At 43.0% G+C, this 61,494-nt stretch overlaps 1 protein-coding gene across 1 annotated transcript; it reads left to right on the top strand.

The window, feature by feature from the left end:
* The first annotated feature begins 22,951 nt into the window (after positions 1-22,951).
* Positions 22,952-59,658, top strand: TOP1 (topoisomerase (DNA) I). The gene is made up of 19 exons (XM_009883462.1): positions 22,952-23,054; positions 32,724-32,850; positions 33,450-33,505; positions 36,274-36,369; positions 37,625-37,700; positions 38,717-38,814; positions 43,269-43,384; positions 46,711-46,832; positions 47,528-47,650; positions 48,913-49,100; positions 49,744-49,888; positions 50,900-51,043; positions 52,220-52,405; positions 53,997-54,065; positions 54,710-54,824; positions 55,570-55,697; positions 56,818-56,912; positions 57,695-57,844; positions 58,244-59,658. The coding sequence occupies exons 3-19, from the start codon at positions 33,450-33,452 to the stop codon at positions 58,344-58,346; spliced, it is 2,010 nt and encodes a 669-aa protein (XP_009881764.1). The 5' UTR covers positions 22,952-23,054; positions 32,724-32,850; the 3' UTR covers positions 58,347-59,658.
* The last annotated feature ends 1,836 nt before the right edge of the window (positions 59,659-61,494 follow it).

Consider the following 61,494-nt stretch of genomic DNA (forward strand, 5'->3'; position numbering starts at 1 on the left):
TATGCTAGCTAAGTGGCTGTTAACGTTGCATCAGCTGCAGTGTACAGCTGACAGTCTCTTACAGACACACAGTATTTAGCAGATAGTACAACTTTGTTTGGGGGAGAGTTAACTCTTCCAGTTGTCAGTGAAGGCATAGTTCTGATTCTTCAAAATGTCCCTTTTTCTCCCATAATTCTATTTTTTAACGATTTTCTAAAAATAAGACCCTGGTGACTTTTACTACTTTATTGCTCATTTTGAAATCCTAATCATTGATTTGCACAGTCTTGCTAATTTTTGCAGCAAGCATCTAAGACCTCAGTAGCAGAACATTTTGTTGTGTTAGGGAGTAAATGATAGGAACAAATGAAATATGAGGTCTCATGTTCAACATGGGTAAGGCTGCATACAGTTTGTCCTGTCTGAAACCCAGCAGGCTGATGCATGAGCACTGTTTGGCTGCTCTGGAGTGAGTTTTACCAAATGCTTTGTAATTTCTGAAGTGGTTGGCTCACTCCATTACTCAGTGTATACTGCGCAGAATTGGAAGTTGTCTTGTTTCCATCCAAATGTCTGTCAGTTTGGCGCAGCTGGAAGATGTGTGGCAGTGTCTAAATGGAATAATTTTAAGAATTTTTAAAAAGAATTTTTTTAGACATGGAGCAGAGATGTGGCTTCATGTTAAAAGTCAAGAAGATAATTAATAGGAATGGAGCAATACCCAAGTATAGATAGCTTTTTAGTTTTTCCTGGAATTTGTCACTTACTCTGATCTATTGCCTAACACTGCTGCTGACACATGAGAATATGAACTTGTAGACTGTTATCCAGGACCTTTTTTCTTCATTTATTTGCCACTTCTGCGCATCTTTTCAATTTGAACGACAACGTGGTAGCTTTTCCTTTGTGTGTAACATGGAATAGATGACCTGTGTTTTAGGGCCAGGGCAATGTACTTTAGTTGAACTTTTTATTGATGGCAATGTATTACTGCTCGAGGCTTATATTCCAGTATTTGAACAAGAGCCAGACTCGTCAAAACAGCTGCTGATCTTCCTCTGAGGTTGCACTTTTGTGTTTTGGAAGGGTGGCCTAAAAAGACCTTTTAGGGAAGAGGGTGAGGGAAAAGTGAGCTCTCACCTTCTGTGTTTTTTTTCCCTTTGAAATACGGTGTCTGTTGCAGATTTTTAAGTATCTGAAGATAGAGTTGAGAAACTTGTAGTGGTCTTCTAACTGAAAGGCAGAGATTAACACAGCTAAGAGGCTTCTATTTTTGTGGTCTGTAAACGTAAGGTCTGTGATAGTTTTAGGAGGAGAAAAGTAGAGGTGGTGGTAGGGGACAGACACCCTGTTACATAGCTTGTGACATGAGATGGTTTGGAGACCTGATAAGCAGGTAGGAGGGCTGTCTTCCTTCATCTGCTCTGCAGTGGGTACAAGTGGATGGAGTTCTTTCTGTCCTTAGGGAGATTAGTAGCTAAGTAAGCTGGCAGTTCTTATTCCAGCTTCTGGTTTTGTGCGATGCTGTCTTGCCAGCTATCAGCATAGTCTGTATTGCTTGGTGCTCTGGTCAGGCATGTGAAGATGAAGGGTTGAATATGAAGAGAGACTCTTCTGAAGCTGAAGGCAGGAAGCACTGGGGAGGGACGTTCTGTGACACCGTTCTGTGACACCTGCGTACTATGCCTGGGATTAAGGTCCTTTGTGCTATACATTGTTATGCTGTCCTAAGGCCATACTGTTTAAATAGGCAACACAGTGGGAGAAGAGGGAGTACTATGCTCTTCTCAGAGGTGGAGAAACAAGAACAGAGTGGGACTGATTTCTTCCAGCGCAGAAATAGATATAAAGTTGTCTGGTTTGGAGTGAGGTTCAATTCCAACTTGGACTTTTGTTTTTGATTTTTAGCTTGCTCTCCAGCTGAAGACTGAGGTGGCTAGCAAAGGGCCAGTACAAAAAAAAAACCCAAACAAACAGAACAACCAAAAGTAGCTTCTGCAGTTTTAGCATATGCTGTATTTTTTTCTTAAATGCAGAACTCATCTCTGGAGCTAAAGCATGCATTTTTTTTCTGTGGTACTAAATTATTTCACAAATACTAAAATGTTGTGTGCTGGGTTTTGCAATTAACGAAATGACTGGATTTACAGTAGGGAGATCAGGGTTTCCTGGTCTGTGTGCAGGGTTCCGGTGTCAAGTACTTTACAGGTTAGTCTTTTGCACCATACGCTCCACCTTGGGGTGAGTGTCTCCTAACTGTGCCTTGAGCAGTAGGAAGAGCATATTATGTCTTCTGCCCGTTTGCGAAGGCTAGCAAGTGTGTGAGTAAGATCAATTATTGGAGAGATAAAACAGCTGGGATGGGCAGGTAGCAGTTTTAACTTGCCTAAGAAGGTACACTTACAAGTTAGACGAGCCCTCTCCATTTTAATCCAGCCTTTTGGGAAACGGGAAGCAGGAGCTCTTTGGAGATCCATGTGAGGGTATGATTCATTGCAACACAAGCAGCATGTACAAAATGGAGGGATGGAGTAGTACTAGTGACGTACTCTGAGGTTTGTACTCTAGAGTTAACGACCACCAGATGGGGAATAAAAGGCTGCCTGCTCTTCTTTTGAGGACCGAGAATGTCATTGAGACAGTTAAAATGCGCTGTATCTGTTGTAATGCTTCTTGTGCACAGGAAACCCCTTTATGTGTGGATCAGAGTAAGCTTTCCTTACCAGTGATTCCTCTCGTAGCTTAGTTTTTAGCATTGTTTTTCACTGAAGATCAGGTTCCTTTAGTTTGGTAACAGTGCACCTCGGAGATAAAGAGCAAAAAGTCTTGAGTGCTTTCTGGCAGTAGAAAAAGTAAGGTGCAAATTGGGTTCCAGTACGTTAGTGTAAATTGCGGGATCCAGAGGCAGTAGGTTCACGTGAACATAAATACAATAGAAGAGATGAACTCTTAACGACAGTGACCTTGATTCACTTCTGCAGTGTTGCCCAATCCTGTTATAGGTGTCATCTTGATCCATCTTTTAAATAAACAAACACTGGCACAAATCAGAGTGCTGTTAACTCTGATATTTGCAAGTTGTTGTACTGGAGCTGTGGAGGTGTTTGGGTTACTTTGTCTTGCTCCAGGAGTTTGGAACATCTCTGCAGCTGTCCAGGGTACCTTTGGACATGAATGTGGATAACATACTTTTTTTTTTTTTTCCAAGAGCCTTTTTTACTTTTGCTTTCTTATATCTTCCTGTGTTCTTCCTATTCCAAACCCAGGAAGCCTCTCAGAGGAGCTAGCATCTTGTCTGAGTCATAATATCATAGCTGTGTATGTCACCTGCACTTCATTAGGGAAGCATAAGCAAGCTGTCCTTGAAATACCTGATTTTATGAGTAAGTGCAGCCTTCTAATTTAAAATATGCTGCTCTCTGGAGTTTGGCGGCTGTCATAAACAATGTTTTTCTTTTATCATCAAGTAGGCTTATTCAGCATCACTTGTATCTAAAGGAAGCTTCTTTCTAGGTTTTAGACTGCTGTAATCGTCTAGATATAAAGAGGAAAGTACAGCTTGGCACTTGATGTTCTATGCTTGGCTTCTTTTGTTGTCAGCATGTGGTCTTGGGAGAGCCTAGCTCAGTGTAGTTTTGTTTGCTGAGGTCCATAGCTTGTCTTGCAGTGGATGGAAACTGCAGCTAGCAATAAGCTGACTATCCCAATAATTTAATTCTTAAATTGGATCTTAGGCAAAAGGCAGAAGCACTTGATGAGTCCATCAGTTTCTTGTTTCATAAATGAAGCTGTAAAACTGTCATTCTTCAGCTTTTTCAAGCATTGCCTTCTGTGTCTGACATGTTTGCCCCTTTCCTTCTGCCCAGCCCTGTTGAGACTCTTGTCCAGTGCTGCATAATCTTCAGTTTACAGTTTCACTATCCATCACTGTCAAAGTGTCAACTCATCTGTGTAGAGGAAAAAGTGAATTTATTGTTGAACTGTAGCCTGAGTTAAAATACTCTTGTCTTTCTCTGTGTTCATGAGTAGGCCTCTCTTACGGCACTCATTTGGTACAATATTTGCCTCTTTCAGGAATCTGATAGATTTTTTTTTTTATTATTATTATTTTTTCCTCCCCAAAGCTCTTGGTGTTGTCTTTGCAAACCAAGTGAATCTGGTCTGTGTGCAGTTTAGTGAACAGGTTACGTTTAGTGTTGACAGCAGGGATGGCTAGTTCAGAAGGTAGGTTGGAACTCCTAGGAACCAATGTGTGCTTGGGCTTTGACCATAGCTCATCAGTGTATTGGGTTAGAATGCGAAACAATACTAATGCCCTGGCCACAGTAGAATCATAGAACCATTTTGGTTGGAAGAGACCTTTAAGATGAATTCCAGCCGTTAACCTAGCACAAGTTACCACTAACCATGTCCCTAAACACCACACCTACATGTCTTTTAAAAACCTCCAGGGATGGCCACTCAATCACTTCCCTGTTCCAATGTCTGATAACCCTTTCAGTGAAGAAATTTTTCTTAATATCCAATCTGAACCTCCCCTGGCGCAGATTGAGGCTGTTTCCTTTTATCCTATCGCCTGTTACCTGGGAGAAGAGATGGACCCCCACCTGGCTACCACCTCCTTTCAGACAGTTGTGGAGAGCGATAAGGTCTCCCCTCAGCCTCCTTTCCTCCAGACTAAACAGCCCAGTCCCGTCAGCCACTCCTCGTAAGACTTGTGCTCCAGACCTCTCACCAGCTCCATTGCCCTCTGGACATGCTCCAGCACCTCAATGACTTTCTTGTAGTGAGGGGCCCAAAACTGAACACAGTACTCAAGGTGGGGCCTCACCAGTGCCGAGTACAGGGGGACAATCACTTCCCTAGCCCTGCTGGCCACACCATTCCTGTCACAGGCCAGGATTCTGTTGGCCTTCTTGGCCACCTGGGTACACTGCTGGCTCATGTTCAGCGGGCTGTCCACCAACACCCCCAGGTCCTTTTCTGCCGTGCAGCTTCCCAGCCACTCCTCCTTAAGCCTGTAGCGCTGCATGGGGTTGGTGTGACCCAAGTGCAGGACCCGGCACTTGGCCTTGTTGAACCTCATACCATTGGCCTCAGCCCACGGATCCAGCCTGTCCACATCCTTCTGTAGAGCCTTCCTACCCTCAAGCAGATCAACAACCACCTAGCTTAATGTCATCTGCAGACTTACTGAGGGTGTGCTCAATCCCCTTGTCCAGGTTGTTGATGAGGATATTAAAGACAACCGGCCCCAGTACTGAGCTCTGGGGAGCACCACTTGTGACAGACCACCAATTGGATTTAACTCCATTCACCACCACTCTTTGGGCCTGGCCATCCAACCAGTGTTTTACCCAGCGAAGAGTACACCCATCCAAGCCATGAGCAGCCAGTTTCTGCAGGAGAATGCTGTCAGAAATGGTATCAAAAGCTTTACTAAAGTCCAGGTAGACAACATCCACAGCCTTTCCTTCATGCACTAAGCAGGTCACCTTGTCTAGAAGTCAAGCAGGACCTGCCTTTCATAAACCCACACTGACTGTGCCTGGTCACTTGGTTGTGCTCTGTGTGCTGTGTGATGGTGCTCAAGATCATCTGCTCCGTAACCTTCCCTGTCACTGAGGTCAGACTGACAGGCCTGTAGCTCCCCAGATCCTCCATGCAGCCCTTCTTGTAGATGGGTGTCACATTTGCTAACCTCCATTCAGCTGAGACCTCCCCGGTTAGCCAGGACTGCTGATAAATTATGGAAGGTGGCTTGGTGAGCACCTCTTGTCAGCTCCCTCAGTACCCTTGGGTGGATCCCATCCGGCCACATAGATTATGGGCGTCCAAGTGGTGTAGCAGCTCGCTAACCATTTCCTCTTGGATGACGGATGGTTCATTCTGCTTGCCATCCCGGTTGTCCGGGTCGGGGGGCTGGGTGCCCAAAGAACAACTGGTCTTACTGTTAAAGACTGAGGCAAAGGCGGCATTAAGTACCTCAGCCATTTCCAAAGCATCAGAAGGTTTACTAAGTCTTTGCATACTGAAGTTAAAAGTGTGTCTTTTTAAATGTATTCCTTTACAGAGAATGAAGCTGTAGAGCATTGTTTTGTGAAGTAAATCCCCTGTAGCTGTATTTCACAAGAACATGAAACAGTGCTCAAAACAGATGTGAGCCTCACTTATTAAAGGCAGAATTAGTTTGTTTTTAATTTACGTTCTTGTGCCTTTTTTCCCTTTTGTAAATACCCCACCCATCCACCCAGGCACAGGAGCCTCATGCTCAGGCTTCCAGAGGAAGAAACCTTGAATCCCAAAGGGAACTCGTTAGAGTGTAGTTTGGGGAGTCCTCTTTGCATAACATCAGTGTGTTTGTGTTTTGGGAGGGCCATTGAGCTGGGGAGAGGAACACAGTTTAGTTTTTATAGAGAAGTCCTAGGGAAGAAGTCTACTGACTTGCACATGGCAAATATTTACTTTTTGAATGGAGCTGAAATAAATACGCTATTTGATTTTATTTTTTTATTATTTTTTTCCTAAGCTGACTTTTTATAGTGTCTTTTTGTGTGTATTAACAGTTTAATCTCAGCAGAGCTCTGGAATTAGTCTTTGGCAATTAGCTCTATAGGAGAAGAGAGTCAAGGAAGTCCTCAATTAAGTTGTTTTCCCCCAGTACTGAAAAAAGTGTACTACAATGTACTACATTGACTACAAACAAGTGTAATGATGACTTTTATCATAGTTTCTTCAGAGACTGGAAAGGTAAGTTTTCCACTAGTTTTCAGTTCAGACAAGATCTGGTATTCGGAAGGGCTTTCCTTAGAAGTGTTTGAAGGTTTAAAAATGAATGCAAGTTCGTGTAGTTTCTAGATTTCTCCCAAGTCTCTTATTTCCATGTTGTGAAGTCAGTGTTGTTTTGCCAGCAAGCATTAGTGATGCTTGCTCAGTGCTTCGTCCTGTAAGCTGTTTTTTAAATCTTAACTGTCTGCTCCCCATCACTGCCAGGTATCCATATAGTATATTACTAGGCAGCGTGGTTAGCACGTTGCTAACTACAAGTATGCGATTTCCCAAATCCTGTGATCCAAACAGGTTTATTTACATACAGCATTAAATTCAGATCACATTACTTGAGGAGATTGTTACTCCAAAAAGGTATCAGTACAGAAATAGGTTGTCAAGCATCTCTTTTACATCGAGTCAAATGATGTTTCTTCCCTGTAGGTCACTACAATTTCCCTTGCGCTTAATCAAACCAGAATTACTCTTGCGTGTCAGATGTGCATGTAGTTCGTAAAGCAACTTCTAATGCACTCCTTGATGGAGTGCACACTTTACACTGTAGCAAAGTTAGATTTTTCTGACCCTGTGATGCTTGGAATTAGCAAATTGTCTCCTTGTTTTGCTTGTCTGTGGTTATTTGCTTTCATTAAAAAAAAAAAAAAAATGCAGTTTCTGTATCAGGGTAGCTTTCTTACTGTACAGGACTGCAGTAGTGGCAGAAAGTGTCTTGGTTTATATTTTAATCTCATGGTAACTGGTACTTTAATGTATCTTGTTGTGAAAACCGATGTTGAACTGTTTTTCTGGTTGTAGATTCTTTCTTGAGCAGAGACTACTGAGCTGTTTCACCTCTTAGAGATGCAAACAAATGTCCTTAGGAAACTGGGTTGAACTTAACATTGTCTCCAACAAATTTGAGGTGTTTTAGTACACCATCCCTAGAAGAGAAACATTACTGTTACAAACTGTTACTTAACTTTCAATTTTATTATACCTCTTTCTCCAGGAGTACCTTGATCTGTCCATGCGACTTCTTAGTTTTGGAGGTGGCATGTGGAGTTAAGTATCTCATGTCATTTGCTGATTTTCACGTTAATTCTTACGGTATTAGGGCTATTCATCACGTAGTTTTCCCACTTACAGGATTTACTTAGTACTACCATAATCATTACTGGAAGCTTAAGGATCCAGTGTTTCAGTATTGGTGCCTTTTTACATCTGAGTATCAAGTAAAAAGTGATGACTGCTCGCAGTTGTGATCACAGGGAAAAGGGAGTTTTTTCTGGTCTGCTGGGGACTGGAATACAGGAAGTAAGATAATTGCTAGTTGTAAAACAGATCCAAGTTCAAAAATAAACTGGTGCACTTTAAAACTTGCAAAATAGCGTCGCTGAAATGCATGCAAACTCAGACAGGTTAAATGCATTCAGGTATTGCGGTTTCAGAAACCGCCGGGGCTGCTGTGCTCTTTTGCGGAATTTACTTTGAGTGTGAACTGTGAACGTTGCTTTCTGCTGCTGGGTACCTTGACGGTGCTTTCACTCCCAAATGTGGTTTAATCTAGCACAGGCTTGAAATGCTTGGAAGAGGAGGATAGAAGGGAACAGTGCAGCTGCTGCTCTGGGTTCTTTGCATAGGAGCAAACTACTAAATCAGCTGGAGTGGCTACAGCTTTCAAGGTGGTATTAGTCTTTCATGTAAAATTCATAATAAATTTTAACAGTTGTATTGATTTAATTTGGACTATAGTAAGAATCAGAATGACCTTTTAAAAATTTGTCTCAACATATATAAAGCTGGCAGCCAAAAAGCTTTTAAAAATAGTGTGGTTTTTTTTCCTAGCTTTACATTTGAATCATTCAGGTATAAATTATCAGATTGTAAATAGTCTTAGATGTTCCTCTTGTTTCCTTTGCCTATTTCTGCTGTCAAATAATCAACTGGAAAGAAATATTTCTTAATTTTTCCTTTGGAATACTCCTGAATTAAGCTATATATCTTGTGGTCTTTTTCTCATTTTGGGTTATATTAAAGAGGAAGAACAGTCTTGAATCCCTATGGTTGCTTCTGCAGTGCTCATAGTTTTTTCAAGCATGTTTCTAACCCTCTCACCAACTAAGCTCTTAAAATATTTAAATAATGTTAGGTTTCACGTTCAGAAAACTCGAAAAGTAGAGAGTGTGATCATGTTGCAGTAGTTGTAAAGCAGAACCTCTGATATGATGAAAGTAATTTGTTAAGCACTTGGAGTTTGAAGTGCAGTGATAAACAAACTTTTGATGACTCTGCACCTGCAGCATATTTCCTTCAGTTTAAACAGCTCATTTAGTGACTATGACAGTGAAAGCCGTTTGAAAGCTGCAAAAAAAGAAAGCTAACTTTTCACACCTAGTTATTTCTGCCTAGGGACTACTATGGACTACTCTTAAAATTGAGGAAAGAGGTAACCAGAAGCAATTGGTTCAGTTCCATTTCCAAGGATTATGCTTGCTTTCCTTCCTTAGACTTTACATGTGAAACAAATTAAATAAATGTTGTTTTCCCCTTCGTAAGTCTCATTCAATGCAGTTGTGAGTTTTGCATAAGGTGGAATCTGAAAATGTTGGCTGCGCATTTAATAAAATTCTGATTTCCATCCACAGATGCAAGCCATTAGTGTAAAAAAAAAAAAAACAAAAAAAAAAAACAAAAAAAACCCCCAATCAAATAAAACCAACAAAAAGCCTCAACAAACTGATAATATACTGTGTGGAGCGTTTTTAATTGAAAAAGTTAGGAGTTTATTATGCTTAATAAAGTAACCACAGCATGTTATCCGGTATTAACAGGTTACGTTTCACATTCAGGTATCTGTATCAGCGTGATTTAACAGTTGTCAGCTAGTGAGACCTGACCTGGATTTAACAAAATAAACAGATTACAGGTGCATAATGAGATTAAAATCAATGATTTAAAGTAACATTTTGTGTCTACCGATGTAAATTGAAGACTTCCAGTGGAATTTGGTGCACCATATCTATATCTAGGAGCTGTACTTAGCAGTCATTCGAGTATTGCAATCATAGCCTTATTTTAAAATTCACTTTTAAAGCTACTGTGACCTGTACTGCTGTGGTGGTGCTTCTTTCTACATCCTCTATCCCTTCCTTTCAGAAGATGCAGGCGTACAGTTGGAAGTGCAGAAATCTCAACTGTCATTAAACATTTACCCTTTGTTTACTTTCTTGTATATTTTAGCAGGAATCAGGTTTCTTGTTGTATGCTAATTGTGGTACTGCCCCTTAAGGCAGGGCCATGGCATTCCCTCCCTTGTCTTGAGAGTGGGACTTGTGGCAAAGCTGACTCTGGTGATAAGATGCTTGCAGACAACCGTTGAAATTAGCTTGGCATGGGTGAGTGATCATTTAACTCGCCCACAATGGGAACAGAGGTGAAATCGGGCTGTGTCCATCCAGTGCAGCCCTATACTTGAAAAAAATTATTCTAGACAGGAAAAAAACCCACACACCAGCTGGCGTCAGTGTGGGAGTTTCTCCTACAGTAAGGAACCAGCTAGAGTGTGATAAAAGTGATATAAGTGCCTGGTCTTCCGAAACAAACTTTTTATAAGACTTTGGCCATGCTCCCCCCATCAGTTCAGCTTATTAGGCATAATACTAAAGAAGTAGTAGGAGAAACGTCTGACTCCAGCGTGTCAAACAGTGGTACTGCCTGGGCGAGGTGATGTAAAGATTGTACCAACCACGTTTCTGTCTTGCAGACTCCGTTTATACTCTAATACTGAGGATTGCGGAGGCCTTACGTTGTTCCCCAGGGTGCTGCCTCTTCGAGTCTTTCCTCCCTACAGCAAGCAGGAGACCAGCACTGGCCAAAGCCACATCATGTTGTCAAGGGATGGTTAATAAAAGGCTTTGAACAAATGCCATTAGAGCCTCCTCTGAGGACAATGAGCACAGCTTGTACTGCTCCCATGTGTATGAACTGTGTGTGATCCTGACTGCTGACGGGAGGCGAGTCATTGAGTGCTGCGAGAGAAGCATTTCTGTGCAACTGCTTTTCTTTTTTTTTTTTTTGATCTTCTGTAAAATTTTTGCTTGGGGGGAGCCCTTGTTCTGGGTCAAACCCAGGATAGTCAAACATGCCAGCCCTGTCCTCGTGTGGTGTTGGTGCGAATACAGGCTCTGTGTGAGCTGCTGTTGAGATGTTGCTCTTGCACGGAGGAAGTGTTAGGATTTCAGGGAGTCTTTACTAACTTCTTTTTAGAGAATCCAAAAATGCTAGTGATTTACACGGCCAGCAAGTGAAAATATTGTTCTAGCTGACATCATTGCAGTGTAATTATTCCTGACAACACAGCAGTTTTCCTGTTGGCTAGTGAAGTTTTTAGAACTGAAACCTTTCTTCTTATGCCCCTAAATAATATCAATCTCTTTATTTTTTAATATAGCTATAGTTTCTCTTATCCTCTCTAAGGACTCGGAATTATAGTTGTTTCCCCCTATTTTTTCCTGATTCACCTGTCTTGAAAGTTTGCATGCAGTAAGCAGCTGTTGACTTTGCATCACAAATTGTGTTGTTTGCACCTTTCTAATGATGGTATAAAGAGCAGTTGGAGGCGGAAAAACCTTCTGCTAGGGGCACTGACTCAGTCTACGGATGGAGTACAGTACATGAAGTTCTCTGCCTGCAGTGTGAATTTGTCACAGATTGCACCGAAAGATTTTCTTTGCTCTTGACCCAGTCTACTGAAGTAACTCTCAAAGCTGTTCCCCGGGCAGTTCTTCATCAAAAGTCTCCAGAAGATGATTCAGCCCAGCTACCTGCGACAGCGATGCAGGCAGGAGCACAGTCACTGCACTCCTCGCTTAAGGTCTAGGCTTGGTTCTCATTCTACAGTTGAGCATAAGCTGGGGCTCTCTGAGCTGTGGAGCAACCAAAGAGGAAAAATGTCTCTGGTGTAACTGCGCTCGCTGGCTGTGCAGCCGTGAGCGTTTCAGTCCACCCTGACTTCCACAGCCTTCGTGAGAGGGGATTGCTGAAGAGCAAGAATTCTGCAGCGCAAATTGCTAGCCAAGAGCTCCTTAAGGAAAAGGATTCCTGCAAACCAGGAAAATGAGGGTTAAGTGAACCGTTGTGCTTTAGACAGTGTTGAAGTAAGGGATAGGTTATCTTCAGCAGTCCCCGATAGCTCAGAAGTCTAAACATGACTGGAGATGTTGCAATTGCCCTGCTGTAGCAAACTCTTGGGAGAACCGGGGCAGAAGGCGAGCAGAGGTGGGAGTGCCTCTGGTTCTTGCTCCTGAGCGACTCGTGGGTGACCCTGAGTAGTTCTTCTTGCCTTTGTCTCCAGCGTGGCACATACGTCCCATCCCTCGGTGGGGTGCGTCCGTCCCTCCCTTTGTCTCTTCCCGAGAGAAGATTGTGTGTGACAGCACCGCGTGAGGGTTTCTGTGCTCAGCCTTGGGTCTGTGCTAAAGGTTTGTTGCTTTCTAACTCTGAAAATGGGATTAGTCCCCCTTGCATTATCTATTTGAATGCCCATCAATTTCACTTTCTTTCATAATTTCAAACTAGGTTTACACTCCTGGATGCTAGGCTGGTTTGTGAACAATCATCCAGGGTTTCTCAGCCAGTCTGTCCTTCCTGCTGTGCCGGTTATGTTAACTGCAGTTTCACACAATGGGGAGGAAACGGGTGTGAATTTGGAAAAGCCTGAGATTAGATGCTCTAGTAAAAATTGTTCGGTGTTAGTGGATCTAAAAGAAATCCACAGAAAACCTACCTGTAACTACTTTTTTATGCAGACTTTTTGTTTTCTTTGCCTGAGCCAATTGGTAACAGCTGTTTCCCGTCTGCAACATTCACTTCATATACCCCTAAGTCCTGCAGGGTCTCAGTCCTGTGTATATGTGTATTTGCAAATTGAAATACAGATTTATCTGCAATGAATGTAAGGCTTTTGAAACCAGGGAGGTAATGAAGCTCAAGCTTGTGGCTGTCCTCTGTTTGCTCTTACCTTTTGCATTTTGGCTCTGGTTGGGATATTCAGATACAGGCAGAGCTGGCTTTCAAAGGGTCACTGGCTGCTACAGTTGCTTAACTTCCCACTTTTCAGTCTGTTTGGACCCTTTCACTGGCTGTGGAAAGTAATTCTGGGCTAGTTTGAGGTAGGAGAAGGAGGAATAGATGCTTCCTGAAAGCAAGGTGGTTGTTGGACGTGACAACAGCTAGGAGTGAAGTGGGCACGCACCATATAAACTTGCACATGCTTCCAACATGGCTTTATTTCCACAGTGTTCTGGAGCTTTCCTGAACCGCGCGGTGCTCACTGTGTGGATTTTTCCCTAGATCCCGCTCTCGTCCTCGTCCTGGCCTCCTGATGTGCAGAGATGTGATGAACCATGGCTTTTGAAACTTGAGGCAAAAGTGTATCTTCAGTTTTGTGGCTGCTTTAAAGATGTACATGCAGTGCCTAACTTTGTTTATTCATGTGGGTGTAGATTTATTAAGCAACAGGAAAAAGTTGCTGAGACTATTCCTGCCCCAGTAAGGGAAGGGAAGAGTGTTAGTATGGAGGGTACTCACATTCTGAATGGAGCAGGCTATGGAAGTAAGTACTTCTACCCCCAAAGAGTGTAGCCTTATAAGAATAAATATCACTAGGGACAAGAATGAGATTGCTCTTATCTTGTTCCCTTAAGGGACTACTCTGGACTTTCCTCTCCTCCGTGCCAGCACAGCAGCATTTTAAGCTGTACACTTATGTTGGTCATTTCCCTGAAGTTTTAACTTGCTCTTCTGTTTTATTCTGCTTTGTTAAGTGGAAACATACTAATGGATTTCAGTCTCTAACTCTTATTTATACAATTACAGGAGAATGTTTTACATCTTGGGAATCCCTGGAAACACATGTTTCTGTTCACATTTAACTTTTTTGTTTTTGAATGCAAATAATGGATTGAAACTTCATTGTTGCCTCTCAGTTGGGAGCCCTTTGGCATGTGTAAGAAGCAGCTATTAATTTAGCCTTTCTGTACTGATCAAACATGTATTTTCATGCTTTATAAGGCTTCCTCAGTCTTGTCCTTTGTGTAATACCGTCTACTGCAATTCTACTTGCGGTGATTTTATGCGTTTGTCACACAGCAACTAAGATCTGGTGCGGAATAGGCGTATGTGAACGTGCCACTTCTCAGAGAAGAGACCACGTGAAAGGCACTGACAGGTCATTAAACTTGCTGCTGCTGTGTACACCAGGAGTTGTTTCGCTGCAGAATGCTTGCAGTGTAGCAGTTTCTTAAGGTCAGCATCCCTTTATACCACATAGCTATCTCAATTACTTAAGCATTAATTGCCCAGAGTATTAGGTACTTCCCCAGCAGGTGGAAAAATGAGGTGCACAGAAAATAAACGATTAATCCAGTGTGGCTGAAAAAATTTTGAAGAAGGTCTCAAAGCACATGCACTAAAGAGTATCTGACCTTCTTTTTCCAAACAGGTTCTTGCAGCATGTCTCACTTACCTACCCAGCTTCTGCAGGTTGGTTTAGATTGATGAAATGCCAGCAATGACATTTGCTTCAGGTTAACTTTGTGTCCCAGAGGCTTCAGTCTCCCAAGATACGAATGATCAGCCTGTGGTTTTTGTCTGGCCTTCTTAAGGTGTCCATGATAAGCTTTTAAAGTTTGGGATGGATAAATGAGTCTGCTCAGCGTGCAGACCTGGTCCTGTGCCCGTCGCGCTCTCTTGCTGTTAGCAGTCGTGTTACATTGTTTACCCCTCTTCCTTAGATTGAAGTTTCCCCAGGGTTTCGATGGAGCAGAAGGTGCGTTGATCTTGTTTTGCAGACTTCATGTTTTTAAAAAGCTGTGTATGATCCTTGCTTGCATAGTAAAACTTTGCTGGAGAGTAAGTGGAACTTCTCAAGAAGTTGGTAGGAGCTATCCTAAAGGACACAGAATGGCTGGAGACAATTCTTTCTCTCTCTCTGTCTTTTCTTTCTCTCTCTTCCTCTGTCGAGATTCATCACCGCGTCATTCCACAGGTTTCTTCCTTTCCCTCTGTTCAATAGCAAGGAATACAGGGCCTTCAAATGACAAGACTAACGAAGAATGCAGTAACTAAGGGGTCTGTCTTGTTCTGAAGCCAAGTTTCCCAACACAGTCCTTTTAAGGAAAAAGACATAATATCTGTCTGTCCCTGTAGTATCTTTTGCCTCAAGTAACTGCTGAAGTGTGGAGAGGGGTTGCAAGGTCATTGGTTTTACTCTGTTTCTACTGAAAGTATTACGTTTTCAAGCTTTGGCAGAATTGTATGCCAAGTGGTGTGGTCGGTTCTGGCTCAGCTCAGGAGGAGTTTTGTCTTGGAGTAACTATAGCCTGAAAAATAGGTTGACTCAAATCTATTCAGTGATGATATATTTCTTTATTCAAACCCTTAGAAAAAGGACAAATGCACTCTGGTGGAGTCTTACTTTTAGTAATGAAATTCCGGCCTTAGAAAGGATAGCTGTTTGGCTATTCTGCCTGGCCCCGCTTTCGTGAAGCTTTCACGCCTTTTTTTTTTTTTTTTTTTCTATTTCTTCCCTTGTATGATGGGAAAATGAATGACTGAGGATCTAAGCTTCACAACCAAGAGCTGCTTTGTTTGTTCTCCTTGAGCTTAGTCAAAATGAATTCAGTTGTTTTGCAGTAAACTATAAACCTCAGCTTTTATGCTGGTTTATAGAGGGGAAACAGTGAGCGCTGTTGTGTCACCCTCCTTGCACTGGTGCGCCTGACCAAGTGCTGCACCTGAAGTGAAATAAGTTTGTGATAGCACACTAATTGTACTTCATTTGAATTTGACTTCAAGAAGTATTTGAAGGATTTAGAAACAGCTTTCTGTAGCAGTGTTGATTGTGGAGATGTCTTTCAACAGTGGTAAAGAGTCGCATGTGAAGTTGTTTTTGAAAGGTACGTCTGTGCCATTAAGGCGCTGTGAATGAGGAAGCAGAAGCCCTGCGGTCTTGTTTCAGTATCATTGTAGAAAGGAATTCTTGACACCCACAATAAAAGCAGGTCCTGCTTTTATTTAATTTCATGCTTAGGTTATGGGGGACTCAAATTGTGGTCTTGGTGTTTCAGTCACTCTCATTTCGGGATTCCAAATATTTTGCAGTCAGCTGTTGGAGAAACAAAACAGCACAGCAAAGAGACCCGCTACCTTTCCAGGGTGAATGTTTTATGTGTATTCTGTAGTTGTGTAAATACGGCCATTAGGCCAGTAAGTGACATATCCAGTTTCACATGGGAAGTTTATTTTAGATTGTGGTTTTCTGCTCCAGAGTATCATCCACAATACCATCATCTCTCTCAACAATGCCTTCTGGGTATGTTTTTCTGCTTTTGACACTTCTAGCTGCATGTAGATGTTTTCCAGTTTCTGTACCTCTCATACCTACAGTTCTGTTTTCTTTGTCTGCCTTGCTTTATTGGGCAAGCTGGTGTCTCTGATACCTGAATGGAGTTCTGTTTTCTGTCCAGTAGCTTTTCCTCCCCCTTTTTTTGGCTACAGCAATAGCAATCCCTTTAAACAAACTGTAGAAACACCGTGTAATCAATTATTGTAACACCACGATCATCCTGTGACTTCTTCCAACTGGAATACAAATATTTTTAAAAAGCTTAAACATCTTCTGGACTGGTTAGCTAGAATTATCATTGTATGTGCTTTTAAAATTGTTAAATCAAAACATGTAAAATCAGATGACTAGTCCAAAGTCCTAACTGGTCTAACAGTGAGGATCCCAATCCCCTATGCCTCAGACCATGCCACTTTCTCTCTATGGTTGCTCTTCTGAGCCATATGGGGTCTGTAAATGGGCTTTTTCATTGCTGCACAGTGGTTGCTTTCTCAGGTGAACACTTTATAAATTGACCAGAACCTCACAGAGCAACCTTTACATGTGGGATTACTGTTGCCCGTTCAGGTAATCTGCTAACCCTGTCACTATTCATGTTAAAGATGTTGGATAATGACTAAATGTTACATTCTTTCTAGTTACTGATCTAATCTATATATTGTAAAAGTTAGTGCAACACTAAACCATTTCGACCAGATGCCTAAGGCAAAAGTACATGTTCTGTGCCAAGAATATGAAGAGTATTTTAGGCACCTGGAACTACATTCGTGTGTTTGAATGTTCATAACCCTTCTTGGCATCATTTCAGCAACTGAACCTTGATAATTTTAATAGTAGTCTTCTTATACCCAACGTAAACAAAATTAAAACTCTAAAAGTAATATGATTTGGCAAAATAAATGGTAACAAATGATAAAACTTTAGTAACTTGAAAGTAAGAGGTCGTTTTCTGGTAGTCTGCAGTTTTAAGGTGACTACTCTTCAAAAGAGCCTGTGGGAAAGGAGAAAATTCAGTAAAATTGTTTTATTTAGGTCATACAGAGTCTTTTTGCTTTGCTTACTTTTGCATCACAACGGGTGAGAAGGAAATGGGCCTAAATCGTTAAAAGGCTGTAGTTATGGACTAAACGGTCTAACGTGGAGGTGGTGGTTCAGCTGCAAAGGCACTAACCATTCCTCAAGTGACAGGAAAGCTCATGAGAAGTATTTGAACTTGACCAGTTTTTGAACCTAATCCAATGTTACTGAATTACCTCCCTTTCAGCTGTATAATTTAGCAGTGGAACTGGAGAAGTCTTTTTTTTTTTTTTTTTTTTTTAAGACTTTTTTCTACTTTCCAGAATAGAGGCTGAAAAGACCATACTAGTTTTATCATGCATATCCTCCGTGCTGATAGTAAAGGGCGTCTTGCTCGTGCTCCAGCTTCAGGATGGCTGAATGGACCAGAGAGAGAACTGTACTTGTACAGACCAATGATCCTGAAAGTATCGAGAGCTTGTATGCTTCTCTTGTAACAAATAACTAATATTGAGGCACTGGACTTAAACTGGGGCAGAAATTTCATCCACTCATCTGAAGCAGAAGTGTTACTGGAGCAACAAGAAGTTACCAATTGTTTTCTTAGTTGGTAATGTGACGAATTTTTCATGCTGTATCTTCAGACTTGGGCACAGATTTCAGCCCCAAGAATCAAGTAAGCTTAAATCGCCTTTCTGGACGTCAGTGTAGAGAAGCATTGAGATAAGGCTTTGAACAGATAAAATAGCAGCCTACATACTGGTTGAGGTATTTCTAGGCTGTCTAATGAGAGGAAAAACAATTGGAGTGTTGCTGGAACCAGAAGATAATAGAAAAAGTCCTTATCCCTAGAACCTAGTAAAAGATTTCAAAAGAACAAAGAGAGCTGGCAGAAACCTTTCTGTAAGCAGGTTAATGAAGTATCCAAATTGTGCTCAAAAACTTAAAAGAAGGTGAATCGAAAGACAGCAAATATGGAAGGCTAATAGATTTATCTGGAAAAGCTGCTGTTGACCAGAAATTGGGGTTACCAGGTGTCAATTTGCCAGCTAACTCACTTAATGTAGGAGAAATTAGTAGGACCAGATTGTTGCTCGCATCTTTTTTTCTCAGTTCTTAAAAGAGAGCTTCTAATGCAAAATGATGAAGATGGGATAAAATGGAAATGCGATAAAAGTGAGCAGTGCGAGTAGGATAAAATGGCGTCCATAGTATTCTCTATCATGTGCCAGCGATACTCTCCCAAATAATACTGACAGCTGTACTGATTGGGCATACAAAAACTTGTGCCCCTCTCTGACTTCAGGATTTTGTTAGAAAAGTTGCCATCAAAACTGAAATATTAATGTAGGAAGTAGGCCTGCTTCCCCTGATTGGGATAGGTGAGTTATCTTTTTGGGGAGGGATGGGGTGCGGAGAAGGGTGTTCAGAAACATTTTAAAAGCAGATGAATTTGTCTCATGAATTAGAACAGTGTAGTCCCACATAATTTGTGTTGTCCCCAGACGAATCTATATAATCTGTTATTATGAAAGGAGACTGCTCGCCTGTGCTGTCCGTTGCCGCTCCAGGTGGCAACTGCCTCCTGGACGAGGGCTTTCTTCTACTTCATCTCTGTTCTTGTCATGCTGTAGTTAGAGATGCCTAACCTTTTACAGCTCTGTTCCTGGATAAAGAGTAAAACCGCGCTGTTCCAGTAGGACGTATACACAAGTATTGCAAATAGGGTTATGACTCAGCCTTTCCCCAGAGACTTAGCGGTGGAGCGAAGGCGGGAGGGGGGGGACAACACAGAGCCACAGACCAGAAGTGCTTAGAATTTCCCATCCTTAAATCAAGCATCCTTGTAATTAAACAGAGTTGAGAGATGAATCAATGTACAAAAATGCAGAGCTGCTCGTGATTGTTGGAGGTGCAGGGGGAATGGCAGGAATAGTACAGGGACTGCAGTAATCTTTTGGAGACATACCAGGCTCGGCATTAACAGACAGAGATCCGGTGCCAGAGACATCAAGCTTTCGAGAACAGAAGAGATGCCAAAAGCTCTGTTTGGGTTACGGGATACTGAAGGGAGAGCCTTAGGGGTAATGGATCCTTGCCCAGTGAGCATAACCCCTGTCCCCACTGTAACCTTGATGCTGGAGAGCGACTTTTCAATTTTAAATATCACACGTGCTTTTGGGGGTTTGAACTTTGCTCACAGTAGAGAGTGGATTTTGCTAATGCTCTTGGAGAAGGAATAGTGTTTATCTCCTTGTTTAGTGTTAGAGGGAGCAGACATACTTTAAGAAAGACATAAAAGGCAGGAAACAAATTGAATGTGTGATAATGTCTGACCTCATTCTGTGGCTCATGTGAGGCTGGACCCAGTCAACTGCTGATCAGCTGGGAGGGAGGGAGTTACTGGAGGCTGGAAGATTCTTCTAGGAATCGATATGCTAAATATATCAAAGAAGTTATATTACAGACAGGAGCACTTCCGTTGATTGCTTCTGTGTTGATGAGGTTTGCTGCGAGGTGGCCCACTGTGTCTTAAAGTTTTGTTCCCAGTTCAGTCATCCATTGCCTGCGTAATTCAGTTGGAGGTGATGCTGTATTGGTTTCTGTGAAGTGAGTATACAAACTGGAGTGAAATGGCTAAATTTGTTTCATGTCAGCCACCAAATAAACATCAACTTGGATTCCTAGATAAAGCCAGTCTGGAACAAAGCGCTTTTGTGTGATAAGCCAAAAAAAGAATTCTGTCCTTTTTAATGACCCAGTCTCCTGAACTTCATCCAGCTCCACCCTCAAAAAAAAAAAAAAAAAGAGACCAAGAGCTTTAATGCCTTCTGAAAACATATGTATGTCAGCTCAAGACTCTAGAAGTTCTTCATTCTTAACCTACCTCCCAGCACTGTGTCAGAAAGCAACACCCTTGAGTCTGAATAGTAGGCAAATATTCCAGAATAATTTAATTTTAAGGAGACATGTCTGGGAGGTAGTACACTTACCTCCATGGAAGTACTGCAGTGAAAGTGTTGTCCAGTGTGAGAGCCCAAGTTCCTATCCAGCCTCGACTGCACTTGGGTGAAAGCTCTCCTGCTGATTTTTGCCTTATGCTTTCAAGACCGTGCGCACAACCTCCTGTTCCGAACCCCTTTGGGCTGCCTTTTAGTCACAGTACCTCTATGAACGACCCTCCTGCTAGAAATCCTTTGGTAGATGGCAAAGGAAAGCTGAGTGGTGGCAAATACTAGCAAGGAGAGCTCGTTTAACTGGTCAGGCTCTTTTTTTGCTGCTGTACCAGGCTTTAATTGTTTGAAAATACCAAATCATTGTAAGCAGTGGAGAGGACTGAGGAAATAGATGTCTGAGTCCAGCGTTTCCAGGGTATAGCCCTGGAACTGCTTTTCAAGGGCAAATAATTAATTTCAACTGGAAGGGAATCTGGTGATGAAGGTAAGTCTGTTCCATTTTGCAAATTTTTTTTGTGAAAGATAATCTTGAGGTTCTAAGCTCTAAAGACAATAGCATTGAGCTCAGTTGCACATGTTTTTCATCGATTGGTTGCTAGAAAAAAAAAAAAGACTCTTGTTGGTATGTGCCTCCTTAAAAAGTGAGTATGTTATAAAATGAGTGTACATAGTTCTATGTATAGCACCATGATGGTTTTTCTAGGAACTTACCTATTCATCAAGTGTAAATAGATGGCTGTTCGCTTCAGCCGGTGCTTTAGGAATCGGTGAGTAAACTCTCTGTGGAATATAACCCAGGCAGTTTGCAAACAGCCTGAGCTTCCAGCTACTGGCTAAACTGAAGAATCGCAAGTGTGAAATGCACTGCGAAAACATTTTTGCCAGTGAAATGTGTGTTGTCCTGGTGGGAAGAAGGGTTCTGAGAAATTGCTTCTAGGCGGTTCAGAGAGTGTAGGTGTCCGGTCCCCACACAGTTTCCCAGAGATGCCTGCAAAGCTCTGTCTGCTGTGAAATAGATTTTGCTGTTTAGGTACTTGAAAACTCTTAGGTGTTTTGTGCTGTAACACCAAATGTTCCACATAACCTACCACGTGCCCATAGATCAAAATATAGAAAACTAAATCTTGTGCTTTAAATGTATACACTGTATACACCAAAGCTCTAGGAAGCGTTGCCAAGCTCAGGAAGATCGAGGAAAGACGTAGAAGGCAAGTTGGAGGCTTGAACGTCAGCGTTCGTGTGGTGTTTCATGTTGTCTTACTGCAGGTGTCTGAAACAGTATCTGAAGTTATAGAAAGCAATAGATTAAAATCGTATTCTGTGGAAATGTGACTGTGGGTATGTTTCCACTAAAACGAGTTGAATGTTTTGAGGTTATAAGAGCTGGTGTCAGTTAAGGAGAAAAATGAATTTGTGGTGAAAGACTTGGAGTCAGGAGGATGAGGCTTGTTGCTGGCTCTGCAATGCATTTCCCATGTGACTGTGAGAGTCACAAAATCCTTGTGTTGCAGTTTCCTATTCTTAGTGCGGGGATAGTAGGCTTTTTACAGGCACGGCAACATCTTTACAATTAATTAAGCATTAGTACCTTACATCTAAGATCTCTGGTGGAAATTCTGGCGCTATGATATGAAAACAGTTGCCAAAATCAGCACAGCCTTTTAGGTATCCTGAGGAGGTTACTTAATTTTAGTTGCATGTTTGGCAAAAAAAAAAAAAAAAAAATCCAAACATACACACAAAAAAAACCCCAACCTGGGGGGAGTCTTGGGGCATGGACACGTTATTCCCCATGTTACAGGGACCTTGACTGTAAATGATGGTGCCTTTTGAGGTGGGTTTGAGGTGCTGGTTCAGCTTCCGCTCCTTTTTGGTCTACTTATAAAGAACATTTAAGGACCTAAAAATGCTTGTAAATGAGTTTATTTACAGCACAACTATGTTGCTATTTCCTTGATGCTTTAAAGGACTTTATCGTACAGTACAGTTGTCCCTGAGCATGGGACATGTCACTCAAAGTAGAAATTGATACCAATAAAATTACTGTGCTCATGTAGATTTACCTGAGTGCCATCTCCAATTTCTGACCTGTCACTTAATTTGGACCAGTCCTAACCCGTGTAGGTGGGCCACCACCAGCACATACTCATGAGAGCTATCACGTTGGATTTTCTTGGGGGGGCTGTTATTGGAGGGAGGTAAGTGTCTTCTGCAGAAGAGAAGCATGAGAAGTCCTAGTCTTCTCACGTTTTCTTTTCCTCTTCCCTTACTACTCTCCCTTCCCTTGCCGTGTGCCTGTCATGTCAAGCACTGTTGGGGATAAGAATAAGATGATTTTAATTTGGGGTGGGGACTGCATTGTCCAGACTAGATACTTGTGGAAGTAGCAGTCTAAATTCTAGGATTCAGCAGGCCTAACACTTCAGCTTTATGCTCTGTTCCTCTGTCCTTATAATCTATTTGACGTGAAATACTTAGAGGCATAGGAAGCTAGGTTTCCCATCTGCCAAATGAGATTGAGCTTGCTATAGCCATACTTACCTATTTAATAAGAAGGGTTGCATTTCTTCAGGGTCTGTAAAGCATTTAAGGTCATTGAACTAAAGACCATATAAATGCAGCTGTTGCCAAGATGAATTAACTTATGCTGCAGGAACAATGAATCCATTTAGGACCTCTGAAACTAAGATTTTTTTTGTTACAAATTTTGGATCACAGAAGATATTGGTATGGGGTGGGGAAAAATGCAGAGGTTCATGAGGGAGGCGTGGAGTTTTCTCCCAACTTCATATCTTAATTTTTTTTGCCTCTCTGCTTGCAGATTCTCACAAACACAAAGATAAACACAAAGACCGAGAACACCGGCACAAAGAGCACAAGAAGGACAAGGAAAAAGACCGGGAAAAGTCCAAGCACAGTAATAGGTGAGGAAAAAGTCAACGAAGTCCTCATAGTCTAAAACACCATTGCACATGCAGTCCTAAAGGAGTTACTCTGACAATATATGAGGACGGAATTGCTACATTTTGAGTGTGGTTTATATGAGCGTAGGTGCTTTAAGCCTAACTTCTGTCATTGCATGCATTTCCACGTGGGTAGCTGAAGTGGTGTATCTTGCAAATGTGAACCAATGCTAATGTATAACAGATTATTGTAGCTTAGTGTTATTAAAGGCGTTGAAAACCTAGTTTAACCCCACCTTCATGAAGATTGATCAATTTTTTTCATAGTCTTTTTTTATGTGTGGTTCCAATTGTTTGTCAGAAATGTGGAGCGCTCTTGAGTGTTGCTGTAAACCCCACTGTTTTAGCATAGGTGAGCCTGATGTGACTACTAAGCCTCTTAATAATTAGAAGCCTCTAGAAAGATGGTCCCCCAGAACGATGGTGATGTCCTTGGCCTGCTACCACAATGGCTGAATGTCTCAACACTGTGAGGCAGCGTTACGAACTTCTGCTGGGTTAGGTGATGAATTTGAAAGCATTGCCTGGTGTTCTGTCTGATGTGATTGATACACACTACCACTACATTGATACGCACTACCGCTACACGGGAAGGTGGTTCATGCCAGTCACCAGCCAATTCATCTACACTGAACATAAACGCTTAATCACTCTGTGATGACTGCAGCTCTTGAGGTGGTGGTGAATTCCACGGTCTGGTTGATACCATACCCTAGGCTGTGAACTGCAAGAACCAGAATGTGCAGGTTTGTCGTGGTGATTTGGTGTGATGGAGCACAGGGCAAGTACGTCGCACACAGGACGTTACTCAGAAAAGCTTTCCTAGTTGTAACTCCTGACATGTTAAGTGCCGCGCAGAGCCTACGTTGACAATGAAACTCGCAAAAAACAGTCCCTGGAGGGTAAGTTTCTGTTGGGACACTGGGTGAATGGCAGATAGTGTTTATTGCTACAGCAAAGCAAGTGTTATTAACTAATTGCTGTGCAGCTGTGATAACAGAATCTAAAAATGAATAAAAAAGCTTGTGCTAACAATGATTTCTATTAAAAAGAAGGCTGGAAGAAGGACAGAGTCTGTGCTGAGCAGTGGGTTTGTTTTATTGGGGTCGCACTTTATTTGAGTTTTCTGTGACCTTTTGGGAAGTTATACAACCTTACTGTTCTATAATATGTTTCTTCTTTTTTTTGAAAGTAAAGGGTTGACAGCAGGGGGAGGAAATCTAGGCCACATAACTTGGAGTATTTACTGGCTTCCGCAGCAAAGATTAAATGCTTTGGACACGTTGTTTGCACTCTTCTTTGCTCACGTATCTATATTGCCTTGATTTCTGATTTTCATTTTTCTGATCTTCAAGCATGCACCCCAAAATTGACTGTCTCACATTTCCAAATGTTCAGTGCTTCATTTGAAAAACCATTCTTCTGCAGTCTTAGCAAAGTACATCCTTTTGTAAGGAGTAATGTAAGCACTATCTTTGAATTTCCAGAATTCATTAATGATTTTGCCTTATTTGTGTAGGAGTTTGAAATGATTAACATATTTTTAACTGGAAGAACTAATTATGGCTTAGAACTCGAAGCTGCATGCTACTGATTATCTAAACAATAAATACAAAAACAGTGGAAAGGAGATAAGAATGGCTAATGTGTTTCGTGAGGTGTAGCTCACGAGATGATATGTAATCATGCTTTATCTTGAAGTAATTTCTTCCTCCCTACAGTGTTGCCTTGAAATCACTGTGAGAAAGGCATCATGTTTTCTAGGCAGTGTGCCTGAAGCTTCCAGTCACTTTCATTTATCTATTAAGTGTTCATTTGTCCTGTGAGCACAATATACTGCATCTTTGAGTCCCATAATAGGGTACACCTATGTGGATAGCCTGACTGAGTGCATGCATGTGCAGAGGTTTTGTGCAAGGCATGTTCTGGGGAGAGATTACATAAAATGGCTTTGCCCCACATTCACACAAGGTGGGACTTCACCTCCCCAGGCTGAGCGCACAGCTTGCGAAAGTCTTCTCTGGTGTGTTTTCTGCCTTTCACTGCCACCTTAAACAATGAATGTATTCCAGTGCTGAATCGTAAGAGCCGATCTTGAAGGTGGTACTCAGGGAAGATAATGTACCCAGATATGCATGTGGTTCTCTGGTTGGATCTCTACCTTAGGAGTGTGCTAAAATTTTCACTGCCCCAGTCAGGGTACATGGCTGCTTGCTGTGTGAAGCCAGCTGACTTCTAAGACAAACGTTTTAGATTGTGATAGCCATTTTGATAAGGGATATTTCTTCACAGAAGAATTTTGAAGGAGAAAATCTGCCTGTACTGAAGTTTCTCCTTTGACAATGAAAAACGGGTGAAAAATAGACATTACGCCATTAGTAATTAAACAAAAGGTAACAAGAATGTGGGATTTTCCAATGGTTTTTATCTGTATGGGGAATTTTTAAAGTACTTGATAAAAGCCTGTCACCTGTTGCTAAAATAGAAAATGAATCCTTTAGAAAAGTTTATGTTAGATTAATAGAATTACATGTAAATCTTCAGAAAATCCGTTCTGTACCTCATAAAAGCTGTTGTGTTATTGAGAAAGATGTACTGGATCTTTGATAATTCTCAAAGAGGTTGAACAGTACTTGAGCAGAAATCCAAGCTATTGTTGTCAGTGAAACTTGGGCTTGTACCTCCGTGGCATTTTATACAGAGTGTGTGAAGAGTCCCCTAATTGCATTCTGAGAAGTACAGTACTGCGTCGGACATTGTACACAGTTAAGAGCATTGTCTGGTTGCGTTTGAAGCAGATCGTTTTTATGTCTGTCTGTAACAGTTTGACAACTTCATTTCCTGCCCTGTACTTAAAAAAGGCTTTTAAAATAAAACCTGCATCAAGAAGGCAGAACAACTCCAATGCAGGAGAACGTTTCCTGTATGCAGACTCTGAAGGATCTAAACTGCCAAGATAAGTCTCAGAAATACCTAAAATAGATAATTCTGATTTCATATGGCAGAAGTGTGTGGAGTGGTATGTAGAACTACTTAATTTTGCTTCTTGCTTTCCTCCTCTCCCACCCACAAGATGACACTTCTACATCTTAACCACTCATTTACAGCTGTAGTAAACTGGGAGAGAACATTTGTATGCCTCAGATCTTCTCCATCACCCCTCAAGGAAAGAAAATGCAAAACCCACTTAAGAAAAATCCATATCAAAGAATAAATCCACGTTGCTGGATTTCATGCAATTGACATCAAGCGATCTCTATCAAGCAAAGTGTTTTCTTTTGCTCCTTTTCTCAGCCCTGTACTTCCCAATCCCCAAAAGAAAATCTAATACACACCCATTAAATATAAATGTCAGTGGCTAAAAACCAAAATGAAACAAATCCAATGTGGCGAGAGGTTTCTGATCTGTGGGAGACGAGCATTTCAAACAAGTAGACCATTAAAAGAGTGGAATAATGGGGCCTTTGAAGCCAAGACTTGTTAAGGATTGGTTTAGAAGTGTTCGCAGTAACAAGTGTCTTTCTGCCAGGTGTCTGGGGCTTTGTGCGCGGAGTGTGGGCTGCCAGTAGATTGCAAAGTGTAGAAATGGCTGTGACAGGGAATAGGAGTAGGGAGGCTGCTCTTGCAGCACTGATCCGTGTTGTCAATGTGACAAGCATCTGAGCTGCAGGAAGAAAAATCTTCTGTCAGATTGCATATTTCCTCCGTTTACTAAATCTCTTGTGATCACAGCTTGAGATGAACAGAAGCGTGGAACACATAAGGGATTTATAGACCTGATCTTCGCTGGCATCTTCTAAGTTTTATGGTTTTGGTAGCAAAAACACGGATTCCAGTCGCTCGCTAGTTGTGAATGAAGATAAATTTCAGTTCATACTTCTTGCCCACCTCCTGATTTATTATGTGATCCCAAACTGCTAAGAATTGCGTGTGTCGGGGGCAGAGAGAGGCAGGGGTATCTGATTTTCGATTTTAGCACCCGCTGTCCCCTAGGGTGGGTGGTTTTGTTTTTATTCCCCATTTGAGTGCACAGTTCACTTTGATCAGCTTTCTAATGTGACACTGCCTTCCAGTAGTAAAAATTTTTGCTTCTCATTTTGTACCTATACCTGATTCTTGCACATCCGTAGCAAGTGCCTGCTAAGCCCGATCCTCGTCTCAATGTGTGAATATTGTTCGACTTTCTAATATTTTTATCAGCTGTTGATTAGTCCAGCTTTTTATCTTGTTCCTCTTGCTGAAGGCTTGATCTATTATCTGTGAAAACTGGTGAAAAGACTCCTTTCAACTCTGGGAAAAGCGGTTTCAGGGTTTTTTTTCATTGTATTGCTGAAATCCCAGCAGAACCACTGGGGCTCACGTGTTCGTTCCCTGTAATACCATATGATAACCCTCTAACAGTGAGCATAAAATACTGCAAGCCAGCTGAAAACTTGTCCTTCGCTAGTGTGCCTTCTGTGCCTGAAACGCTGCCTGCACAGTCAGCCGTTCCTTGGTATGCGTTAGTCTGAATATGATCAGTTTTCCATTAATATTGTATTACGTCAAACGAGCCTTGTGCTGCGTAACCTATGCTCTCTCCCTATTGTGTTTTTTAGATTTTGCTAAAATCACAGCTCCCTGTTATTTCACGCTTCAGTTGCATTGTAGCAGCTCCCGAGTAGGCAAGCAAAGCTCCGCTTACGGCAGGCGCTGGTGCTGGCTAGTAGCAGATTCCCAGTCACGAGCTAATTACAGCTGAGAAAATGAGAGAGAGGAAATAAGAGACACTTTAGCTAAAGCATCCTTCCCAGCTTGTGATTTTGAAGCTGGAATGGAAAGGGCCTGGGAAGGGATTATTAACGTACATAAATGGCACCTGAAGAATGCGGTGTTAAATTACTGCAAAGCTGTTGTAGTTTGAAGAAGGAAGCTGTGATCTGCACATCTGCCATTCTTTGGAAACACTTTCCACTTGTGACTTTCCCACGTGATTGTAGCTCGAGCAGCTGCTGCCAGGTGCCTCTTCTCCCTTCCTCTCCCTCTCCTCCCTCCCGTCCTGCCGGCACCCTCGCTGGGAAATGCAGCCATGCCTTCAAGGGAAATGGCAGCTTCTGCTGCATTTACTGCTTCGTGTGCTTCAGCCTGAGCTCTCCAAGGCCTTCGGATGTCCTTGGTCACAGTAAAACTCTCAGTGAAAGGCAGTAAGCAGCTAGCAAAAATGCTGGAGTGCTTCAAGAGATGCGTTTCTACTCATCTGGCCTTTGTCTGAACTAAGCCGGTACCATGATACATCTCTAGATGATGTAATCCCAGGTTCTGCTTATATTAATGTGGTGTCCTACTGTACTTTGTTATCTTTAAAAGAAAACAAACCAACAGTGCAGGTTGTCAGCATTAAGCACCTTTGGAGGTGTAAAACTCTTGAGATCCATCGCAGTGATTCGACTGTAGTGGTCTAGGTGAAAAGGAAGATCTTATTTTGTCAGCAAAGCTGGGTATTTCTAAAGCAGATTGTGAACAACTGTTTTATGATCCAGTTGTCCTCTTTTCAGGCTAACATGCACTGAAGCTTCCCTCTATCTTATGGGGGTTTTGCTGTCCTACTTCGGTGAGTTCAAGCTGGCTCGTTGGCAGAGGGGTATGTGCAGCAAAGGTCATGAAGGATCCTGAGCGCTCCGAGACATGAATTCAGAACAAAATGATCTGGATGCATGCAGTCTTGAGACGTTTTTGTTTGGTTGTGTTTGGTTTCTTTAAAGGAAAGTGATTTTTTTTTTTTCCAGTTTTGAATCAGCCAGGAAGACAGGCTTCTCATCTTTAAATTGTTCCCAGTCCGTCCTAATAATAAGTCTGAGGTTGTCTGGAAATAGCTTTCTGATAGAAGGTTGAAGCTCCTTCTTCAGGGTAAGGATGGCATCCTGTTGCCCTCTTTTTTTTTTTTTTTTTGAGATTAGTGTGATGGTTAAATTGCGTTCCCCTGGAGGCTCGCGTAAGTATCTTAGCCAAATGAAAGACTAAAGCTGCTCAGTTTGCTGACTGAGTTAATATCTGAGCAACTTGCTTTGCTTTTGGAGGGGAAAAAAAAAAAAAAAGTTACTCAGGATTGTTGCTTGAGGCCTTTGTTATCAGCTCATTTCCAAATGAGCTTTTCTGAGAGATGCAGATTTTGGGCCCTCCTAGGGAAGAGGGGCACACGCATTCATTGTTGCACATGTCAGAAAGTTTTGGACCAAGTTGTTGAAGTCAGAGCTGTGGTCCAGTGTCTCGAAACACGGAGGGCTGACAGGCAGTCTACTGACAAATGAGGGAAAGACGTTTGTGCTCTTTTTCTACATTGGAGCAAGTAGCACACGAGACCAGATTTTTATCTGGGGAATATCTTCCAGTCACATAGCAGGAGCAGCAGCAAGCAGGACCTCAGGCTCTAGCCACCAATACTGTTGTTTTGAAAATGAAGCTGCAGAGTGAAACTGAAGACAGAGTTTCCTTGGGTTATCTGAGCCCACGTTGCTTTGGTGAGAAATCTTACTGCGCGCCGCAGAGCAAAGGGGAAGGATAGTCTTGTGATTAAAATAAAAAAATAAAAAACTCAGCAACTAAGACTGAGTCAGGACTCCAGACTTCTTGATCCTGACTCCGGTGCTGAAAAATTTTAGCTTTAGATTAGATTGTATAGCAGCTTTTCAGTGGTGGCCACTTACTCTCAAGAGGGATGTCATTTGAGCTTCTACTTGAAGGAAGCCGAAGTTTTTAGCAATTTTTTTATTCCAGCTGTAGCCTGTAAGCATTCAACACATGCAAAAAACGTCGCTGCTTCTCTAGACCAATGGGATTTTCTTCCTTTTTCAGTATTAGCTTTGCAGATGTGGGTTGTTACCTATTAAGTTGTGTTTAGTCACATTTTGTGTACATCCCAGGCCTCTCCTAGTCACATATTGAAAGCTAGTGCTTTTGGCTGCTATCGAAAATGAATATGGTGATTTTGAAAACTTGAACTTTTTTCATTTTTTGCTGTTCCAAACACCCAATCAACAGACAGTGTCATGAATTTTACCGTAGAGAACTAACTCCATCAATTGCAGAGTGTGCCATGCTTTGAAGATGCAGATTGTTGTCTGAGTAAAATGTTATTTCAGGTAGGATTTAAATACCAAATAAGAACTATAAAACAGAAAATTAACACAAGCAGACTTGCAGAGCATAAAATAGATTCTCTGAGCCTTGTGTGTTTGTTCATTATGTTTTTTCCTGTGTGATGGTATATCTTTGTAATTGTAAAACTTAAATCTTTGGCAGATGAGGTACCTAGCATACAGATAACAGTACAAGACATCAGGTCGGAACTTCCAGACCTTCCTGGGTTTAAAAATGATTAATAACGTGTGTGGGGTTTGTGCTTTGAGACCGTCAATGAGAATCCAGTTGGAGTAAAGGAAAATGAAAATAGTTGTTCTGAGTCTGAGATAGTGATGCATAAACAGGGTACAGAAACTGGCATGTCGGATCTGAGCAAGAGTAGCAGGCATCTCGTGGATTTCCAAGATCCAGTGTCAGGATGTTCTGTGTATGTACTTGCATGTCCTGATCACACAGTGTACATAACACGATCTGCTGGGTAAGAATAGTCTGCAGTTGTTGAAACTTCACTCCCAGGCAACATGTGGTGCTCTGTGTCGATCTGCAAGAATTTCTAGACTGCCAGTTGCCTTTTAATATTTAGGTAGTCCTCTACAGTTTTATATGTAGTATAAAGAGGTTGCTAGAGAGTTAAAATGAAACAGGTTTCTCTTCCTACTGTTCTCTTTTAGCGCGACACAGTACGTGAATATACTGATTTCCTTCGGAGCTGGATTTTCATGCTTCATCTGCTTGAGCTTGGAAGGCCAGTGTGTATTTATTGGAGTGTGTGCTATTCTGAGTTTGAATAATTCAGACCTTTTGCAGGTTCAGGTCCGTGCGCGTTAGTGTCGCGTGAGGCTCTGACACTCTCTGTGTTGGACTTTACCCTCCAGTTCTACAGCTGGGTGGAGGTTGGCGTATTTGTGACTGTGGTTGCCTTCCTCTTAATCACACACAAGCTTTATGGGAGCTGGTTAACGTGCTGCTTGCTTTCCTTAGCCATCAAACATCCAACCCTTTTGCAGTCTGTGTTTTATGATAGAAAGAAATCTTGAAGCATGTATTGTTTTTAAAAATCACGCTCTTACCTGGCATTCCAGGCTTGCTGTTTTTCAGGGCTATGTTCCCCCAGATTGGTTTGGGCATGCACTTGAGTGTAAAAATAACTGAAATAAGGAAGCTTCCTATTTCTAGTAAAGCTTTGCCTTGCATTGCATAGTCCTAAGGAGAAGCAGAGTGTGTCCCAGAGAGCAGTAGTGATGGGAGTCAAGTGCTGAGGAAGGAGGAGCGTGAACTGCCAGCACAAGGCAGGCAGTCTGCTTGGTGCCTAACCATGGCCAGTAGAAGAGAGCCCGATTTCACCATGCCTCTGGCTTGCTTAAGCCCAGGGTGACCTCAGAGAGTCCACACAACCTTATAAATGTGTATTGAAGGCCTGTGGAATTGACAGGCTTGCTGCTGGGTGTCCCACAACAGTGCTGCTGATCCTCATGGACAGTTCTTGCAGCTTCTATTCTGAGTCTCCTGAGAGTGTTTCCTCAACTTTCTGGCTCCAAGGGTCAAGTCATTCCATGAGAAAACTCATTTTCATTTGAAAACAGCCATGTGTCTTTCTTGACACTTGAAAATGTGATCCAAGCTTGAAAACGTGATCCAGACTTACCCAAATGTCTCAGAAATCAAGGGGGTAGAAACGAAGTAAATAAAATTAAAAAAAAAAAAAAAATTGATTTCTTCTCCTTAGGGGTATTTTTTCCTGTTCTGACTAAAGAATTTTGGGTATTAAACTTCCAGTACCGCTGTCCATAGCAGCAGTCTCTGAGTAGTAGCAGACCAGATTCTCATTTGGTACCGCCTTTGGTGAGTCCCCGTCCTGCGTGGCAGATCGTCTCAGCTGAGCAGAGCTCGCCTGACCGCGCTGGTGAGGCGCAGCTGATGAAACGGCTCCGACTGAGGACTGCGGAGATATTCCTGCCTTTTCTGTTTGACTTTGCATAAACACAAGGGCATCACATATCCTGTTTGCTCTGGTTTTCCCATCTGTTTGGGAATAATAGAGATCAGCGTTTTTCTCTTGAAGTTTCAGAGATGAGAGCTGCTACAATGACAAACTGTTGTCTGAGCAAAAGCTGACATGGGCATTGATGGGACTGGCAGCTCTATTCCAGTAACCTTTTGCATGGACTAGAAAAAAGAGGAAAAGCAGAAACAGTGGGAATTCAACCTAAAGTGTTGCGCTTTAAGTGTAGCAGCTGTGGATTTCCTCAGCGATCCAGGCTGACGGGGGGTTTCCTGGAGGGAAGCGCTTGGCAGCTGTGGCTTTGTGGTATGTTTCTCTCCTGTTCCTCTTCCTCCAGAGGAGAATGGATGACGTGCCAGGAGACTGTGGTGGGCCTTCCTGTTAAGGGGATCCCTTATTTTGTAGGGTTTGTAATCATCAAAACCTGTGACTCTTTACAACTGGAAGTTGTCTGTGTTAGTCAAATCCCCTCATGTTCCCTTCTGCAAACATACTCTCTTGTCTTGCAGTGAGCACAAAGATTCCTCGGAAAAGAAACACAAAGACAAGGAGAAAACCAAACACAAAGATGGCAGCTCAGAGAAACACAAAGACAAACACAAAGATAAAGACAAGGAGAAGAGAAAGGAAGAGAAGGTACGTGTCTCCTGTGGGAGAGACAAGAGGATGCTTCTGATTTATACTGCTGAATGGTACAAACTCAGTAGGTTAGATGTAGCTTATACTTCCAAGTTTTTATCAACCTGGAGAGAACTATCCCAATGCTGACCCAGAGACTTGTTTTGTGGAGTGCTAGGTATGAACTCGTCAGGGCTTTGTCTGCAGGTATTGTGAATGGAAACAGTTCCACAGTAGAGCTGTGTCCACTGGCTCCACATTTTTTCCTCTCTTACTTTTCAGTTTACCAAGCTTAGATTCAGAGATAAGGGAGAAAAATCTGTTAGATCACGGTTGTTCCATGCAAGGACAAACGCAGACAAGTCAGACTATATACTTAACTCCAATCTATTGAACCAATTGGAGGGCCAGAAAAATACTGAATTGACTAAGACTTACAGAAAATACTGCCTTTTTGGTATGTCATGTAGGTCACTGAGGGCTACAGAGGATGAAGATACAGTGACAGTGCCCTTTGGTTCCTTCTGCAAGTTAAACATCCTGCCTGTGTTGCGTGTTGGAAAAACAGAATGTTCTCTGGGCAGTGCTAATCAGCTGCTACTTTTTCTGTTTTTCAGATGAAATCTTCTGGTGATATAAAAATAAAGAAAGAAAAGGAAAATGGTTTCTCCAGGTAAGAAATCGGATCTATGATCTGGAAAAAGTAGTAGTTTGTCTTTTTAGGTGCTCGGTGTTTGACTCCTCACTTGGTCTTGGGGAAAAATTGGAATGCTTTTGACCCCTTTGGACTATATAGTCTTCTCAATTATGGGAATTGGTAATTGATCTACTTTCCTGGTAACTGGAGATGGGAGCTGTTGAATACCTGGAATCTACCTGCCCATGCTGGGTTTGTCCAAGTATTAAATAGTTGAATTCTGTTGAGGACAGATTGAACTATGGAAACATTGGTAACTGGAGTTGAAAGAATCTCTGTTGTAAATTGGTAGTTGAACCCTGCACGCAGTCTTCTGGAGACAGGGATTTGTAAAGACAATCCAGATTGCCTTCGAGTGTCTCTTCTGTAAGTGACTACAGTCTAAAGCCTTTGCAGGGGAGTGACAAGTACGGAGGGCGCTTGTGTAAAATCAGAAGTACCTTCAGAAAATGCCTAGATGTCCTACTCTACTAAATTTCTGCTAACAAATAGAGGCTCCTGGACTTAGGTCTCGTATCAGTCATCACTAAGTAGTCTTACTAAAAACCTGAAGTAAGTAATTGATTGAAAAGTACTTTTTCTTAATAGTTGACTAAGATCTCTTGTGACTTGTTTAAATCCAACCATTGATTATTATGAAGGTAGTAAATGCAGTCCATTGATCTATTGGAGGTGTGTGGTATGGTGGATGCATGTGTTCATGTCTCACAGTCAAGAAAAGCTTTCAGTCGTGTCCAGTTTTATGAATTCACTTAAAAAATAATAAAATCTTCCCAGTCTCACCATGTTCTGTGGGTGGAGAGAGGTTGGGAGAAAACACTTATCTAGTCCATGCCTACTAGATATTTTTATGTATTTTGAATGTACCCTCTTGACATGAGTTCTTCCATCCGTTTCATTTTCTTACTCATATTTAAAAATGCAAACTAAGTAGTTTATGCTTGGCACAGGGAAGAGGCGCCCTCTCCAGGCCCTTTTGGGGACACTCTAGAAATAGAAAGCAATGACGTTTCCGTGTTTCCTGGTGTAGGAGACAGTTAATAATAACTCTTAGTAGCCTCTACTATTCAGCAGAATTGCATGCATGTGCTAATCTCGCCAGTGACGTTGGGTGTTCGCATATCAAGGTAACTAGGTCGTCTTTAGGACCAAGAGCATTTTTTTGTGTGTTTGAGGAAAGCCTGAAGGAGCCATCACAATTGTGCCTTCCTCAGGGCCAAAAGCTGGCCAAGAGTAAATTATTTTCCTTTCTTTCTTTCCTGCTGAAATTCACCAGAGAAAAATGTCCTCGCTCAGATGGTTTTGATTTTCTTCTTTAAGACTTGGTAGGATGAGCAGTGTTACAGTCTTGGGAACAATGCAAGTCAAGGTTCAGCTTGGTCATACAGCTCCTTGCTTTTAATATAATCACACTTTATTTCCCGCTATTACAGCATGTTGCAAAATATTTCCGTGTTAAAATAGACTAGATAAAATTCCTAGCAGCTTAGTGAACGGTAGTTTTAGATTTCTGCCTGGAAGGGAGAATAAATTAAATGGGACAAATACTTTTTCCATAGATGTTTTGCAACTGTCTACGTGCTGCAGACTTGTGTCTTAGTTAATCATAGGCGATGCCACAGAAATGGCTTCTTATAGCAGCACGTATCCATTTCCCCTGAGTTACATCTGCCAGCGCAGTGGCTTTAGAGCTGTGAAAGAGCAAACTGCCTTGTTCTGCTTCATAGACACATTACCAGCTAAAATAAGACTCCAGAATGTCTCTTGCTGACTGTGATCTACAGAGCAGAATGCTGCTTTTTTTTTTCTCCCACTCCATGCAATTGCAAAATCTGCATGTTGACTTGGAAACTGAGTCAATTTGATATAGAAATTGCTGATTGAATATGAATAGAAAAGCCCAAGATGGCACTGTTACTTTTTCTACCTGAGTGGAGCAGCGCTAAGTGCTTCAAAATGTAATTTTGGACTCTTTGAGACATCTTTTTCTTTACGAAGATAAGTGAAATGCTTGTGTTAAATCTAGCAATAATGAGTTTGTTTAAAGGGATGGACTCTCTTGCACTCATACTTTTTTTTTTTTTTCCTCTCTTGTTACTTGTGTCTTGGGATATGATGACTGGAAACGTTGAGCCTAATTTAATATTTGCGGTCTGTTGAAAGGGACAGGATTATTTGCTTCCTGCAGTTTGGATAGTGAAAAGAGACTGATCAGTTTAACTTTGCCAAATCTTTGTTTCCTTCTCTGGTTTTCACATGCTTTACTATTTAGTTGGCAAAAGATTCAGGGGAGTAGCTTTCAGATCTTTGTTTAGTTGATAATCTTCTTCTGTCTTATCAGGCTTAATAAGGATATTGAGTTGGAACTAAACAATGCCCTCTATTTGACTGCACACATGCATGCATTTCAGTTTTGTTTTAAGAATGTTTGAAAGTGTTGGAAGCTACAATTTTTACTCAAAAGCTCAAAGAAACAGTGAAATCTAAGCAGTTGAAATTGATCTTGATGTTGCTTGAGAAATGGCAAACACGTAGACACTGAAAGACTCCCTCCTTATGCTGTCATGTGGATATTCAGAGAATGACACACCTCAGGTCTTCATGGTCATAGGATGACAGCACATTCCAGGACTGGGAGATGTGCCCATTTTGCAGATGATCATTTCTTAAAACTGAGTTGTTTCTGGTTTCCAAGAAACGTCCTTTTTGAAGTTAGAACCACCTTTCTTTGCTTCTTTTTGTAGTCCACCACGTATTAAGGATGAACCAGATGATGATGGGTTTTATGCGTCTCCTAAAGAGGACTCCAAACCCCTGAAGAGACCTCGAGAAGATGATGAGTAAGTGGTGTGGGTGCTGGTGATTTGGATGTTTGGCTTTACTTTAAAAAAGATAATGTTGAGGGAGCAGGTGGGATTTCAGGTTGTCAGTACAAACTTATTTAGATGGATGACTGGAGGTCTGAGACCAGACTCCTTATGCTGTTACAAGTTCTCTGAGCAGGGCAAGGATAGTATTTGTGGTGTCCAAGGCAAAATACCATTACCTGGTTCTGCAGATGGTGCTGTGAAATGTTGCAGTGCTAGTAAATAAAAAAGAAGAAAGAAAAAAAAAAACCAAACAAAAAAACCCCCAGAAGGTAGGTAAAGACACCGATGAAGATTGTAAAACATCAGTCTGAGCAAGTGAGGGATTAATGCTAGCTGAGTAGCTGCAGTGGTTTCTGCTGGGTGAGGAAATGACTGCATGAGAGGAAGAAAATGCATTGTCAGCTTGTTTGGGAATGGGGGGGAGGTTTGCCTGCATTGCTTGGCATGATTAGCCTAGAGTCTAAATATGTTGTGGGTTATGCTGAGGATTTTTGTCTCTAAATCAAAAGGAAAATGCACATGCTATTTGCCTGATGTAGTAACCTATCCAGTAAAATAAAAGCCCAGTTACACCACGCTGTGATCTGTCACCATCTATGTGCATCCAGCTCTTTAGGTAGTGTGTGACCTTATTAGCAGTCTGGAGTAAAAGGGTTGGAAGGGTTTAACCATAGTGGCATTCTGTCCCTATGTGGTATTTCTCAGTTTCCAAGAGAGATGGGTGTGACATCTTCTCTTTTGTGTAATCATTTGCTGCCTTCTGTTAAGTTTTCGTGACCTCCCATCTCATGTCTGCAATGGAAAGATTAAGAATTTGCCAGTAGTCAATTTTGCTATTGTTTGAACTAGTGGGGGATGCAAAAAGTGAGCCTCGTTGGCAGATCCCAGACTGATGATGGGAAAAGGAGTCAGGGGTAGAATATGCCACAAAGCTTTTGCCCATTTATCCTGTCCCATGTAATCACTGGGTGGCTACTAATGCTTTTGAATCGATTCTTCATCCAGGAAGATTTTTGCTTCAACAGTATGAAACTTGTAGGGTGCGTTTTGCTGGATGGGAATTACTCAGTCTTCAAACATAGTGGCATAAAATTATATTCTTTAGAAAAGCATGCCAGAAATACTGTGAACTTGTGTGCACAAACTTTGTATATGTATAACTTCTCTTTATTTTTTGTACTGGAAGATTTATTATTTTCATCAGCTAGTCTTTTTGTTCTAATAGTGCTGAGTACAAACCCAAGAAAATCAAAACAGAAGACATCAAGAAAGCAAAGAAAAGGAAACAAGAGGAAGAAGAGGTAATGTGAAAGACGAGTTTATTTCTTTGGTCAAGAAAAGCAAGGCTGACAATTTTGTTGTTGAATTGTGTAGAGCTGGGGGAATCTGATTCAAGGGTAAGGAGGCAGGGGCCAGTCCAGGACAAAGCTGCATGTGATAACCTGCACCATAAGTGGGGTTCTAACTTGAGCTGTTAATGTATAAAAAGTCAGGAAAACTTTCTCTCCTACTCTTAAAACAAAGGATGGAGAAGATGCCTCCAGGACACGAGCTGCCAGCCTGTTCCAGGCAATTCACAGTCCGTCTGTTAAGTAGCTTGCAGAGGGTAGAGCAGCCTTACTAACAACATCTGGTAATTGCACAGATGATGTAGCACAGTTCAGAAGCATGGGAGGTGAATCTGATGAGATCAGCTGCTAGAAAGACCCTTAAAGCTTTTAGATGGAACCTAGGGTGCAAATTTCTTTGGAGAGGGACTTGGCGAAGAGAGGTTAGCCATAATTTGAGGCTAATGAACTACGCATCTAGCAAAGATACCCTTGTGAGGTGCTTGTTGCGAGCACCTCCTGGCAACACGGTTCATTCTTTGATTCACTGAAAGTGTCTCTGTAGTGAGCGTATACCAGTGCGTTCCCAGAAGCCGCCTCACAGTGTTGTAAGTGTGCTCTGTAGCATTTGCCAGACTAAATACACCAGTGCAGGCCAAGGAGGGTGTTCCTGTAACTAAGCAAACGTGTTACCGTGGCCCAGACTTGCCGCTTATCAGGTGAGGCAGAATAACTGGCTGTGTGTGCACTTAGCGTGTCCCAAGTGTAAAGTAAAAGAATTTGGCTTAAAGCATAAGTGGCACCATCAGCAGACTTTGACTTAATAGGATGATCTAAGAGCGCGTTTATGTAGTGAGGCCACAGGAATTCAGGTGTTTGTGGTCAAACTTATATATCCCAAGAGAGACAGTCTTTTAGTTTTAAAATATCTTTTCAGGGAGGGAGGAAATACAGTAGTTTGTTCTAACAGTTTCGTACTTATTTTGCAGGACAGCAAAGCAAAGAAAGCAAAGAGCAAAGATAAGAAAGTCCCTGAAGCAGACAAGAGAAAGAAGCCGAAAAAAGAAGAGGAGCAAAAATGGAAATGGTAACTATACATCAAAGACATAAGCTACCCTCTGCACCTGGACTTCCCCTGTTACCTCCCATGCTGACTAAATAAGCACATCTGGCTTTTTCATTGATTCGTGAGGATTTGTTCTGAATAATTGGCTTACGCTCTGGTAAGCTCTAAATAAATGTCTCATTCACTCTGTTTATCCTCTGAAGTAGACGTGAAATACCTTTTCTGGTATATCTAAAACAAGAAATAAGTTTTCTGTTGTTTGGGGGTTTTTTGTTTTGTTTTTGTTTTTCCTTCCATCTGTGGAATGTAGAGGCTACCCATAACGATCATAGACCGGTGTTCTTGTGCCCGGAACCTCCTCTGTGCTGACACTCTTCAGAGCAATATGAAGACTTGTGGGCTTGGGATATGAGCAGGAATATATAGATATGTGCAGATGTATTAACTAGTATTCTAGTAGATCTTACCTGTATCATATTGAGGGTACAACATGAGAGGGTGTCTACCTTTTTATTACATCTGGATGTCAATTGTTACCTCTCAAAACCGCTCCTGCCTGCACAAAAATGAATGTTAGTCTTGACTAAATGACCTTAAACTCAGGCTGTTTGGAAAATGACTTTTGAATGGAAAGCACTTTCTGTCTTGCCCAGGATCCTAAAGTAACATCACTGAGCAATTGAAGCTGTGCTTTCACTCACTTCTCATTTTTTTTAGAGCCTCTTTTAAATAAATCTGAACTTTGTGGTTCATTTGGAAGACAGGCCTGTGCTGCATCAGTAGTGCTCTGTGTAAGAAACCTGCTGGATTTTTTTTAACTATACATGGTAATTTAAGCTATTGTTATTGCTGGATTTGAGGAGCTGTCACTTGTGTGTTTTGAAGTTTGGACCTTAGTACTTCCCTCAGTTCAATGCATATGTGGTTTTCAAAAGCCTATTTGTGTTCTGAACTCCTGTAATCACCTGTAATGTATTTTTATGCCCTTTTGGGGATGATGTTTCCGTGAACGTTTTTCTCAGATCATTTGGCTACGTTTAATAGATCTGTAGTGTTGGGGAAGGCCTTTGCAATCTTCTTCAGTCCTTCCAGGTTCAGTCTTTTACTCCTTTACTGTTACTGATTCACCTTTAAAAAGAAAAATTCTTCTGCAGTGTTTATAGTCTGCATATTTCTCTGTGATTGTCACAGCTTCCTCAGAGCATCAGCGCTTCCATATTTTTTTCATACTGTGCACTCTCTTAGAAATTTGGTTTTCATGCCCATCCTCAAAACTATCCTGATTTTCTTTTTGAGGAATCCACTTTTTTCTTGATTCCCTTGACAGCATATTTTTAATGTGCTTTGACATTAACAAACTACAGGAACGTGAAGCAATAGGAAGCTACAGAAGGTCTCTAAGCCTTAAAGATCTGTTGTCTTTTTGGCTTAGTCTCAGCTGCCCTTGCTGGTTCTGTCTACCTTAATATTCTGTTATCACAGCTTCCTGTTATTGTAGTTTGTATCCTTCAACAGAAAACCTTTACTGGAAAGCCATACTGTTCTCCCCTCACCTGCCTTGGCAGCACAGTCCCAGGTAGCTGTGTTAAGCTCTGCCATTTGTGCTTACCGCTAAGGAAAACTGCCTTTGAAAGCATGTTTTGCAAAATTTGGCAGTAGGTAACTGCATCCTTCTGCTGATGTTCCTGTTGTCCATCTGCAGCTTTGTATAGCGTGTATTTGCTGGACAGGGTTTCAGCTGTACTTCAGTTGTGTCTCTTAACGGCATTTTACGTTCCATTTGAATCCATTTTCTGAATGTCTGATACCGTGTTTTTTTTTTGGCTTCTTCCTCAAGTGCTTGCTGCCTTCAGCATTTTCATCCTCGCGCATGTGAGTAGTGGATGCTAGACATTCCCAAGGCATTGGCCTCGTTCATCACCATGTGGAGCTCTTTTAGAGGTCATTTTCACACCCTGTCAGTGTGTGAAGAATATGTGATCCAGAAGTATACCTTCTCCCACCTTGTGTTATAGCAAGTTCATTTCCTTGAAATAACATATCCCTGAGGTTTATTCTGTTTCTTTCGTTTTTTTTTTCTTTTTCTAAGAATCTTTTCTGTTTTCATTGAAAAACCCTCCCCACTCCACCTTCCTGAGCCACCCTGGCATTGTTAGACAGGTTCAATACAGGATTTAATCAAGGAAACGTGTATGACCAATTAGCACAATTTCTGCTGAAATCAGTAAGGCAGCTTTCCCAATAGGCAGCATTCTCCTTGCTCCCACAAAACCATTCGTATAACGTTGCTTTAGAACCAGGAGCTACCTTGGGCAGTGTTGCTGCCGTGCTTTTTTTTTTTTTTTGCTTAAAACCAAATGAGGATGAAAAATTGGCTAACCTCAGGAGGCTCACTTTTACCTTGTGTCTTAACGCTTCTGTGTGAGGTTTAGGAAGGTGGAGGTGGGATTGGGAATGGTTTGTGATCTTTTTGTGGCAAAGTTTCTGGTAGCTTTGGGATTAGAAACCACCCCATGGATCCCGTGTTCCCTTGTAGCCCTCCCAAAAAGCACAATGTGCTTCAGCTGTCTATTTAAACTAGTACCTTTCGAGTACTCCTTTTGCGCATGTCCTTAACAAAAGAACAGGAATGGGTAGAGGAACAGAATTTCTCATCAAGTAAATACCAGAGTGATAAATCTTAAAAAGCCACAGCTGAAAAGCAAAAATGACAAACCTATCCTGGAAAGTAGCAGCTACTGTGAATGATGCCCTCATTTTTTTCTTACTGGAATAAAAATACTCATTTTCAGAGAGGATAACTTTTTTTCTGGCTGGGAGGAGAGGCAAATGGTTTAGATTTATTTTGCTGGAAGGAGCTTCTGGGTGGAAGAACCTAGGCCTGTGTTTGACAAAATATTTAGATTTCTAGCTTCTAATTAATTTAAAAAACACTCATTAGGAATGTAAATATTTGGGATCTAGACTTCAAATGTCAATATTAGTTTCTTATATCAACATAGTTTACTGGAGCCTTCTTCCCAGCCAGGGACTGAAATCTAACATGCAGGTTTTGTACTGATAGCTGGGATTGTGTGTTTTGCTCTTAAAGATGTTAACTGTGCTTCTCGTAAGAAGAAGTCGGGTCTAGTGCTATGGTCAAAAATGGTGTTTTTCTAACTAGCATAGCACTGTGTCCCATACAGTTGTTATTGTTCCTAAATTATTGTTGTACAGGCACCAGTGAAGCATTTTGAGTGTCTTTCAGCAGAAGTTCTCTTTTCCCCTCTATGCAGTGCTTATCTTCTGTACAGTGACCCTGTTGTCTCGGTAGGGATGAAGGGATCTGTATTTGGGCATCACAGTTCCTGAGATGTGTGCAGTACATGTCTTTTCTCAGCTGCTGTTGCAGCCAGAATGGGACTGCTCCATAGGGCTGACACTAGAGGGATGCTTCAACTTTTTGTTATTGTCATGGCTGCTCAACAAAGTTGTCTGGGCAATTCAGAGACTGAGCGCTGTGACAGGTTAATGGTCTTCCAGCTGATGAATCGCTAAGGTAAAATAGCTTTTCTCAGCAGGGAATCCTATGCCAGCAGCATGTAGCAGTAATGTTCTGGTAATCGTGAGAGAAGTGTAGGGGCAAGGGGAGGAGTGTGGGGAGGAATTGGTGGCTTGGGCATAGGGTACTGGGAACTGGGGGGAGGATACTGGCCTGGCGGGACCCTTTTCTCTGTAGATGAGTTGCTGACCGGGTGAGTTTGTTGAGTTGGAATGTGGGATTGGTGGCGCCTGCCTTGCTGCGTTGTGATACGTAATGCATCATTTGCAAAACATTTTTATAGAGGTGCTTTAAGGCAAGTTTGCAATTTTCCTACTCTGTTTTTCTTGAAGTACGCTTTTCTTACCCAAAGAATTGGAATGAATTTAAAATGACAGAGTAGGTTTCAGTCTTTCTTGTCTGAGCAGGTTTGTTCTCATTTAGGTCATAAATGAACATCTGTTTCTTTATCTCTGCCCTTAATGGCATACTTGTCCACATCTGAAAGCAGCTGCTAATATACTACAATTGTTTGGCTTTGCTGAGCAGGCATCCTGGACCTGATGTTGAGTCACAGCTGACTCTAGTTTGGCATGATCCTAGCTGTTTTACAAGACTGACTTCATTTTCTTAAATTCTAAGCTTTGTCAGTATGTGATTTTTCTTTTTTTTTTTTTTTTTTGTGAAAAGAGCAGCAAGTGGGAGGTGAGGACTATGGTGTCATCACATAACCTGCGACCTAAGGTGTTCTGTTCATGTACGTGGCTGTGCTATTTTTGAAAAAGGAGGGGAAAAAAAATAAATGGTGACAGTGCATTGAATATTTGTACTTGGCCTGTGCCCAGCAAAGCAATGAATGCTTGCCGTTTTTCTGTAGCATACTCTTATACCCACATAGTAATAAAATGAAGATTAGGAGCTTAAAATTGTGTTGGTTCATATTTCTTTCTCGAAGGTGGGAAGAAGAGCGCTACCCTGAAGGCATTAAGTGGAAGTTCCTAGAGCACAAAGGTCCTGTATTTGCTCCTCCATATGAACCTCTGCCTGAAAATGTCAAGTTTTATTATGATGGTGAGTTAATCTGTGTTTCCACTTGCTGGGAAGAGAAATAAACATTCTCAGGGTATTGTGGGATTCTTCCGGGGACTGAAGAGATGAGGAGGTGGTTTTGTTTTAGTGGTTAGCTTAAAAGAAGCTTCTCAACAGCTAAGCGAAGGAACAATCTGTAGAGTAAAGGAACAGCCTGCTGAATTCTGCTAACCAAGCTGACACAGAGATGAACTTGTTCTCACGCTGTTATGGTGGTAAATCTCTCGGGTTCCTTAACAGTATGAGAGTGTCTTATGCCCGAGGGTAGCAGCGTATAACCAGAATACATAATTGTAGCTATTTCATCACTGGTCACCTTTAGACTTGCTCTTTTTTTTTTTTTAACCTTATGAATTGCAACTTCTGTCATCTGTGGTGAAATTCATGATCATTTGGTAGCATGAGCAGAATAAAAGACAAGTGAATTTTGATATAGATGATTAGGATCTTGTAGGAATGCATGGGATGACCCTGGTGTCAAGGACACAACCCTCTGGTGTAAGTCATGGTCCCACTCACTAACCATTGTGTGTGGTTGAACTAATTGATGTGGGATTCTAATATGCTGGGCTGACTGGTTGTTAGAGGCTCATGTGGAAGGGATTATATGATGCGATGCCTGCTGGAGACCAGACTTGATGACCCGTGTGTTTCCTTTCAGTCCTGTGATCGTGTTAAATGAAGGATCAAATTGACCCAGGATTGAATTAAGTGGGAGGCATTTGAATGGATGAAAATGTAATTTTTTGGTGAAGGGGACATCTGTGGATGGAACCCTTCCAGGGGCAACGTGCGGTTTGCATGGACATGACACAGGGTTTTTAAATACTGAGAAATAGGTGGCATTCATTTTCAGCAGCAATGTAATGAAATAAACATCTTGCATCCTATTAAAGGCTCTCTTCAAGCAAGCAACATAGTGATCAGGGATGTCTGCAGACTTCTTTCTTGGGGTTTGATAAGAACATGATACAAACTTGGAAATTTTTTCCCTCTATTGAAGAACGTATGATATCTCTCCTGCTGTCTAGAGAAGAGGAGAGGGGCAAATTGCACTATAGCTATCCCTTCGGTGCAGAGAGCAATAAGGTCCTCTTCTATCTAGCCATCTATTTCACAAAGCCTCTAGGAAATGCAGGGATTTTTGCAGCCTCTGTCATGGCAGAAATTCATCAATAGGCTCAACAATGACAGGGTGGGCAGGGGGTTCTGGCAAATTAAGCCATGACATAAGTCTTCCTTGAGAAACTAGGCAAAAAATCAGATGTCTGATTTACACAGCAGCTGCTGAGAGCTGCTGTCTGTGCTCACAAGGCATTGTCTAATTTCAAGATTATCCTAGGATGATTTGTTGAGTCCAATAATCACGCTGTGGCTGGCCAGCCAGCTGCCAGGCTGCAGGCTCTCACTGGAGGAATCTGTCCCTCGCCTAGCGATTGCATTGCGGTGAGACTGCCTGTTTTCATCTAACATAATGACTGCTGGAGCTATTGTTAGTGCCTACGATACCAGACTCGGTGAAGGAGCTTGAAGTGCCCAAGCCATCTTTTAGGGCTTGACTATACGTTTGAGTGGCTGTGGGTTAACAAGCTCACACCCCAGAGGTGGCTTGAACTTGCATGTTTTTCTGTGGATAGGGCAAGGTAAGAGTGTAGATGGTGGCAGTTGTGTTTCAGTTATGGCTGTGTGGTCTCTTCCGCTTGTTACGTCCCCCAGGTGCTCCCTGGTTTTCAGTTTTCAAGTCAAGTAACTAATATTCATGCCTCTGGAATAGATCTTTTTTTTTTTTCTTTAAATGCCCAGCCCTGTGACTGAGAGCCTTTTCAAACCTTTGTAAAAAAGATGAAATTGAGTCCAGTGAAATACATTCTAAAGTGATTAGGTAAAGGTGACTGAGCCTTCAGCTATTTGGGAAAAATAGCAGTCATTTTAGCCCCATAACATGTTACTAACTCGATAGCCTCTTTCAAGCTAGACTTGCAGCCTGGAAAAACCGTTTCCCTTGCTGTCTCTCCCTTCCCCCATTTCCTGTTATAAGCAAACAAATGCTGTATTTTAGGTTGCAGCTTAAAAATTGGCAGAGTTACTGTTGGTTTAATTTAATTGTGGAATATTCTCAGATCATTGGGAGGACCTTTTGCTAAGGGTTTATAGATCTTAAGTCTTTATGGCTAACTCCCATGCTTTAATTTTGGAGATGACGCAACTTTTTAAAACATATAGTAAATCAAAAGTGTGGTTTGTTTTTGGTTTGGTTTTTTTTCTGCGAGAGCATAGAATCAACAGTAGTGTTTCTTATATTGACTTTTGTGCAGTAAAGTGGTCATTAATAAATCCACAGGTGTTGACTGTCTGCCAGCCCATTGGGACTTTAAATATTTCTTGCAACTAGCCGGAGATGTGAGCTGCATGCAAAACCCTTCACAGGGATCACTGGCACCTCACGTGTTGTCAGGAACGCGATCTGGACCAAAAAGATTCTCGACAGGAATGTTAGATGTCAAATCCACAGCTTCGGTGTTGCAGCAGCCTCTCTTGCCTTGTGTTTTAAAGTCCACTTTGCAGCAATTCCACTTTGTACTGCAGTTTTGCAGATAAGCTGAAATGTGACCTCTTCATTCACTGCAAGCTCAGTCTTTCTTAAAAAAGACTAGCTTTTGAGCCTGATTTGGCGACACAGGAGTGCATTCCCATGGCAAGGGGAATGATTTGCAGAATCCTGACACGTTTCCCTGCAACGAAGGGGAGTTAAATATTTGGCGTTGCTTTTCAGCCTATTTCTGGTGTATCCATAGGAAGGGCTCTTCCTGACTAGAAATAGCTAAAGGCGAGAAGGGGTGTTCCAACGCAGAATCCCTCTGGGGGTAGACGAGGAATACAGAGACTGTATTTCCCATATGTCTGAGTGCCAGAACACGAAATTTAATAAAATCCCTTGCCTCTTCCACTTCAAACAGCAGTATCTCCCCAGGAGTGTCCACACCACTGGGGTGTCTCAGCATAGGGTTTCCTGCAGGAGGCCTTTTCCCCTTCCTGCCCTGTGTCTCTCAGACCTGTCTCACATCAGATTGCTATTGCTTTTTTTTAATGTTTAGATTCCAGAGGAAACTTTCTTCAAAATGTTTATGATGAAAGCAGTTCTGCTCCTCTGTTTCCTTTGTCCATCCCATTTGCTGTACTATGTAATGTTTTTCAGAAAAACTTCTCTGGGGTAAAAATATTGTGTCCTTTAAGGTAGTTATGATGATCTTTTTCTGGTTTCAATTTCTGTTTACCATTTTCTTTAAAAAGAAAACCTTTCTTTGTAGGTAAAGTCATGAAGCTGAGTACCAAAGCAGAAGAAGTTGCCACATTCTTTGCAAAAATGCTTGATCATGAGTACACTACAAAGGAGATCTTCAGGAAAAACTTCTTCAAAGACTGGAGAAAGGTATGCAATGACTGCAGGCATGGCCGGTGTCTCCTCAGCACTGGGCACTGAAAAGGGGCTACTGTTCCATACACAGGAAAGTTAGCTTGTGGCAATTAAAATCTACTTCAGATTGTAGCTGTGAAGTTTCCAGTCTATCCTGTAGTTTCACCAGGAAGGACCCTGTCATAAGTACTGTCTAAACCAACAAAGTCCGACTTCTTCCAACCAAATTTGCCTGTTACGGCATGGAGGGCTATAGCTGATCTGACAGTTACATGCCTTATTAAAGAGCCAGCGTTATATTAGAAGGAAACCCCTACCAAAGACCTAAAACTCAGAACTTCATCTCAGTCATCTTATCAGCCGTGAAGTCAAACCTTTAAATCAGTTAATGCAATTTTCCTAGCTGGGTGACTGGATTTTTCTTCCTATCCCTCAACAGTCCCAACCACTGTTCAGTGTGAGAGCACTTTAGGAGCAGGTATGGCATTGGTTAGTGCCCACAGAGATCAGACCGCTGGAAGGCCGGCACTCCACACGCTCTGCTGCTTGTCCCTTTCTCTTTGACCTTAGCTGGAGTGAGCACGTGCAAGAATTTGGGAATTCCTGGGGGTTTATTGTGAGAACCTATCTATTGTTCCTGGTTAAACTGTCTGGGGTAGGGTAAGCTCTACTATGTATGAAAACTTAAAGCACTACTTTCTTTCTGCAAGGAAATGACCTCTGAAGAGAAAAGCACTATCACCAACCTCAGCAAGTGTGACTTCACCCACATGAGCCAGTATTTCAAAGCTCAGTCGGAAGCTAGGAAACAGATGTCCAAGGAGGAGAAACAGGTACCAGAGGGAATTCTAGGAGACTTCTTGATTCTTGGCTGGCTTGTAAACATCTTTGTGTAATCATTCCTCTGCCTGTGGTGCCATTTATAAGTCAGTGTTTACTAGCTTCCAAATTACTACTTTCATGTTAACTGTAGGAATCTTTACTGTGCAGCTCATGTAGGGCAAAGCCCTGTGTTTACAGATGAGTCTTCATCCTGACTTAAAATGATACTGATAGGGCTAAGGCTCCTGATCCTGCTTAAATATCAGGTAATGCAGTTTTCTGAATAAAAAAGCGAACTTTATTTTCCAGTAGTGTGGCTTGTGGGGAGAGAATTAAATAGTTTTTGGATGACTGAGACTTACTGCAATGGAAGTTGGAAACTTGCCCCAAGTACTCAGTTGATCTTTTACAACACTACAGTAATTGTCCTTTGAGTAAGGGGCCTGGTAGCCTGGAACTATGGCCTTTGGGGTCAGAGGGGTCCCACCAAAACAGAGAGCCCATAACTGCTGTTTCCATTTGATAAACGTGTGAGTGAGCCCTTCTCAGTTCCTGTCTGTGGAGGCTGTTAAAATGGAGCAGAAGTGGCTTTTTCTGTTAGTTTCTTAGCGGGCGCACCAGTGCTGTCCATGGGTCAGATGTTTTATTTTGAGCTGCAATGTTTTTATTTTTTCCTTCTATATAATTAGAGTTCAAGAAGTATGCAGGGAAATCTCAGCACATTTTTACTTGGGAGACTGTGTTCTGCTTATGAGACCATTTGCTGACACAGGCTTGACATGTGGCAGACTGGAGACATTCCTCTGCCTGCTCTCTGATGCTGAGTTCAAACACACAAGTCTGAGTTTTTATACATAAACAACAAGATGTAAAGTCTGGTGGATGTCAAACGCTGAATATAGGCGTATAAAGCAGCAGTACTCTGCTGGGGCTGCCCTTGTAGCTGTGGTACATGGATAGAGGTAAATGCCTCTATTGTGGCAAAATTGTAGCTGTCTTCACCAGCCCTGATCTGTTTCCCTCAAATACAAGTTTTAAGAGAGTTTTCACACATTCTTTTCCAGTTTGTTTGTGCTGCTTGCAATTTGTGAATGCTTTTCTGGACGGTCTGTTGCTGTGTGTTGATACAGCACTTGACATGGAACTCTGGTTTTGAGTTGGGTCTTCAGCATTAGCGTGGTGCAAATACCAACATTTTTTTAAGCCTTGGCATTTAGAGATCTGTGTGTGGTGCTGGGTATACCATATCATCTTTGCTTTTGGCTTTTTCCAGAAAATCAAAGAGGAGAATGAGCGGCTATTGAAGGAATATGGCTACTGCGTGATGGACAACCACAAGGAGAGGATTGCCAACTTTAAGATTGAACCCCCAGGTCTCTTCCGAGGTCGTGGGAACCATCCCAAAATGGGCATGTTGAAGAGACGCATCATGCCAGAAGACATCATCATTAACTGTAGCAAGTGAGCACTGGGTGCTTCACACCTTGGCTTTGCTTTCTAGATAGGATAGCTTCTTTTTTGAAATCCTATATAGGTTGATACTCAAGCATGTAGAAATACACATGCTGCTTATCTTGTTCTTACATGGATAAGAAACTTAGTCATACGCGCAAAGACTGAACAATGCTGTCATGGGTTTCATGTAGAACTTTGTCAACATATTTTCTTCCCTGTGCCTACGGCCTGCATCTGCTTAAACAGTCTTTCCTGCTTGTATTGCTAGAAATTAATTTTCTTCTAGGTAGGCTGGCCTACTTTGTCTTCCTTGGTGTCAAAGGCTAAGGTTTGGTGGGCTTCTCTTCAGTCTTGTCCTGATAAGCGTCCGCGCTATTGCAGTCTCTACAAATCAAAGCTGCTCCTAGCAATATGTGTTCCCACCTATAGTATAATTCTTCAGCAGATACATATTGATAGCAGTTACATTTCTGATCTTTGTTCAGTTTGATTCACTTGCTTTCTTGCTTGTGGAAATACGTAGCTACGTTGCCTCAGTTTCTTTCCCTGTGCTTTCTTTGTATGATGGTATTTATTACTTTATCTCTGTTTTGATGCTGTTCAAGTCTCTTTAAATAGTTTTTGTTTGCTGTTTTGTAATTCTCTGCAGGGATTCCAAGATCCCTCCCCCTCCACCAGGACACAAATGGAAGGAGGTCCGGCATGACAACAAGGTTACCTGGCTGGTGTCATGGACTGAGAACATCCAAGGCTCTATCAAATACATCATGTTGAACCCTAGCTCAAGAATTAAGGTAAAGATCTAGTTAAAAGAAAACATCTCACTGGTTATGTCTCCAGGAAGCTGTTGGCTAGGAGAGAGAGAAGAAGTAAAGCTGTCTTGCTGACATCATTGTGTCATTCCTAGTAGGAATCCTTTACTCAGTGTAAACCTAAAAGGAAGCAATTTATCCAATGACAGACTTGCTCTGGTGGATATTTTACCTTTTTTGGCCTAATTTCCCTTGCCTGATCATGTAGTGAAGTTCTTACCATGTGTTGCTAGTTAGTCATTTGTAAAATGAAACTAGATGGACTATATGATCTCTAGAGGTCCCTTCCAACCCCTGCCGTTCTGTGAAAAACACAGCCAGGCTACTGGCTGAGAAGGCTGATAAGGAGCTCATGACTGAAGGAAAACAAACCCTGCTGTGGGAGCAAATAACCAGTCAACGGATCAATTCCGTAAAAGCAGTGATAAGGCTGTTGAAAGATAAATAGCCTTCAGTTGAAACTGAAGGTAGTAGAACTACTGGGGTAGTTCTTCTCATGAAGTCTTCTTTTTAAGAGATTTTTTTTCATGGATTGAAAACAAGGGGTTTGTCGTTCAAGTATAGGGGAAAAAAAATCTCCGTTCCTTGTGAATTTATGCCCTGACTTTGCCATGGCTTGAATATATAATAATGATGATGAACTGTTGGTGTTGCTTTTACATTTTTTATGGGTGTTTAATTACACAGCTGAAAGAACATAAGTGTCAGCTGAATAAAGCAGAGGAAATCATTTATATGTTGAGAGGCATGGAAGACATATCTTTTGTGTCTTTATAGTTGCTTCTGTGGATGCGTTTAATATCATGGAAATCTGAATTACCTACAGCTGCGTGGCAGCGTGGTTTGAAGCTGAGCTGTTCAGCAGCAAAATCTCAGTGCTTTTGTACAGTGAGACCATTTGCCACACACAGACTTTCAAAGCCTTGAGGTGCAGGTTGGAACCGGTCCTTTGCCTGCTTTCTGATGCTGACTCTATTCCAACTTTCTCTGCAGGGTGAGAAGGACTGGCAGAAGTACGAGACGGCTCGGAGGTTGAAGAAGTGCGTAGATAAAATCCGAAATCAATATCGAGAAGACTGGAAATCCAAAGAGATGAAAGTACGGCAGAGGGCTGTGGCGCTGTACTTCATTGATAAAGTAAGGCTTGTTCCCCAGCACACTCCTCTTACCTTTCCCGTCCTGCTGGCAGCCCTCAGGAATGCTGTGTGTCTGTTCCTAAGGCAGATTTGAGCCCAGTTACTAAGGTATCCTGAGACTTCCTGGTGGGCGGGCCCCCGTCTCCTTTTCCTTCCCATTACCTGGAATCCAGAGCAATAAACTATTGTACTGAACATGGCTATTTCAGGCAGCATTGTTTTAGTTCAGGCAAAATTCACAGCGTGGTTCCAGAATTGCCCAGTTGGATTACTGGGAAGTTTGCGTGGGCCCTTTGTCTCCAGCTGTTTCAGTTTTCCCGCTGGGAATTTCTGCCGGTTTGTCACCTCTTTAGTTTGAGGTCACAGTCGTGAGGTTTCAGAATTATGCTAAATTTTTCACCACAGCATAAAGAAAACTGCAGTTGTATCGATGCATTTAAAGCTACTTAAAAACCAGTTTCCAGACAGCTGTTGTCCTGGTAGTCTATGGTGTCTTGACCAACTAAATTAACAGGTTTTTATTCAAAGTAGTGTGATGTAAACCAGGGAACTTTGATTTGAATAATTGCGGTTTCATATGAGCACTGATGGTTTTTCTTCAAAAAGCAGAAATTGGTTTAGCCAGTACTGCTAAAACACGCTTTTTATGCAGCCAAATGTAGCTTTTCAATTATTTATATAACCCTAAGTATCCTATATCCCGTTCAAAGTGTATTTATTTAGTGTATGGTGAAGAGGTAGGATCATAGAAGATGAAAAACGGAACTTTATGACTTTTTATCAAGTTGAATTCACGTGGAAGTCAGTTTGATTTTGAAAAAATACCGAACGTTTTGAAATGGATTTCCATTAGAACTGTCTTACAGTTTTTGAGTTACTTAATGAGCAAAAGTAGGTAAAGCATCTTGCTTTAAACATCTCATTTAAAAAAAAATGAGGTATTCTGGTAGATTGGTAGATTAGTGGCTGTAGTGTTATTTAAAACAGATTTAAAGAGAACTTAAGCTTGTTTTTGTCAGAATTTTGTGTCAGTTTTATCCACTCAAATGCATCTTTTCCCCTCTCTCTTCTTTTATGGATGCTACTGATTCTAGGCTAGTGCCTGAAAGTTTCCAGCATCTATACATTACTGGGATGGTTTGAAATGCTTACCTCTCTTGTCTTGATATAAATGTAGCTTGCCCTGAGAGCTGGTAATGAAAAAGAAGAAGGAGAGACAGCTGACACCGTGGGCTGCTGCTCTCTGAGAGTAGAACATATCAAGCTGCATCCTGAACTGGACGGCCAGGAATACGTGGTTGAGTTTGACTTCCTCGGGAAGGATTCCATCCGATACTACAACAAAGTCCCTGTTGAGAAGAGGGTAAGGCATCTCCACAAAAGCATACACAGGCGGAATTGCGGAAAAATGTAGTCAACACAGTTTTGGTGGCAATAACAGGGTGCCTTGTTGCTGATCGGATACCTAGTCAGAAAAACAACTCAGTTAATGTTCTTCCCTTTTTATTGGCAGTGCCATGGAAAATAAGGCTGCTGGTGGTGTGGAATAACCCAGCAGATGAGATGTTTAAACATCTTCTTGCCTCTCCCTGTGGCCTCACTGTCAAGAGTTGGCACAACATAGCTGTAACAGCTATGTTAGATGAGTGTCTTGGGTCTCATTCTGGTCAGCAGAGGTGGTTTTGTCACCTGTAGATGGTAGAGTTGTATGAACATATGACAAGTAATAGTATAAAAGGTTCTGAAATGCAGTGCTGGATGGCGCTGTTAGAGTGGCAGTTCGATTTGAGCTTTTATGATACTAGCTTCTCTGTCACAGTGGTTTTGTTCATTTTGGAGCTGAGCCCTCACTGAGGTAGGTCCAGATCCTGGGTGCCCCAGCGCAAAGTAGATGCGCTGATACTTCTGGGCTATCTACCTGCGTATCTATCGACCAACTCTTCTTTCCCAGGCAGTGTTAATTCCTTTATTTCTTTGTCATCCACCAATTTCAAATCTGCTGTGATCTTGACCTCATTCCAGAATAAATCCCCATCCAGCAGTATGAACCTGGAGGGCACTCTCCAAAAATACTTTAGTTTTTGTGGGTGTAACAGCTTTGCATCTGCCCACAGCTCTGCAGTCAGCACAGTGTGTTAGATACCACATCTACAATTACTGTGGTAATTGTAACAACAATCGACGGTAAATGTTGGCCTCTTGGGGAACAAAACAACTGAAACATCCAAACTGTGGCTGCTGTAGAAATGAGCATGTGCTGGAATTCTTACTTGTTTAAAGAAGAAAACATTTTTCCAGTTAAAATGTATTGGTATCTCTTGTGTCTCTTCTTCAGTGCTTACAACGGGGAATTGATTATTGTGGAACTAGAGATCTTTGTATATTAGGTGTCTATAGAAGAAGAATGTGTGGTGTTGAGAAGCTGGGAACTGGGAATTTGGAGCACACAGAGCTGGGATTTGTGGTCTCTGTATAATCAAAGATGCTTTGATTATTCTCCCTACCCCAATGAGACTTGTTTGGGATGGAACTGTATGAAACATTAATGTAGCAATGAGAATGGCTGTTTTTCATAACTTCACTCCATGGCAAATGGCTCGGGGGTCTCTTTGTCTGGAGTAATGATGGAGAGTAAGGGAAAGGTGGTAGCTCTGGGGTCTCTTTCTCTGTCAGGCACCTAAGCCAGAGCAGAATCAGGTCTCCTGCAATCTTGATCTAAATGATAAGGATAAAAGGCTCTGAATGCTCAAGACTCCTGTTGCGTGGGAGGAACCTTCAACACAAGCGTTGTATTGAGAGATGGGTGTTTGGCTGCTAGGAAGTACCATCATCCAGCGTCATCACTGTTGCCTGAAGAAAGTTTCAGTGGTGCCCTGGCAGTGTTGCTTCCTCTGTGTTACTGATGCACAGCGCTGTCTGGTCTGCCTCAAGTTACCGGTTTTCTGTTCCTGCAGGTGTTTAAGAATCTTCAGCTGTTCATGGAGAACAAGCAGCCTGAGGATGACCTCTTTGACCGCCTCAATGTAAGCACGTAGTTAATGGTGAGGGATGGTGGTAGAGCATCATGAGTAGGCTTACTCTGCACCAGGCAACAACAGCTGCTCTGTTCCAGAAATGGTTTCAGTGGCAATTTGCTTCCAGAGCGGGTCTGAGTGGCCTAAAAGCAGTGAGAGTCTGTCTCAATCCAGCGTTGGTATTGTCCGCTGTGCCTGCAGGTTCCTGAAGCGATGGGCTTTGGTGATGGTGAGCCTGGCTGGCTCTGACTTGGGGAGGTTTTTCCAGAGTTCAGAGGAGATGATTGTGTGAGGTGACAGATTTTCAGATGCCATCCCCATCTGCACATTTGGCTCTGTGGGAGCACTGTGGTGGTTCAGGCACCTTCCCTGGGATGGGACAGGCACGTGTCTGCCTGTTGGGAACCAAAACCTCCACACTGAAGAAAACATTTTTGGCTGCTTGTGGTACTTGATACCAATCTAATACTTGTTGGTTCTTTGTTCACTTTTCCTGTGGTTTCAGTAACGTTGTGGCCATTCTGTTCTGGTCAGGTCTGAGCACACTGGGCTTCAGGCGTGAGCTGCATGTCTTTGTCACAGTGTGTCCAGAGATTTCAAAAGTGCTGTGGTCAGTTCTAGTGCTAACTGTCATCTTCTTTCTGCTTCCTTAGACCAGTATCTTAAATAAACATCTTCAAGACCTAATGGAGGGACTGACAGCCAAGGTATTCCGTACTTACAATGCCTCCATCACGCTACAGCAGCAGCTCAAGGAGCTCACTAATCGTAAGTCTTGTCCTTGAAACTCCGGGGAACAGATCTTATCCTGCAATACAGACCTGGCTTCCTTGGCTTAGCCACAAGTCCTGTGTCTGTACACCACTTCCTCATTGCAGTTCTCCCGGTGTAATGTCAGACAGCTGAGGTCTGACCAAAAATCTGCTGCCAAACAATCTTTTTGGGGTAGTTGAGCAGCCCAGCACTGTGGCAGGGCAGAGCTGACTTGATAGCACACCAAGGTGTGCCGCCTGCTAATTTATTGCCTGTCCTTTGCCAAATCTCTTATTTGCGTTCTGTTAATTGTAAAGTGCTGTATGTGGCAGGCAAGGCAGATGTAGCTGTAACAGCCCCATGTTTTTTGGCTGCTCATTCTCAGCCTCTCTGTTGAGCACTGGTAGCTTGCACTTTAACAACTTTACAAAGTGGGCACGTTGGATCTGTGGAGCCCAACGGTGTCTTGAGCAGTACGGTCCTGCTGTCCTCTGCTCTGACCATGGATGTGTTTCCTCTCTCTTGAGTGGCAAACGGTGTCTTCGTTACTATGGAAGGAACCATCCCAGAAAGAGTTTAGAGCCCAGGGTGGAAATGGGCAGGCTCTTGCAACTGTAATTAGAGTGCAGTGTTGAGATTGGCCCATCAGAGGGAAGGACAGTTCTGCAGTGACTGTGGGCTCGCAGAGTTGGTGGGACATTGGCTGGGCCTGCACAGCCCTGGAGAACCCGCTTGTTCACCACTTTCTTGTACTTTGCAGCGGACGACAACATCCCAGCAAAGATCCTTTCCTATAACCGTGCCAACAGAGCGGTTGCCATTTTGTGTAACCACCAGAGGGCTCCGCCAAAGACCTTTGAGAAGTCCATGATGAACCTGCAGAGCAAGGTACCCCCACCCTTGCCCAGCTCTGGGGCTGGGGCAGGGCTCCAAGTGCTGCATCTCGGGAGTCACATTTCCTTTCACTTGGGGTGAAACGGAAGCAGAGCCTGCTTTTCCCTGTCAGGAGTTGGTTAGTGCCGCCTCAGAGATGGACCTGCTTGGAGAGGAGTAGTGAGCTGAAAGGGACACCTTTCAGTCTGAGTCGTCTTTTACTTGTAAAGACCAAGACCAGACCCTTTTTACCTGCCCTTCATCCCATAGCTATGTGTTCTGCTGCCATTGAAACTTCAGAGCAGCAGTCTAGCTCTGATTTGTGTCCCCTAAAGAACCCAGAATGGGCACCACTCCTGTTGTGTGAATCCCAGGCCACTGTCGGTGCAGGCTGTGTACGTGGTACATTATGCCCCTCTGACTAGACCTCTTCCTTTGCAGATTGTTTCTGGTGAAGGCCATGAGGTCCAAAGGGGTTAGGTCTGTTCCTGGTCTGGCTTTAGAATAACCTTCACAATAAGGACTTCTGGTTTGGCACTGCAGTGTCCCCTGCTTCTGTAACACCTAACATGGCTGCCTTCACCCTAGATCTTAGAGCTTGGGGGGTGTTTAAGGGGAATGGTTGAACAGGGGCTGCAAAATGCTGAATCTCCCTGAATCCTAAACTTACTGGAGAAGAACTGCCTGAAGCTTTAACACCTTTCAGCCTGTAGGATTTGGGGCAAGAACCGATTCCACTGAGGGAACAGGGAGCATCCTCCGTGTTACCATCACAGAGTTGGTACTGGTGGGATACAGTGGATGCAGACAAGCTGCCTGGAGGTGCTCTTGAGCAGCCTCAGGCTAAGCCAGTTCCTTTGCCTGCTTGGTTGTAGCTGTGTGAGAAAGCTCCCAGGGCCACCTTGTCTTTGGAAGTGAGTGGGGCCTTATTTTCCAAGAGGAATGTTTCACCACACTAGGCTTCACTGCAAACTGAAAGGCCGGTGACCTAATTGTTCTGCAGAAGTGGGTCTGAGTGCTGATAGATTCTGAACGTGGTCACAAACTCATTCCCTGGGTCATGCTGCCCAGGGGTGACTGCCACAGTTGTCAGCAGCTTGTTCACAGTGCTGCCGTCTGGTTTTGCCTCTCCTAGATCGATGCCAAGAAGGAGCAGTTAGCTGATGCCAGGAGAGAACTGAAAAGCGCCAAAGCTGATGCCAAGGTCCGGAGGGATGAGAAGTCTAAAAAGTAAGGCTGGTGTTACCAGGCTGTGCAATGCTCCCGGTACTCTCAGCTCCAAATGGGTCCTTCACCCTGTGTTCTGTTTCCCCAGCCTGTGATCTGGGAAGACTTCCTTAGGCTTTCTTGTCCCCTCTTTATTCTGTGCATGAAGAAATAGCCCTCAAGCTGAGGACTGTAGGGTGGTTTGACACGGCAGTTCCTGATGTAGTCATTAGCATTAGTCTCTTCTGTGTCATCCCTCTGAGCTGAGCACCAACCAGTGCTCAACCACCCTGCTGCCTGGGACCGAGCGGAGCAATGGATCTGGTGTGCAGTATTGCCATCTTCACGGGGAGCCAGGAGTTACACAATCGCACATGCACTTTGCTGGGTTCTGCTCTGCTCTGTTGGAAGCCCACGGTGCAGACGATGTACTCGGGCGCTGTGTGGGCTCTGCAGCATAGCCACAGGGGTGCCGAGTTAAGGGAGCTCTGAAAGCAGAATCACAGCATGACTATTACAGAGGGATAGCTGGGCTGGTTTTAATGTGGGTGTCACATCAGTACGGTTCAGGCTGTTGCTTCCAACCCTTTAAAACAAAACTGCAGCTTAAGATTTCTGCTCTGCCTCTTGGAAAATGTCAGTTCTTAATTGCATGTGCTGAGTGTTTTGTGTCACCATCTGTGCTGCCCTTTGTGGCTGGTGGCATTGCTTACCTTAAGCAGAATCCCTTTGGGTTCCCACAGTGCTGCCATCTCCAGCCCAGCAGGGCATTAGGCATTAAATGCTTTGATTCTTTCCCACCCCAGGACAGTGGAGAGCAAGAAAAAAGCAGTGCAGAGGATTGAGGAGCAACTGATGAAGCTGGAGGTTCAGGCTACAGACAGGGAGGAGAACAAGCAGATTGCTTTGGGCACCTCCAAACTCAACTATCTGGATCCCAGGATCTCTGTTGCTTGGTAAGCATCTGCCTGGGGTGTGCTGGAAGGAACCACCCCTTCGCTTGCGTCTTGTTCCTCCCGCGAGCACACACGTGCTGTGGCTGAGAGCAGTGTCCCTGTGCTGCCGGAGACGTTTGTCTCTGTGGCCTTCCCTTATATCTTCACATGGATTCAGGAAGTTAAAAAGAGTCTCTTGAGGCACAATGCCAGCCAAAGCCAGCACGGCGCTGGGAGGCGATGGGTTGGAGAAACCTGCAGGGTGGAACAGCGGGAGGCTGGTCGCGCTTAGCTGGGCGGCGTGTCTTGTAAAGGAGCGGAGCTGGGAAGGTGCCGGGGGAGAGCGGGACAGTTCTGCTGCACAGCGAGGGGCTGAGTGCCTGTGCTGCGCTGAATCTAACAGCGTCTCCTCTTCTGCAGGTGTAAGAAGTGGGGAATTCCCATAGAGAAGATTTATAACAAAACCCAACGAGAGAAATTTGCCTGGGCTATCGACATGGCAGAGGAAGACTATGAGTTTTAACTTGTTTTTAATGAGCTGAATTTTATGGGAAAAAAAAAAAAAAGGGGGAGTAGCCTGGTTTTTAGGGAGATTGATAAACTGTGAGCCTTACTTGTCCTTACATGCTGGGGAGGGGGGAGGAAAGGGGCAAGTGAGCATCAGATAAAACAGCCAACACCTTGCAGAAAGCGTAACCTGGAAATATCCTAAAGGAGCTGAGCCAGTTGTCCTATGGACAACTTATTTAAAAAATGTTTCAGAGATCCAAATTCTAGCTGTCTGGTTTGTGTGGTTTTTCTCTTGAGGCAGGGCAAGTGGATGGGGGATTTGTCAACCTTCCGCCAGGCAAATTCACCATCACACTGAGAGCGTGGGAATCTTTAGCTACTGTATACAAAATCCAATTATATTGGTGCGTTTTTACAGTTAGGGTTTTGCAATAACTTCTATATTTTAATAGAAAATGGACTCCTTAACCCCTGCCCTTCCCCTCCCCCTCCTGCCCCATTTCAGAATTTAACAAATAAACAAAATTTAAGAAACCCAACGCACCTGTTACAGCTGTCACTATAGTCATGGAAATACCCAAATCTTTTTTAATTTGTCACTTGAAACAGTTGTGGCATTGGAACATGAATTACAAATATCCACCACATTTGTTCAGAGCAAAGCGTGATGGGAAATCGGCCTCCTGACTTGAGTGTTCCTTTTTTTAAATGTGAATTTTTATTTCTTTTAATTATTTTAAAATATTTAAACAGGTTTTTTTCTTCTTGATCTTAAAGATCGTGTAGATTTGGGGAGCGGGTGGGGAGGGGGCCGTGTGATAGGGAGACGCGTGTGGAATTTGAGGACAAGTGAAATTGGCAACAAATGACATTCCCATCACCCTTTGTTCTGAACACGCTCTGTACACTTCAAGAATATCTACTTTTTAGGTTTGTCAGACTATTTTACCTTTTTCCCCCCTTTTTTTCTAAGCCCCACTCCCCTCTTTTACTTGAAAGATTTTATTGTGTAAAAAGAAGTTTCACAGGTCAATAAATTTCGAGGGAAATGAGCATCGGTCCAAAAAGGAAAATAATCAAGATTTTAGGGCTTTTATTTTTTCTTTTGTAATTGTGTACAAAAATTTTAAAAAATTAAAAAGCAGAATTTTAATGTGAAACCTTTTTTTGCTATAATCATTAGTTTTAGAGGCATTGTTAGCGTAGTGTGTGTGCAAAGACCATTTCCTGCAGCCTTTCCTCAACAAGTATCTTCTATTTTTATCATGAATTCCCTTTTAATCAACTGTAGGTTATTTAAAATAAATTCCTACAACTTAACTGAGTGTTGCTGTCTGTCTGTTCTTTCACCTCGGGCCCTGGGCTGTGCGGTCCCCGAGGTCGGGGGGGAGCCGGTGGGCCTGGCACCGTCTTGTTTCTGCAGCAGGCGCTGCCTCCGCAGGGAGATGTCTCGTTTGAGAGGATGCCGAGGCCACGGCAGGGGCCAGGTGGGTTGGCATTGACCCAGCAGTTGCGTCTTCATCAGGGCTGAGTTGAGAGCACGCGGGTTTGTAGTGGTGCCAGGGATCTGAAATGAAGCGCTTGGCCATGGCTGGCTTTTGGAAAGGACAATGCTCTCCGTGGCTGCTCGTGTTGCCCTGATGGTTTGAGTAGCTGTCGTTGCTGCTTGCTTGTGTTGAGTCGTGGTGGCTCTGTGGTAGGTCTGTATGGTCACGTAGCCAGATCCTCTGTGGGTGGAGGAGTTGGTCCTGCAGCATCACGGTGTTGGGGTGTTTTGGAGCCCTGGGTGGGGGCGCAGAGCGCTGGCCAGGCTGTCCCGCCAGCCTGCGGTCCTGCTTGCTCGTGAGCTGCTGGCGCTTGAGGTGGTCCATCAGCCCGCCTGGTTCCCAGATTCCTCATCTGTGCTCCCTGCACAGCGTTGTGCTCGTTGGGGTTGGTGTGTGCACCCCCAGGGGAAACTGCCTTGAATAATGTGCTTAAATACCAGCAGCCCCACCCGCCGAGCTCTGTCCAGTTCCTGTTCCCAACACCAGCAGGAACTGCCTGAAGGATTTTATTCCCTTTTAATAAGCAGCTGTTTGGTCCCTGTTGGAGCCCAGTCCGTGTGCAGCCTGCCCAGCAAGCCCAGGAGCCTGCCCTCGCCCTGAGGACCGGCTGCGGGACGGGGTAAAGATCCTTTCTGGGACTCATTGGCTGAATTCCCGAGTTAGTGGGAACATCAGGAACGTGGTTTTGCGTGTGTATTTGGGGTCCGTTCGAGCATCCTTGGAAGTGGAGGCTTTAGTGAGATGGGGAGCAGCAGGAGCGCGAGGGGAACAGCCAGGCTGAGCTCTGGCAGGGAGAAGGGGTGGCAAGGTGCTCGTTTGGGCCCTGTGGCAAGGTGCGTTTCGGCTCATGTTCCTTTGAAGAGGCTGCTCTGCTGGAGCACCAGGACACGCTGCAGCCGGGTGCACCAGGAAGGGCATCACCAGTGTGTGGGCTTTCCTCTACGCCGTGTCACTGATGGGAACTTTTTCTGCATCCATCTTCTGTGCCCGGGCTGCGGTGTGTGCACAGGAGCCTGGAAGCCTTGGAAGTCCCCGCTCGGGGCCAAAATCAGGTTAGTGGGAGCCTGGCACTGGTGCAGCAGGGGTGGCTGTGGAGGAGCGGGGCTGGGGCCAGGCAGGAGTCGGCAAGCTTGGGATGCTCAGCTCCTCACTCTCATCCTTCTCGCTTCGCTCCTACCTGACCTGGGGTCACTGTGCGTTCCCATGCAAGCGCACCTCGCCATCGGTTTGCTCCCATGGGCTGTCTTCTCCCTTGGCCTGGGGAAAAACCCCGCTGGGTGCAGCAGAGAGCAAGAGCATCGGGATGTGGCGAGCCCCGAGTGGTTCTTCCTGGCGTGGTTTCTCCACCGCCTTTTATTAGCCCACAGCCCTCTGCAGGGAGGAGGACGGGGTGAGCGCAGCACCCTCTCCTTCCCCTCCTGGCTGCGAAGGGCAGCCCAGGCAATGAGGCTGATGGATGCAACCATCTCCCTGGCATTGGGCACCAGGGCACGGTGTCCTTGGGGAGCAGACATGGGCCCTGGCTCCTTGCACCCCGATGCCGGAGCTCCCAAAGCCGGTGAGGGCGGCTGCGGGGTCGGGCTCCACCGGCCGCAGGAGGGGCAGCCATCCCCG

This window comes from Charadrius vociferus, unplaced genomic scaffold, assembly GCF_000708025.1.
Source record: "Charadrius vociferus isolate BGI_N301 unplaced genomic scaffold, ASM70802v2 scaffold320, whole genome shotgun sequence".
Classification (NCBI taxonomy): Eukaryota; Metazoa; Chordata; class Aves; order Charadriiformes; family Charadriidae; genus Charadrius; species Charadrius vociferus.

Bases quoted from the DNA above. Each gene is read 5' to 3' on its own strand.
- TOP1 (XM_009883462.1), top strand. From the start codon at position 33,450: ATGAAATCTTCTGGTGATATAAAAATAAAGAAAGAAAAGGAAAATGGT. The intron at 37,701-38,716 runs GTAATGTGAAAG...CTTATTTTGCAG, and splicing joins GGAAACAAGAGGAAGAAGAG to GACAGCAAAGCAAAGAAAGC. The intron at 51,044-52,219 runs GTAAGGCTTGTT...ATATAAATGTAG, and splicing joins CGCTGTACTTCATTGATAAA to CTTGCCCTGAGAGCTGGTAA.